At 38.6% G+C, this 56,388-nt stretch overlaps 2 protein-coding genes, 2 long non-coding RNA genes and 1 pseudogene across 4 annotated transcripts; 2 read left to right on the top strand and 3 right to left on the bottom strand.

Moving 5' to 3' along the window:
* Nucleotides 1-7,012: 7,012 nt before the first annotated feature.
* Nucleotides 7,013-11,477, bottom strand: LOC132631287 (protein LURP-one-related 10-like). Its single transcript, XM_060346880.1, has 3 exons — nt 11,062-11,477; nt 7,920-8,147; nt 7,013-7,272 (listed from the first exon to the last, which is right to left on the bottom strand). Exons 1-3 carry the CDS (start codon nt 11,293-11,295, stop codon nt 7,111-7,113), a joined length of 624 nt encoding a protein of 207 aa, XP_060202863.1. The 5' UTR covers nt 11,296-11,477; the 3' UTR covers nt 7,013-7,110.
* Nucleotides 11,478-18,215: 6,738 nt separating this feature from the next.
* LOC132631286 (uncharacterized) lies at nt 18,216-21,522 on the bottom strand. Its single transcript, XR_009578833.1, has 2 exons — nt 19,441-21,522; nt 18,216-18,536 (listed from the first exon to the last, which is right to left on the bottom strand). It is a non-coding gene; the product is annotated as an uncharacterized LOC132631286 (long non-coding RNA).
* Nucleotides 21,523-22,882: 1,360 nt separating this feature from the next.
* On the bottom strand, nt 22,883-26,281 carry LOC132631285 (uncharacterized). The gene is made up of 2 exons (XR_009578832.1): nt 24,108-26,281; nt 22,883-23,203 (listed from the first exon to the last, which is right to left on the bottom strand). It is a non-coding gene; the product is annotated as an uncharacterized LOC132631285 (long non-coding RNA).
* Nucleotides 26,282-26,755: 474 nt separating this feature from the next.
* On the top strand, nt 26,756-27,268 carry LOC132630860 (uncharacterized). The gene has a single exon (XM_060346456.1). The coding sequence runs from the start codon at nt 26,756-26,758 to the stop codon at nt 27,266-27,268; it is 513 nt and encodes a 170-aa protein (XP_060202439.1).
* Nucleotides 27,269-39,161: 11,893 nt separating this feature from the next.
* Nucleotides 39,162-40,592, top strand: LOC132630858 (uncharacterized; annotated as a pseudogene).
* Nucleotides 40,593-56,388: the final 15,796 nt, after the last annotated feature.

Below are 56,388 nucleotides of genomic sequence, written 5' to 3'. Positions count from 1 at the left end.
CTTCTTCCGTGCGAACTGTTATTCAATTTTGTCTTTGTTTTTTAAAGTTGTGTAAAAATAGGCTTTTTTTGTTTTATAGGAAAAGGCAAATAACTTTTTTGTCCTTTTACTGTTCCCCTTCTTCTTTAACTCTTTTTTTTTTTTAATCAAGAACACCATAGTTCTCCAATTTTGGAAGCTTGAATCTTGTTTGTGTAACTCTCCATAATCTTTTATAACTAGTTGATACTCACTTGAGGGCAGTATAGTGTTTGGAACATGTTAACAGACGTACGGTACGACGTGGGACTTGGTGAAAGCAATTAGGGGCTTAAAATACTTAAAACTGACAAAATATAACATCCCGAGGACCTGAACATGAGTGTGCGTCGCATGAGATAAAACAGAATAATTTCAATACTGCGGTACTATAGTTGTGAGTCACACAACATCTAGGAGAAATTCTAAGTTTGCCTGGTGTGATGTTTATGTGACACACGGGGTGTTTGTGGGTCTAGTTTTTCACTAAGGGTGTGTTTGGTATGGAGGAAAATATTTTTTGAAAAATGTTTTTCAATTTTCCCATGTTCATTTGGTAAAAAAATTTGAAAAATATTTTTTTTAGGAAAACAAGTTCCTAAAAAATGAGAAAAATGACTTCCCTAATAAAAGTAGGGAAAACAAGTCTATAAGTGCATTCCACCAACTACCCAACCCACCCCCCAACCACTCCCACCCCCACCTGCAATCAAACCCCACCCCTATCCTAGGGCTGGGCATAAATACTGAAAACCGAAAAATCGGACTGAACCGAACCGAACTTCAAGAAACCGAAAGAACCGAACCGAACTAGTTTGGTTCGGTATTTGGTGTTCACCTTCAAAAAATAGAAACTGAAATAGCCGAACCGAACTTTGATGAAACCGAACCGAAGAACCGAAATTTATACATTACCCAAAAAATTAAAATAGTCAAGACCCATTAAGTTTAAGCAAAAAAAAAAACTCAATTGTAATAAGCTCTTTTTTGCTTTTATATCCCTAATTTTTCACTTCAATTGAGAAATCAAATATCTTTAAAAAAGAAATGTGACTAGGATGTGTCTTTAGGATTAATGTATGTATGTTCTTTATGTGTTATCTTAATTATTCTTACTGTATGTATATAACACCTAGTAATCCTATATTATGGTTATGGTTTTCTGTTCTTGTGTATCCTGTTTGTTTGATTTTGATTTTAATTTGTTAGTTTTATGTTTTGTTGCTTTTGAGAATATGAATTAGTGTAAATGGAATAGCTTCTAAAATCATATCAAAAAAACCGAATTGAAAAAACCAAAGCCGAACCGAACCAAACCTCAAAAAATTGAAACCGAAAGAACCGAACCGAACTAGTTTGGTTCGGTGTTCGGTGTCCACCTTCAAAAAACCGAAACCAAAATAGCAAAACCGAAATTTGATAAAACCGAACCGTAGAACTGAACACCCACCCCTACCCTATCCAACCCTCACCCCCACCCCCACCCCATCCTCACCCCACCCACCCCTGCCCCCCCAACCCCCTCCCCCCCACCCAAAAAAATTGAAACAAAGTTTTGAATTTTTTTTTTGTTATTTTTTGCACCACCCCACCCCCACTCCACCCCTGCCCCCAGCCCATCCCACCCACCCTTCCCCAACCCCGACCCCTCCCAAAAAAAATTTAATTTTGTTTTGAAAAAAAAGTTTTGAATTTTGTTTTTGCACCACCCCACCCCACCCCACCCCTGCCCCTGCCCCACCCCCACGCCACCCACCCTGCCCCCCACCCCACACCTCTCCCAAAAAATTAATTTTGTTTTGAAAAAAAAGTTTTGAGTTTTTTTTTTTTGGTTTTTTGCACCACCCTACCCCACCCCTGCCCCATGCCACCCCACCCACCCTGCCCCCACCCCACCCCCTCAAAAAAAAAATTAATTTTGTTTTGAAAAAAAAGTTTTGAATATTTTTTTTTTTGGTTTTTTGCACCACCCCACCCCCTGCACCACGCCACCCACCCCTGCACCCCCCCCAAAAAAAAATTAATTTTGTTTTAAAAAAAAAGTTTTTATTTTTTATTTTTTTTTGGTTTTTTGCCCCACCCCCACTCCCTTTCCCGACACCCCACCACCCCCTCCAAAACAAATTAAGGGTGGGGGGTGGGTGGTTGTGGGGGTTGGTGTGGTATGGGTCCACACCGGGGGGGGAGGTTGGTGTGGTATGGGTCCACACCGGGGGGGGAGGTTGGGGAGGAGGGATGTGGTGGTTTAGAAAATTCAGAAAAAAATTAAATACTTCAACAAAAAAAAAAATTAAGGGTGGGAGTGGGGGTGGGAGGTGGGGTGGGGGTGGGGTGGGGGTGGAGTTTTGGGGCTTGAGTGGGTATTTTCCTGAAAATATTTTCTACCAACCAAACGAACATGAGAAAATAAGTAAGAAATTCACTTATTTTCCTCTATCCAAACGAACATGAGAAAATAAGTAGAAATTCACTTATTTTCAACAACAACAACAACAACAACATACCCAGTGAAATCCCACAATGTGAGGTCTGGGGAGGGTAAAGTGTACGCAAACCATACCCCTATCTCGGAAGACAGGGAGGCTGTTTCCGAAAGACCCTCGGCTCAAGAGAAATCACAACGAGAAAGGTTAGATAAGCACAAGCAGTTCAAAGCAGAATGCAAATGAAACTAAAGAAAGCGAATAAGTCAGAATAAAGCAGTCTGAAAAAAAGGGAACAGTAGCTACCACAGATAAATAAGATAATCAAAGTACAAGAAACCACATATAGTAGCAAGAAACAAAGGGCAATAGACTATAGATCGAAACAACGACTACCTACTAGCCTTCTACCCTAATCTGAGTCCTCCAAAACCTCCTATCTAGGGTCATGTCCTCGGTAAGCTGAACCTGCGCCATGTCTTGTCTCAGCACCTCTCCCCAATACTTTTTCGGCCTACCCCGACCTCTTCTGAAACCATCCATAGCTAACCTCTCACACCTCCGCACTGGAGCGTCTCTGCCTCTCCTCCTCACATGCCCAAACCATCTCAGCCTCGCTTCCCTCATCTTGTCCTCCACTGATGCTACTCCAACCTTATCCCGGATATCGTCATTCCTAATCCTACCTCGCCTGGTGTGCCCACATATCCATCGCAGCATTCTCATTTCCGCAACTTTCATCTTTTGGACATGAGAGCTCTTGACTGCCCAACACTCTGCCCCGTACAACAAGGTCGGTCTCACAACCACTTTGTAGAACCTGCCTTTAAGTTTTAGTGGCACCTTCTTATCACACAGCACTACTGAAGCAAGCCTCCATTTCATCCACCCTGCGCCAATACGATGTGAGACATCATCATCAATATCCCCATTTTCTTGTATAATAGACCCGAGATATTTGAAATTTCTTTTCTTTAGGATGACCTGGGTACCACGCCTCACTTCCACGCCAGACTCATGTGTCAAGTCACTGAACTTGCATTCCATGTACTCTGTCTTGGTCCTACTCAACTTGAACCCTTTAGACTTCAGAGTTTGTCTCCAGACCTCCAGCTTAGCGTTCACTCCGCTGCGTGTCTCGTCGATCAAGACTATGTCATCCGCAAATAACATACACCATGGCACCTCACCTTGAATTCGCCGCGTCAGACAATCCATCACTAGAGCAAATAAAAATGGGCTTTGAGTTGATCCTTGGTGCAACTTTATCTCCACTGGGAAGTACTCCGAGTCTCCTCCCACTGTCCTTACCCTGGTCTTGGCTCCCTCATTCTTGTCCTTGATCTCCCTAGTGTACGCTACAGGTACACCTTTGGCCTCCAAGCATCTCCATAAAACCTCTCTTGGCACTTTGTCGTAAGCCTTTTCTAGGTCGATGAAAACCATGTGCAGGTCCTTCTTCCTCTCCCTATACTGCTCCACCAGTCTCCTCATAAGATGGATGGCTTTTGTAGTCGAGCGCCCCGACATGAATCCGAACTGGTTCTCTAAACTGGGCACGCCTATTCTCACCCTCATCTCCACCACCCTTTCCCACACCTTCATAGTGTGACTTATCAGCTTGATCCCTCTATAGTTGCTGCAACTTTGAATATCACCTTTGTTCTTATACAAAGGGACCATCATACTCCACCTCCATTCCTCAGGCATCTTCGCCGTCTTAAAAATAACATTAAACAATCCAGTCAACCACTCTAAACCTGCCCTGCCCGCACTCTTTCAAAACTCCCCAGGGATCTCGTCAGGACCGGTAGCTCTTCCCCTGCGCATCCTGCGAACAACACCCTTAACCTCCTCCACCTTTATACTCCTACAATACCCAAAGTCGCGGCGCCTCTCAGAGTACTCCAAATCTCCCAACACAATGTCTCTCTCACCTTCCTCGTTCAAGAGTTTATGGAAGTATGACTGCCATCTCCGTCTAATGAGAGCTTCCTCTACCAATACTTTTCCATCCTCGTCCTTGACGCACTTTACTCGATCCAAGTCCCATGCCTTTCTCTCCCTCACCTTGGCTAGCCTGAACAACTTCTTATCCCCGCCTTTGTCCTCTAGTTCTGCATATAGACTTTCGAAAGCTGCCGTTTTTGCCGCCGAAACTGCCAACTTTGCTTCCTTTCTCGCAATCTTATATGTTTCCCTATTCGTCCGCTTCTCCTCCTCATCTTTGCTGTCTACCAACCTCGCGTACGCCACTTTCTTTGCTTCCACCTTTCCCTGGACTTCTCCATTCCACCACCAGTCCCCACGTCGCCTACCACGGCGACCTCTCGAGACTCCCAGGACATCTCTAGTTGTTTCCCTAATGCAGCTCGCCGTCCTATCCCACATACTGCTCGTGTCCCCCCTACTCTCCCAAGCCCCCATAGCCATCAACTTCTCCCCCATCTCTTGGGCACTCGACAAAGTCAGACTCCCCCACCTGATCCTTGGCAGGTCATCCGCGACCCTCTTCCTCTTCTTCCTCGTAATCCCCAAATCCATCACCAAAAGCTTATGTTGGGTCGTAAGGTTCGCACCCGGAATGACCTTACAGTCTTTACAAAGACCTTTATCCTCTTTTCTAAGGAGCAAAAAATCTATCTGCGTCGCAGTCGTCGAACTACGAAAGGTTACCAAGTGTTTCTCCCTCTTCGGGAAACGCGAGTTGGCTACTACCAATCCAAAGGCTTTAGCGAAATCCAGAAGTGTGACTCCTCCTCCATTCCTGACTCCGAGGCCGAAACCTCCATGCTCATCATCATAACCCCCCGAGGTTGAGCCGATGTGTCCATTGAAATCTCCCCCTATGAATAACTTCTCGGTGGGCGGTATACCTCCCACCACTTCATCCAAATCCTCCCAGAAGCGCCTCTTCTCCTCCTCGTCCAAGCCCGCTTGTGGCGCGTAAGCACTAATAATGTTCAAGGTAAACCCTTCCACAACTAACTTAACCGCCATCATCCGGTCATTTACCCTCCTAACCTCTATGGCCTGGTCCCTTAGCTCACTATCTACTAAAATACCTACCCCATTCCTATACATTGACTTACCCGAGAACCATAACTTATACCCGTCCACATCCTTAGCTTTAGATCCTGCCCATTTGGTCTCTTGGATGCAAGCTATATTGATCTTCCTGTCCTTAAGAATCGTAACTAGCTCTATAGACTTTCTCGTCAAATTCCCAATGTTCCAGGACCCTACTCTCAACCTAGACGCTCTCTGACCCCACTTACCCCCTCTAACCCTAGCCCCCATCCCCGACCGAGAACATGACCCTAGTCTACCATCACTCACTATAGCCACTAAGGGGAATAAAAGAAAATCAAAGATCTATCTAAAACAAACAAGAATCAATACTAAAGCACAGTTATCAAGAGACTATATGCAAGTCAGGTTACTATGACAAGAAAGATAGCACTATAAGCTAAAGGAATAAAGGCAAGAATTTAAAGTCAAGAGTCAAGAATGTGTAGCAGGCAGGATTTAACAAGGTTAAAAGACACATGAATTAATATGAGCCACCAGAGGTACCAACTCCAGGTGAAAACAATTTCAAAACAAAAAAACAAAAAAAACCTGTTCCACGCCGGAGTACTGTTCACGCTGGAGCACTGTTCACTGCCAGGAAGGAGGGTGGTTCGCTGCCAGGAAGGAGGGGGTGGGGCGGGGTGGGGTGTTGTTACCGTTGAGAGATGGAAGAGAGAGAAAGTGAAATACCATGAGTCCTTTTAAATTACTGAAGAGAAAAGTATTTGGTCTTCCAAAATTCACTTATTTTTCAAAAACACATTTTCCAGAAAAACATTTTCCTTCATACCGAACACACCCTAAATATAAAAAGGGATTGCGGCAAAGAGAAAAGTATATCTAACTCTATATGATCCCTTGAGAGGGTTTTAAAAGAGAAAGCGGGCCAAGGTTCAATCCTTAAGCCTAAGATAAAATTTATACCATAGATTCGCATTATAATCAATTGATTCTAGTGTTTTGTGTATCTGGAGTGTAAATTGTGTGTGTCTCGAGTGTGTTTGTGTATGTCAAGTTTTACAGTTAATCAGTCTATGTTGTATAAACACTAAATTTATACAAATATACATTGTTTATACATCAATTATACATTGTATGTTAAGGTAGCTCTAAAATGTATACACTAGTGTATATGATATGCACATCTCTCTCTCTCACGCTCAATCTCACTATCTCTTTCTTTTCTCTCTCTTTTAGAGATGAATATTTTAAGTATGATTTCTTCTTTTTTTAAAATATTCTATGTTTTTAATTCACATTTTTGAAATGTAATGGAAACTGCTCTGTTTTTATATTTGAGAACTTCTTCGATTTGGGTTGAAAATTTAAAATGTTATGTGGCTCACGTTGTTTTGGGGTTAAAGATATGTTTTTCACTGCTGAAAGCTCTCTAGGATGAAAATTTATTTAAAATAGGTGGTACTAGTCGATTTCAGTTTTATGGGTAGCATGTGTGATTGTTAAATTTAATGTAACAAATAAGATTAAAGCTCGAAACATGACGCAAACAATATAAAATGTCGAATATCATATTCACACCAATATACTAAAAAAAATGGCCAAAGAATTAACAAAGGAAAAAAAAATGCTAGATTCATTAGTGTGTTGAGGAATGACTGCTGCTTTTCCCTGAGCTCGCGATCTCTTGGAGGATAACTATAAGTGAAACTATGAAGGCATGATCCACGTTCGGATTCACTCTCACCATGAATTTGTCTCTTCCTAGGAATATACTTCCTGCAGTATTGTTTTTATTCATCTGCAATTCCGAAATTGGAAAATGAAATTAATAAATAAATCAATCAAAAGTGTTGGGTATGTAATAGAAAAAACTAGTGACGAAAAAAAAAAATAGATGCCAAGAAACATAGATGTGAATCATTGCCTTCAACTCCAATAAAATGTACTACACTATGTAGTATTAATTTAAATTCTTTCAATATGCTATAGGTGTTACACCGTAAACATTGTCACAATGGATAAACTAGTACACTTTCGTTTCATTTTATAATATGACAGTATTTGATTATATACGAAATTTATAACATAAAAGAATTGAATATATACCATAAGTATAGAATTTATGATCTTGAATATGCCATTATATTTTATAATCATAAAAACATATCATTAAAGGTATAATAAGAAGTAGTATAAAATTTAAGAGTTTACAAATATAAAAAATTTAGAACAAAATAAGAAGGAGAATGTCATATTATACGAAAACAAAGAAGTATAACGGCACTTTATATCTATTGAATTAGAATTATGAATTTTATGACAAGTGCATGCAATCAACATTCATTACTGATTACTCTATATACTTATTCGGTTTAATTATCATATAAATATTCTCTTTCTAGCTAGCCAAAAAAATTAAAAAAAAGGGTAGGAAATAGTTTTTACCTGAGCTATTAGAGTGGATGACTGTCCGGCAAAAATATCACATTTTGACCCCATGTAGCTAGTCTTCATCCTAAAATCACAAACTTGTTCTGATATATTATTGGCTAAGAAAATGTCCAAGTTTGTGGTAAATTGGAACATTGAAGAAGTCTTGGCACTAAATATGAGGTCCTTTTCATCTGTGCTGTCTCCCTTAAAAGCTTGCCATGTGCTATGCCACGTAAAATTCTGCATCAAATAAATTTCATCAACACGTTGACAAGCACTCTATTATTTCAGAATAGGGCTGTTCAAAACCGACCGCTATCGATAATCCAACCGCAAAATTGACTTATAGCCTTATTGGTATTGGGTTATCGGATTAGTGGGTGGGGAATGAATTTAAATTTTATAATTAACGGCTTATCGGTGCGGGGGACGGATTACTCAATTTTCTTATTGGGTAAACCGTTAACCCGTTAAGAATTTATCATATTTTATTATATTTTTACCCCTAAACATATAAAATATGTATGGCAATTATAATTTGTAAACCTAAAGCTAATCCTCAGCACTGGGGATGCCTTCGTTTTTTGTCATTGATGAAGGTATAACACGTTCAAGAGGAAGAAGTTATTTGTCTAGTTACTTCTACAGGCGTTCTTCATAGTAGTACTTTGCCATGTTGGTTAGCTACTGGCATTCAGTTGTACATTTTAACCTTTTGCCTGTTGAGTGCTTAATCAATTAAAAGCAACTTTGATTTCATAAAATAAAATTAAAAAAAATGTTCATTTTTGCCTGGCAAGTTTTTTTGGTCATTCCCAAGTGTATTGGACCTAGCTAGACTTCTTTGTTAGTACCAGCTCTTGGCATATATTATTATGCATTGTAAACTAGTTTGAATGAAACACAACATGTACAGGGAATCTTGTCAATGATTAAAAAACTTTACTGTCTTGGCACACTAAAAGGCCAACTTATAAGTTATATATGTCTTCATAGAGTTACTTAGTTATTTTTAGTGTCGGATCTTCTTTCACTTATTTCATTTTCTCTTATATTTAGTCGATACACCTCCTGATAACCGTCCGATAATTGCTAATTCGATACCGAACCAACTGATATCTTATAGGTTGGCTAGCGGATTAGAACTTTTAAAAGCCGATAACCGTTAAGCCGAACCGTTACGTGTAATAATCCGTCCAATCCGCTCGATAAGCAGTCCTATTTGAGAAGTTTTAGAATAAAGGCTTAACGACTTCTCCATACATAATTTTGTAAACACGATTAATTTTTCGGTAATAGTACATTTTCAAATTAAAATGTCTATTTCTATAATTATATCAAGGAATAATTTTATGAACCTTCCTCCAAGTTTGATTTTATAACACTAACCTCTCTTGTGGTTTGCGGTATTTCGTTTGTTTTTCTGATTTTAAAGTATGTTCGATTGATTTCAATTATTTAGATGATTTATAATAACTAGGGGTAGGGGTGATATAGTAAAATATTTGTTATTGATCTTTAAGGGTGTGCTGAGTCAAATACTACGGACAAGTAAAAATGACGGAGGAGTAATATTTTAGTCATAGAAGGAGAAGATAAACTACAACAGCACCATCTTGTTTCCTACTACCTCCGTTCCAATTTAAGTGTCTTAGTTTGACTAGTACGAAGTTTAAAAAATAAAGAGAGATTTTTGAATCTTGTAGTCCTAAATTAAAGATATACATAATGTACTAAAACATTCTTTGAATCTTATGGTTATAAACTTGTTATGTAAGAGGTTTGAATTGTCGAACTTACTATGTAAGAGGTTTGAATTGTTATGTAAGAGGTTTGAATTGTTATAAACTTGTTATGTAAGAGGTTTGAATTTTTATGTAAGAGGTTTGAATTGTCCAACCGGTTCGTGGGTTTATCGTCATTTGAATACCCCCCACATTTGAACCCGTTTGCTCTCCCCAAACATCCATATGTTTCTTTCTCATATGAGCATTTAGTGTACCCGTTCCACCATCCTTACTAGTTTCTTGCCTAAAAACAAATACTTGTCCACATAAGGTATATTTAGCTGTTTGACTTTCTCTATCCTTAGTCATAAATTTCCAAATTTTAGCGGTTGCCTTACGAGTTCTAGGCGGTTTATCTTGCGTATATGATTGTGCAGGACATCATCATCATCAATTTCATTAAAAGTGTCGGTATAATGTTGTTGCATTGCCTCATGACTTAAAAGTGGATTATTTCCACCAACATTAATACCTAAATTAGGTGTTTCTTCCACAAATGTTTCCTCATTAAGCCCACCCTAACAATACCACTACTACCGGTACCACGTCTAAATCTCTTCGCCATTATTAAATAGAATTAATTTAAATCACAATCAAATAAATCACAAGAAAATAAATTGCAACAAATTAAATTACGTAAATTAAATTGCGAAAAATAAAGATAGAGTTGGAACGAAGGTACCAAATTGCCGGACTAATTTCCAACAAAGTGAAGGCGGCTAGAATTGCAAATCCACCAAAGCTACTTCGGATTGTTGCAAAATCACCAACTCCACCAACAATATTATAATTGCAAAATTAATAATTTAAACTATAATAAGACTTTATAATATTTATTTGAGAGAAATTTAAAGTGACTAATTGTTGCAAAGTAACTATAATTGAGAGATTGAGATTTAACCGGAAACCGGCCGGTTTGTTAACAGTTACCGGTCCGGTCTGGTTCAAGCCGGTTAACACGTGTGACATAGCCTGTAAATAGTTTTCGAAATTATGTGATGTAAATAATGCATATCTCTTATACTTAATGGGCCTATGCTGGCACGGGACTGCATCAAGCTGTTAATATGTAGCAGGTTTGATTCGCATGTTTGCATTTCACAACTTATGGCATATACTCGGAGACTGAAAATTAAGTAGCGAGTTTTGCAAATAAAGCTAATTGTATACCATTTAGACCTCCATGTTGGGGCCGTGTGCACCCCTAGTATAGAAAGAGGAATTTTTTCTGAGACAGCCTTAAAAGGAAAGTAAGACACTTATTGAGACGGAGTGAGTAATATTTTAGTTAAAATTTGTACTTTTATGTTTCTCTCAGTGTTTTTCATGTTCTGTTTGCAAAAACAACAATGACAAAATTGACATACCTTTCTTTTTAGGGTGAGAATTGGTACATCAGCAGCATCAAAGATGAGCACCTTGCTACGAAATAACCCAACAACACTTTGAATAGTGAAAACAATATTACCAAAATCATCTTTAACTTCATATCCATGCCCAGCCAAGAAGTAAACCTTCTTCTTTATTGATAGTTGAAGAGGCTGAGGAGAACAAAACTGTGGACCCATGACAATTGTTTTGTTATTATTAGCTCCTTCCATAATTGCAGCTTGATGATCCTAATAAATTAAATCCTTACAACTCTTTTGTTTTTTATTTCTCTTTGGGTATATAGACTAATATAGTAGTGATTAATTAAACGATTTCTACAAAAGAATCTGCTGGTATAACATAAAAAGGGTTATAAAAGAGGGTGATCAGAATGATACTAGTATAATTTATCTGCTACTTCTGGTCTATTATATTTATATTGGGCGCTGGAACCGTGTATGTACATTAAGTCAGATATTCAATAGTAAGGCTAGGACCGGAACAAAGCAACAAAAAGTTTACAATTGGCAATTGTGTATGCATACTAAGTCAGATAGATATTCACTTTACAGTACTTGTTGAAGAGTAGATAATTAAACAACATAGACACCAAGGTCTAAAGGTTGAAACGTAATCTTGGGATACATAGGATTTGGATAGACTAATGAAGTATGATAAGTCACGCAAAAATGCCATACTAGTCTCTTGGACTTTTAATTTTGATTCCAAGTATTTTATTTTTCTAAGACGACAATTTTGAGAAGTTCACGATGTCATCGTAGACCAACGAATTTTGAAGCTAGAAAAAGGGAGTATAGTAAAAGTCAGCACCTGAAAATATATGTACATTTTTTGACGATTTCCAAGAACATAATATGTCATGACTCATTTTCGTTGGCGGGAACTATTATTCAATTTTTTTTTCCCCTTCTAAAGTTATGCAAAAGTGGGTTTCTTTTACTCCCTCCGTTCCAAAAAGATTGTTTTATTTTGACTTAACAGGTAGTTTAAGAAATAAAGGAAGATTTTAGAAATGTATGGTCCAGAATAAACTTTAAATATTTGTGTGGCTATAAATCATCTCATAAAGTTAAATTGTTTCTAAATATAGAAATTTGCCAATCTTTTTGGGACAAACTGATAAGGAAAGTAAGACAATCTTTTTGGGACAAAGGGATATTTTATAGGAAAGGAAAATAAAATAACCTTTTTAACCCTTCTACTCTTCCGCTTCTTCTCTAATTCCTTTTCTTCATCAAGAACACCATAGTTCTTCAATTTTGGAAGCTTGAATTTGTTTAAGCCCGTGCCCTGTAACCTTTTGTTACTAGTTGATACTCACTTGAGCGTAACAAAATGTTTGAAACATGCTAACAGACGTACGATACAAGATATGTGGGACTTAGTGGAAGTGAATAAGGGGCTTAAATTGGACTTTCTCTCTCTTTACTAAATTCTCTCCGTGCAAGTCAAAGACCAACGACTATTAACTACCGTTAACGGCTAGTTTCTAGCCATTAAGAAAAACTCTGACCAACTTCATCGACTTTCCCCTCTTGCTCTACCCCATGAGTATCTCTATTGACATTTTTGGACCCCCACTCCATAAACCCCCAGACCCTCCTGATCTGATGACAGCAGGAAGCTCTTCTAAAACCCCTACTCTTCAAAAAGACCATTCTCTAGTACCTAATCAAGGAAAGGTGGGGGCGATGACCTATGTGGAGCCCTAACCCTAAACCCCTAAAACATCAAGAAAGGAAAGTTCAAACTGCAACATCGCCAACACGAAATAGTGGAAGGGAAGGCAGTTGTGGTCTTCGCTGAGGAGGAAAATGAGCTCCTTGCAGAATCTTGCAAATGGACATTCATTGGTATTTTCTCTAAAACTCGACCCCCTATTGAAAGAATTCGTACTGAATTTCCCAAAATTATCCCCATAAGAGGCATTGCCAAAATTGGGGCAAAGGATTTGAAACATGTGTTTATTGATGTGGACAATGAAGAGGATTTCAATTCCATATACTCTAATGATGTCATTACCTTCACGGGTGAAAACTCCATGAAAATTCAAAAATGGTCTACTAAGTTTAGAACTGGAGAAGAAACCCCCCTTGCTCCGATTTGGATTAACCTACCTGAGCTACCTTAGCATTATTATGAATGGGATGCTCTCTGTAGAATCATGGAATCAATAGGCAATCCCATTGTAATGGACAAAACAACTCTATAAAAAACTAGGCCCTCTACTGCTAAATTAAGAGTTGAAATAGACCTCTCCAAACCTTTGATCCATGAGTTAACTGTTGAAGTCGGGAATGCTCTTGGGAACTTAGAAAATTTTACTCAAAAAATTGAGTATGAAACCATTCCCTTATTTTGTTCACATTGTAAGATCAAAGGGAACTGTATAAACTTTTGTAGAATCCTGAACCCTGAGCAAAGTGCCCCAAGAGAGACCAACACTAGAAATGAAAATGCTCTTCATACTGACAAAAGAGGAAATCAAAAACAGCAAAACATGGGGAACAAAGGCAACAATAATCAGAATGCTCAGTACTGGAAAGAAAATAATTTTCAAAGGGCTAACAACAATGGTGCAACTGGTGCCAAGGCTTAAGATCAAAGAAGGAGTGATAATGGTCAGCTGCAGAATCCTATTACTAAGACATGAAATCATGTGGAAAGAAGAAAAGGAAGAGGGGGAAATAACAATAAATGGTCAAGGACTTCTGGCCATCAAAATGAAACCAACAGCTCTAATTTGAGTTTCAACAACAGGTTCAATAATCTTCAAAGTAAAGAGAAGACTGAGGAAACATAGGACAAGCAAAGATCCAAAGATACAAGAGAACAGTTGCAAAAAAAGGTAGCAGTGCAACCAGTCCCAAAGAGTACGAGATAGTACAAAGCTCAGGTTAACAAAAAGAAGGTGTTGAGTAATCCCTATGTTGGAAAAATGAATGTAAGGACCAGCAGAAGCAACAGAAATCTTGCTACACCATCTCTCAAAAATGTGGATGAACAAATGCAGAATGATGTTGCCAACCTAGTCTATGTCAATTAGGAAAAACTGGCTTTGTTGACAAAGAAACAAAAGAAGTTCCAAGACAAAGTTTCCATCCCTACAAATGTTCTCTTTAAAGATGAGATTCAACAACATTTACTTAATGAAGAGGTGATCACCATCAAAATAAATACTCCCAGAGAAATTCCCCAGATTGACATTCAGAAGATTTTAAAAGCTTCTGCAGATAGATTGGAAAAAATAGGTTTGCAGGAGATAGAGCCTGGTATTGGGATCAGGCATCAAGTAGTTGATATTACTACTGAGCAAGGTACCCTACTTGATCCTGACCCACCAGATGAAGAAGAAAGTTTCATTTAGGTTCTGGATCACTTCAAGAGAAAAGCATTATTGACAAAACCATGGACACTGACATGCTCATGGAATGTGCTGAAGAAGACAATCTCTCATCCAAATCAGATGATAAGATAATCAGGAGTCCTGACAACGAAGAATTCCCCCAGGATAAGCTCAGGAAAGTCCAGCAAAACATCACATACTTCAACAACTTGTCTCCAAGGAACAGTCGCACTGGTAGTTTTTTCAATAATGAAGAAGAAACTGCAACAATACAAATCTCTGAACAAATAGTCCCCTCCACCAATGTTAATAATGATTAATATCATTTCTTGGAACATCAAAGGGATAGGATCTTTTGGATCCTTAGAAAGACTAAATCTTATGATACATCAATTCTAAATTCCTTTAATGTATTTGCAGGAACCACTAGGTTACAATGGTAAACTTCACAAATACAGATGGAAAATGGGGATGCAAAATGCTTATAGCAATTACACCAACAAGATATGGATCTTCTGGAATAATACTATCCATGTAGACATCATTCCAGACAAAGAGCAACATGTTCTGCTAAGAGTTAACTGCTCTAATGAAACTCCTTTCATGTCATCTGTCATCTATGCAAAATGTACTGTGGGACAAAGAGAGGAACTATGGGCAGAGCTTAGAGAGATTGCTTCTACTTTTACAGAACCATAGGGAGCTGTTGGGGACTTTAATGTCATTTTCTCTCAAGATGAAAAAACTGGAGGAAGGCATCATAGAATGGAGGAAAGTCTGGATTTTGTTAATTGCCTCATGCATTATGGCCTCCAAGATGCTGGATTCTCAGGTGCCAAATATACTTGGTGTGACAATAGGGACCCCCCCCCCCCCCCCCCCCCCCCATATACTATATGGAAAAGACTAGACAGACTAGTCTATAATTCTCAATGGTTTGACTCTTTTAATGACTGCACTGTTAGTCATCTATCAAGATCATGCTCTGATCAAGTTACTCATCTATTAAGATCATGCTCTAATCATGCACCTTTGCTTTTGAAACTTAATAGTGAGTCTGTGCAGTTCATAAAGTACTTTAAATTCCTCAACTTTTGGACTAAGCATGTGGATTATGAGGAAGTGATAAGGCAAGCTTGGGAGGAACCTGTTTATGGTAACCCCCGATATATCCTCCATCAAAAGCTCAAAAGAACCTGCAAGTCCTTTAGTGTCTGGTCTAGACAAGCTTTTGGAGATATTTTTGAAGAACCTAAGAGACTTGAAGCCCAAATAAGGATTATGGAAGAAAACAGCATAACAGACAACTCTGAGGTTAACAGGTGCAATCTGTCAAGATGTAGAGCTCAGTATACCAGATTTATTAAGATTCATGATTCATTACTGAGACAAAAAGTAAGGATTAAATGGCTAGAAGAAGGAGATATCAACTCTGGTTACTTCCACAATGTCATAAAGGATAGAAAAAGAAAGCTGACTATCAAAATGATCATGGATGATGATGGGCAATGGCTTGAAGATAGTGATGCTATAGCTGAAGGAGCAGTCAGATACTATGAGAATATGTTCACTCAAGACACTCCCAATAACAATTTTGATGCCTTAAGCTGTCTCCAAAGGTGCATAATAGTAGAAGACAACATGATGCTAAATGTTGTGCTTACTCTACAAGAAATAAAAGCTTGTGTTTTCTCCCTTGTACCTGACAGTGCTCCAGGACCAGATGGTCTAAGTGGTAACTTCTATAAAAAACCTTGGAATATTATTGCTTCTGATTTACATAATGCCATTGTATCTGTTTTTGCTGGTGACAGATTGCCTAAATTCTACACACACACTTGTTTAGTTCTCATCCCTAAAATTGATCATCCTCAAACCTTTTATGATCTTAGACCTATTAGCTTGTGTAATGTGTCTAGTATTCATCAATTCTAGACTGTCTAGCATTTTTCCTAGAATTATTTCAAAAAAATCAAAGTGATTTTGTCAAAGGTATAACTATTTCTGAAAACATTTTTCTTGCTCAGGAAATCATAAGTGATATTAATAAACCTGCTAGAGGTGGTAATGTGGTCATAAAGCTTGATATGACCAAAGCTTATGATAGAGTTTCCTGGAATTTCCTTTGCATGGTTTTGAAGAAACTTGGCTTTTCTGAAAATTGGATTAATCTTATCAAAAACTACATTTCAAACAACTGGTATTCTGTCTTGATCAATGGAGGTAGAAATGGATTTTTTTCAAATCTTCTAGGGGTTTGAGACAAGGGGATCCCATATCCCCATCCCGTTTTATCTTAGGTGCTGAGCTGCTTTCTCATATGCTTAATGATCTTCACAGAAAACCTTGTTACAAAGGTTTTTGGATGAACACTAATGGCCCTCAAATCAATCATCTCACTTTTGCTGATGATACCATTATGTTTTGTAATGGTAGTAAAAGACCTATCAAAATTTTCATGGATGCCCTATCTGAGTATGAAAATATATCTGGCCAACTCATTAACAATAATAAGAGCTATTTTGCAGTGGGTTATAAGACAAGTCTAAATGCTATCAATAGGATCAAGCAGATTACAGGTATGAGGTTTCAAAAACTTCCAATGAACTATCTAGGGTGCCCCTTTTTCTCTGGTAGAAAGCTCAATGAATACTTCTATGGAGCTGTGCATAAAGTGATCAACAAGATTAAAGGGTGGCATACTAAGTTTTTATCTGCAGGAGGAAGAGCTATTCTTATAAGACATGTTCTCCTTGCCATGCCTATCAACACTCTTACTTTTATTAGTCCTCCAAAAGGTACATTAGAGCTTATTGAGAAATTCAGCAATAGATTCTTTTGGTCAGGGCATGAGAATAGAGACAAACACCACTGGGTGTCTTGGGAGAACCTGTGCTTCCCTCATAATGAAGGTGGTGTCAAAGTTAGAAGATTGAAGGACATCTCTCTCTCTCCTTTAAATCTAAGCCGTAGTGGGCTCTTAGAACCACCAGGTCCCTATGGAGCCAATACATGAACTATAAGTACTTTAGGGATTCTCATCCTAGTACCATGTGCTGGAATAAAGGGGATTCTAAATGTTGGAAAGATCTATGCAATATCAGGAATCAGACTGAAAAGATCATTCGATGGAAAGTAGGCAATGGGGATATATCTTTTTGGTTTGATAACTGGTCTGGACTGGGACCTCTAAACTAGTTATAAAACATTGATACTTCTTATAGTTCTCTTAAAGTTAAGATGGTGCTAAAACGTGGTCTTTGGGACTTGAGTTGTTTATATATTCAGCCCAATACTGAGACAAAAGTCAAGATCTCTAAACTCAATATTATCTTTAATCAAAGAGAAGACAAGCCTATTTGGACCATTAACAATTCAGGGAAATTCTCTTTGGGATCTGCTTGGGAGATCTTAAGACAAAAGAGGATGCCTAATGAAGCTCTTAGTAGGATTTGGCATAAAAATGTTCCCTTTAAGATGCTCTTTCTTATCTGGAGAGTTGTACATGATGGATTACTAACAGATGCAAAGATTGAAAGACTAGGTATCTATTGTCACGACCCAGCCCCGTGGGCCGCGACTGGTGCCCTACTTGGGCACCCAAACGGACATACAAACTAAATCATCTTTTTTAAACAGAGTTGAGAACGAATATTATCAAACGCATTCAAGTATATAGTAGAAGCCGACAAGGCTATATTTCAATATTTAGATAAATTCCAGAAAAATTTCGGCAGAGTTTCCTTTGTTTTACAGACTATCCAAATTAACCCTGCGCACAGATAATACCAACAATGACCACCCAGGGCCAACAAAGCAACATTTAAACATATGCGGACTGGCCGCCGCGGCGAATGGGATCGCCCAAACACAACATATACACGCATCCGTACAGAAAGACCCCAACCCACAAACATGTCTACAGACCTCTAAACAGACCGACGGAATCATATAACGGGACAGGGCCCCGCCGTACCCATGAACGAGAATATATATATACAGTAGTGACAGACTGTACCAAAAGATGGGCTCTGAATAAAAGAGCGCTCCAAATGGCAGAAAAGATATCCTAGACGGACGGATCAGCAAACCTGTCGTCGGTACCTGCGCGGCATGAAAACGCAGCCCCCGAAGAAAGGGGGTCAGTACGAAATATGTACTGAATATGTAAAGCCTGAATTACAGAAACAAAATCATAACTGGTACAGAACGTACAGAAAAAAGTGAGTAGAAAATCCAAAGTATCAAATACATATTTTCAAAACATGCGGAGTGTGTACAGAAACATATGTCACATCAAATCCGGCCCCTGCCAAGGGACTCGGCAAACAGAACGTGGCCACCCTCCCGACGCTGGTGCCACAACACAGAAGAATCAGAATAGGGGCATAACCCCGTAACATAGTATATCATATCAGATGGCCATGGCAAATCATATCATAACATGTGTACATGGCACAGCATACTCCACAAACCCATGTACACGTATACCTGCCCCCTCACATCGGGGCACGGCGAACAATGCAGAGGATTACGCTTGACAACATATCCTGGCCCGGGCTCAGTGTGGGAAACATTGGGGCATCCACGAATAGAGTAGTGAGAAACTAAATGCAGTTAAAATATCATAAATATTTTCAGAGACTCGATGAGGCATATCAATGACAAACCAATTCAATGAAGTCAGACGGGATCATAATAAGTGAGTTTCGGATGTCATAATGAATTACAGAAGCATACCTTTCTGAAGTCGTTCCGAGTGCCAAAACAATTTATAAGACTTAATGAATTATTTAAAACAATTTTTGTACAAAGTTTGGAAATCAATGCTTTCGAAGACATAATTGTTCATACTTCATCACAACATACATAAGAATGCCAAGAAATATATATAAGGATCATAACGTGCTCGGATTTCGAATTTGGAATTTCCTCGAGGCTCGTGATATGATATAGCCTATTGAAAACTAAGGCATGCCAAAAGAAAGAAGGGTTGCGCTTTACATACCTCGTACGCACTCCAAGATATCCAATCTAAAGTAAATTCCAATCTACGCCTCGGGCTCCCCAAGGTCTACAAATATGCCAACGAATATCCAATATTAAACATAGGCACTTAAGCCATTCATTCCAAACTAACAAAAAATTCTACAGAAAATTCGGCAGCACTTCCCCTGTAAATAGGCCATCCCGAGAATTTAACTCGCTCAAAATCAACAGCAACAACCACAATAACCAACCTAGCAACTCCAATAACCAATCCGAAAGACAATATTACATTAATACTCTCTTTTTCATCATTCGACAACTTTCCAAATATTCAATTCAACGGCTTACCTTCAAGCCAACATCAACGCCTATACATTCAAATACTAACCCAAACCCATACTAACAACATTCAAGAACATTCTAAACAATTCACATAATATTTCCAACGATCCAACAATTTCTCCAAATTGGGCCGAAAACAGCCCCTAAACTATAACATAACGATGCCCGAAATTCTAACGAACACTTACAACATACCAAGCAGCCCATATACACTTCTTATGACTTATTTCATGCCATCTTTTCAGCAAATTTCAGGGAAATACAACAGCAGCCACACGACACCACATCATCTATCCATATGTAAGTAAATCACATTATTATCTCTATAATCCTTACAACAACCCACAACAATTTTAACTCCAACTCTAACCATTAAATTCCTTCATTCTCATCACATAATCTATGATTACAACAACCAAAATATTAATTCAAATCAGCCCATCAAATTTCAATTAAAAACAGCCCCTACGGCATTCAACAACATTTCAACAACATTCCAACATTCGTGCAATTCATCTTACCAAGTTACAACTATGCTTCAACATCAAGATACATAATTTCACACATACAATTTACATTTGCATATTCCCCACACGTCCAACTTCATCATCAAACACATAGAAAAATGATCAACTCTTACCTTAACAAGTTGGCTTTTTCCACTTAGCTAGAATTTGTGAAATGAACTAATACTTGTTCTTGTTGCTCCAAATGAATTCTCCACGTTATTATCACCTTCCTAAGGGCTGAAATACCTAGAAAATCTGATTTTTGGATCAACAAATTTGAGCTCCAATTTTGCTAGCCATGGCCGAATGCCATGGCTTATGCTCTCTCTCTCTCTCTAGCTTGTATATCAACGTTTCCTTCACGTATACACCATATTAAACCTTTAATCCAAATTGATAACATGAGTGGGAGGTTGAAATTACCTTTAGCAATCAGAAACTTCAAGAATCTTGTTCCTCTTTCCAGCTGCTTGCTTAACAACACAAAAAAAAACTTAGGCTACAACTTCTCTTTAACTAATATCATGTCAAGGGTCTAGGATTTAGCTTATATGATGGCTCAATTAGAAAGGGGGTTTGGGAGAGAAAATAAGGGTTTTGGATCTGTTTTAGGTCGTGTGAAATGATATAGGGCAAAGTGGTGACTTATCTATTGAGTTTAATGGGCCTCATGGGCCGAAATGTGAGTGTTTGGGTCGGGTCCAAACTTGCTGCCCTGCCAGCCCAACTTGCATCGTCCATATCTCCTTATCCCGATATCATTTTGACGAGCGGTTTGTTGCATTACAAACTAGACTCGATGAACTTCATTTTAGGCTTTTGAAACACCTTAAAACTCCTCATATTCAAGGAGATATGCCTCCTACAATATAGACTAAAATCGGGTCCGAAATTTTACTGAAGTTGTTCCGATTCATTTCGTTTAACTTCTAATCCTCTTCCAACCTTATGTAACCTCTTATGCATACATATACACACTTATATACATCAATAAAAATCCATATACACATCTCGAAGGGCCCAGAGACTCACAATAACCTTAAACATAACTAGAGAACTCACAAAACTTTGACGAAACTCCAATCGCAAAAGTATATTCATATCTTTTGTCCACCCTCTATATCATTACTAATAATCTCAAATACTTTAAAAGGTCACTCGCATTACTTCATATACATACTCATAGCGCGATTCCACACCCTTTAGGTAACCGTGTCGCCTTGGGATACTTAAGGAAACCATGTAAATATAACGATATTCTTACTAACTCGATTAACTTTCCTTGAACCTTCTTAACTCATTCTTTCTTGTTTTAATACAAGTAGCACAGATTATTATGGAGTGTAATATTCTTCCCCCCTTTGGAACATTCGTCCTCGAATGTTACATTAGTGTTGTATAAGCATACTTAACCTTTCACCCTTCCTAGTCAATCTTATCCTTCACAACCTCACAGCCTGTCTTACCAATACATTCGCATCCGTCACAATTCATTTTCCTCTGTACTCTCATCTTAATCATACTACGACTTCTTTTACTATAAACTCGTCATAATTTTTTCCTTGCTTATCAATTCAGTCGGTACCTTACTATAACACTTTATCAAGATTATCCAGCCTTTTTCTAAATCATCTCTTAGTATCATAAACCCTTTCCAAATTATTCTTTTTACCATATCGATATCGACTTCCTAATTACTATTACCATCGATTAGGCAGTCAACTTATTTCTCGAGGTCATCCATATTGGCAAATTATTCAAATCATATCCTTACTATTGACACAACCTTTCAAAACATATTACAAACCTATGTCTCATTCTCTTTTTCTATTTCTGGGAAAATTTGGGCAGAGTTTTTTCTGTACTTCTTACTATCCCAAAACCTCCATGCAGGAAATACCAACAATGCCTCACAGGGACAACATTTATACGTATATACACATCATATCATAGCCACACAGGGCTCCCAATATTAACAACAGTATAAAAGTGATGAACATACCTCGTATGCCCAACTCAAACTGCACCTGTTATACTTTCTCTTTAAATTTTCAACTTTACATTTCAATCGCACATCCATACCTTACTCGACTTATACCTTTCGTACCTTTTCTTACCTGCGTACTTTGAAACTTCCAATATCATCAATCACTTTCTTCTGTCGATGTCGTTCTTCAATTGAAATCAAATGTTAGTATAAAGAATTTCATTTCCTATGACTGGGCTCTATTGCACGATCTTAGATATGAAAGAAAGGTAACACCCTATATGTCCTGTAGCCTCCTGTTTATAGATGTGGTGCACAACACACCGATAAACAAGACTCTACTAGACACGGTCTGTAGACATTCCGAGGACGAACTGCTCTGATACCACTTCTGTCACGACCCAGCCCCGTGGGCCGCGACTGGTGCCCTACTTGGGCACCCAAACGGACATACAAACTAAATCATCTTTTTTAAACAGAGTTGAGAACGAATATTATCAAACGCATTCAAGTATATAGTAGAAGCCGACAAGGCTATATTTCAATATTTAGATAAATTCCAGAAAAATTTCGGCAGAGTTTCCTTTGTTTTACAGACTATCCAAATTAACCCTGCGCACAGATAATACCAACAATGACCACCCAGGGCCAACAAAGCAACATTTAAACATATGCGGACTGGCCGCCGCGGCGAATGGGATCGCCCAAACACAACATATACACGCATCCGTACAGAAAGACCCCAACCCACAAACATGTCTACAGACCTCTAAACAGACCGACGGAATCATATAACGGGACAGGGCCCCGCCGTACCCATGAACGAGAATATATATATACAGTAGTGACAGACTGTACCAAAAGATGGGCTCTGAATAAAAGAGCGCTCCAAATGGCAGAAAAGATATCCTAGACGGACGGATCAGCAAACCTGTCGTCGGTACCTGCGCGGCATGAAAACGCAGCCCCCGAAGAAAGGGGGTCAGTACGAAATATGTACTGAATATGTAAAGCCTGAATTACAGAAACAAAATCATAACTGGTACAGAACGTACAGAAAAAAGTGAGTAGAAAATCCAAAGTATCAAATACATATTTTCAAAACATGCGGAGTGTGTACAGAAACATATGTCACATCAAATCCGGCCCCTGCCAAGGGACTCGGCAAACAGAACGTGGCCACCCTCCCGACGCTGGTGCCACAACACAGAAGAATCAGAATAGGGGCATAACCCCGTAACATAGTATATCATATCAGATGGCCATGGCAAATCATATCATAACATGTGTACATGGCACAGCATACTCCACAAACCCATGTACACGTATACCTGCCCCCTCACATCGGGGCACGGCGAACAATGCAGAGGATTACGCTTGACAACATATCCTGGCCCGGGCTCAGTGTGGGAAACATTGGGGCATCCACGAATAGAGTAGTGAGAAACTAAATGCAGTTAAAATATCATAAATATTTTCAGAGACTCGATGAGGCATATCAATGACAAACCAATTCAATGAAGTCAGACGGGATCATAATAAGTGAGTTTCGGATGTCATAATGAATTACAGAAGCATACCTTTCTGAAGTCGTTCCGAGTGCCAAAACAATTTATAAGACTTAATGAATTATTTAAAACAATTTTTGTACAAAGTTTGGAAATCAATGCTTTCGAAGACATAATTGTTCATACTTCATCACAACATACATAAGAATGCCAAGAAATATATATAAGGATCATAACGTGCTCGGATTTCGAATTTGGAATTTCCTCGAGGCTCGTGATATGATATAGCCTATTGAAAACTAAGGCATGCCAAAAGAAAGAAGGGTTGCGCTTTACATACCTCGTACGCACTCCAAGATATCCAATCTAAAGTAAATTCCAATCTACGCCTCGGGCTCCCCAAGGTCTACAAATATGCCAACGAATATCCAATATTAAACATAGGCACTTAAGCCATTCATTCCAAACTAACAAAAAATTCTACAGAAAATTCGGCAGCACTTCCCCTGTAAATAGGCCATCCCGAGAATTTAACTCGCTCAAAATCAACAGCAACAACCACAATAACCAACCTAGCAACTCCAATAACCAATCCGAAAGACAATATTACATTAATACTCTCTTTTTCATCATTCGACAACTTTCCAAATATTCAATTCAACGGCTTACCTTCAAGCCAACATCAACGCCTATACATTCAAATACTAACCCAAACCCATACTAACAACATTCAAGAACATTCTAAACAATTCACATAATATTTCCAACGATCCAACAATTTCTCCAAATTGGGCCGAAAACAGCCCCTAAACTATAACATAACGATGCCCGAAATTCTAACGAACACTTACAACATACCAAGCAGCCCATATACACTTCTTATGACTTATTTCATGCCATCTTTTCAGCAAATTTCAGGGAAATACAACAGCAGCCACACGACACCACATCATCTATCCATATGTAAGTAAATCACATTATTATCTCTATAATCCTTACAACAACCCACAACAATTTTAACTCCAACTCTAACCATTAAATTCCTTCATTCTCATCACATAATCTATGATTACAACAACCAAAATATTAATTCAAATCAGCCCATCAAATTTCAATTAAAAACAGCCCCTACGGCATTCAACAACATTTCAACAACATTCCAACATTCGTGCAATTCATCTTACCAAGTTACAACTATGCTTCAACATCAAGATACATAATTTCACACATACAATTTACATTTGCATATTCCCCACACGTCCAACTTCATCATCAAACACATAGAAAAATGATCAACTCTTACCTTAACAAGTTGGCTTTTTCCACTTAGCTAGAATTTGTGAAATGAACTAATACTTGTTCTTGTTGCTCCAAATGAATTCTCCACGTTATTATCACCTTCCTAAGGGCTGAAATACCTAGAAAATCTGATTTTTGGATCAACAAATTTGAGCTCCAATTTTGCTAGCCATGGCCGAATGCCATGGCTTATGCTCTCTCTCTCTCTCTAGCTTGTATATCAACGTTTCCTTCACGTATACACCATATTAAACCTTTAATCCAAATTGATAACATGAGTGGGAGGTTGAAATTACCTTTAGCAATCAGAAACTTCAAGAATCTTGTTCCTCTTTCCAGCTGCTTGCTTAACAACACAAAAAAAAACTTAGGCTACAACTTCTCTTTAACTAATATCATGTCAAGGGTCTAGGATTTAGCTTATATGATGGCTCAATTAGAAAGGGGGTTTGGGAGAGAAAATAAGGGTTTTGGATCTGTTTTAGGTCGTGTGAAATGATATAGGGCAAAGTGGTGACTTATCTATTGAGTTTAATGGGCCTCATGGGCCGAAATGTGAGTGTTTGGGTCGGGTCCAAACTTGCTGCCCTGCCAGCCCAACTTGCATCGTCCATATCTCCTTATCCCGATATCATTTTGACGAGCGGTTTGTTGCATTACAAACTAGACTCGATGAACTTCATTTTAGGCTTTTGAAACACCTTAAAACTCCTCATATTCAAGGAGATATGCCTCCTACAATATAGACTAAAATCGGGTCCGAAATTTTACTGAAGTTGTTCCGATTCATTTCGTTTAACTTCTAATCCTCTTCCAACCTTATGTAACCTCTTATGCATACATATACACACTTATATACATCAATAAAAATCCATATACACATCTCGAAGGGCCCAGAGACTCACAATAACCTTAAACATAACTAGAGAACTCACAAAACTTTGACGAAACTCCAATCGCAAAAGTATATTCATATCTTTTGTCCACCCTCTATATCATTACTAATAATCTCAAATACTTTAAAAGGTCACTCGCATTACTTCATATACATACTCATAGCGCGATTCCACACCCTTTAGGTAACCGTGTCGCCTTGGGATACTTAAGGAAACCATGTAAATATAACGATATTCTTACTAACTCGATTAACTTTCCTTGAACCTTCTTAACTCATTCTTTCTTGTTTTAATACAAGTAGCACAGATTATTATGGAGTGTAACATCTATAGTGAACCTGGATGCTATTGCTGTGAGGACCAGGCTGATTCTACCAGGAAAGCGGGTGTGGATCACTTGTTTTCTTCAGGTGATCATGCTAGAAAGGTTTGGAGCATTTTTGCAGGTGCCTTAGGGATCCAATACAAAAATTTGCCTCTCAAAATTATTCTACACAATTGGTGGAATCTCAAGACTTCAAATCCTATAGCTGCTTTTGTGATCAAAATCCTGCCTCCTATTATTTGTCGGGAAATATGGAGGTCTAGGTATAACTTCAAGTATGATGAAATCAAACCTTCAATTCAAGTCATAAAAACTAACATTCTCTTGTTTGTTTTGCAGGTTACATAGAAATTATTCAAAAGAGCTTGGATAGGGAATACCTGGTCAAGTCTGTACAGAACCATGGAAGCTGCTACTCATTAGAAATTTTCAATACCAGTGAATTGGCTCAAACCCCCCACTAGGACCATGAAACTCAATAGTGATGGAAGCTGTATAGAGGGGCAATGTGGAGGGGAAGGACTGGTCAGAGATCACAATGGGAAATTCATTTTTGCCTACACTGTAAACATGGGAACTGGCACAAGTAACAATGCTGAAGCTGCTGCACTGCTATATGGTTTGGAGTGGTGTGCCAACAAAGGATTTGGAATAGTTTTGGGGGAGACTGGCTCTCTACTGCTTGCAAAGTGCATTAAAAGGGAACAGAAACCACCCTGGAAGATTTCCACAGAAGTAGAAGACATTCAGAGGGTAGTTGAAGTTCATGGATTCAACATCAGTCATTGTTTTAGAGAAGCCAACAAACCTGCTGATAAACTGGCTGACTTGAGTCACAGCACTGTTGGAATCCAAACTTTCAACTCTTTTTCTGAGTTGCCTAGACATGTTAGTGGCTTAATAAACTTAGATACTTGGAACATGCCAAGCTTTAAGGTAAAACCTGTCAAGCCTGCTCTTTTTGTTTTTAATCCACCTTAGTGGATAAAACTACTTAAGTAGAGTCATAGCACCTCTGTCTACTGCTATGACTACACAAGTTTTTGGGAGCTAACTTAGATTATGATTATCCTAGATAGTCTCATCTCAATGATCATGTAAAAGTTTGAATGCCAAACTCAATATGTACTTTTTGCACATCAATGATCAAAAGAGACAATTAAAATAAAAAATAAAATAAAAAAGAAAGAAAGAATAAGGGGCTTAAAATACTCAAATTAAACAAACAAAATAAAATGTCTCGGGACCTTAATAGGAGCCATGAGTCCCATGGGATAAAACAAAATAATTCTAGTATTGTGGCGCTATATTTGTGCTTCAAACAAGATCTAGAAAATTTCACATTTGCCTGATGTAATGCCTGTGGGCTGTGCGATGCACAAAGTGTCCGTTGGCCAAGATATTCACTAAATGTTAAAGAGATTTCTGGGGGAGAGAAAGTATATCAACTCTACCCTTGAGGTAATTTTGAAAGAGAAAGCAGGTCAAGGTTAAATCCCTAACCCTAGAGTAAGTAGGCATTTGGCCATAAAAATCAAATATTATTTTACTTTATTTAGAATTTTTGAAGTTGAAGTTAAACATAGAGTTGTATTTGGTTATAGTTTCGAAAAATTAGTAATATTTAAATATGGATGTTTGAATGTACCTTTTCTAATATGATTTACCAGAAATTTAAAAAATATGATTTTACACCCCCCCCCCCCCCCCCAAAACAAAAACCCCCAAATTTCTAAGAACTAGCAAAATCGTCCAACTTGATCAATTTACCTGAATTTGCCATCCTTATTATTTTCTTCTTCTAACCAAACAACATTTGTCAGCTCTAATCCTTATATCTTATGCAATTTATAAACACCACATTCATTAACTCTAATGCTTTTTTTTTTTTTTTCACACTGATAAACTCCCAAAAAGTGTCATGTTTTTTCTGTGAAGTTTAGAATATTGGGTAATTGGTAGTAGAGCATGCAACAATCTAAGTTGGTGGCTGATATAAATGAGGTCATTTCTATAAAAATAAAAAAGGTCAGGTTACAATTTGAAAAAGATAAAATAAATGCAATGGTCCAAAACTGAAAGTGAAAAAAAAGTGAAAATAGGGTTTTAGGTGTTTACGACCAAATTTCAAATACAACTTCAAGTTGTATTTGGAATTTTCCTGGTCAAACACTGATTTTCAAATAAAGTGAAAAAAGTAAATAATTCCCATGGTCAAACGGGTCCTTAATATATAATTGTTGTGGTTTGGCTAGCCGACTTCATCTCTAGAATTTAGTTACTGTCACGACCTATTTTGCCTAAGCCGTGCGGGCACTTACCTTCCCTCTTCGGTAAGCAAACTCTCAACCCAACAATAAATAAAGTCACAAAACATAACTAATCAAGCTGAAAAGAATAGATAAGTAAGTCTCACGATATATATATATAGTAGAATACTACGGAATAATAACAATACCCCCAAGGTCTAGTTTGAATAATACAAGAGCATCTACAAGGGAAATAATACAAGTCTTGAATAGTAATACATAAAGTGTCTATGTCTCTGAATAGGATAGGACATAAAGATAGAGAAGTCTTCAAGGCAGCGGACGACCATGTTCACCCTGGAAACTCAAAGATAAAGCTGAAGCGACTATCAGCCACGTGTCACGAAGTGGATCCAACCTAATACTCTATTTTCATAAAAGAATGCAGCAAATGCAGGTTAGTACAAAACAATAGTACTGATAGGTATCATCGATCGACTAAGCATAGCTAACACAATTTAGATAATAAGGCAGATAGGTAGACAAACCAACAAGTACAAATCAAATATAATAGGAACCAAGTACATGTCATTGCCTAAGTAAAGCATCTAATCCCAATTGTGCAAAGTCTGAATGTATTAAGTCCGAATCCAACATCACAAGTACAACACCAAAACATCTCCAAATTAACCATAATGCAATGCAATAGTGTATGAATGCAATACAATGCCATGCAAATGCTGTGTACACATGTACTCCAGACAAAAATATCGACATCTCGGTAGCACAACCCAGTGTGACTCGCGAAGTATAAGTGCCACCCGTCTTGGATCTTTGCCCAACAGACATACGGGACCCCGGATCTTTGCCTACTGGGGATTCTCACCGGCACCACTCTAGGGGACCTGCAAAGTCCATGCACTCACTCAATCAGCGATTCCGGAACTAACATCGAAGATCGGCCATCTCACGTTACTCAAGTAAAAACTGAGCCTAGCTCATCAAGGTGTTTCATCAAATATCATCAGTATCTCAACAGTGTATCATGAAAATGACTGTGCGTGCAATGCATGTATTAACATCTATAATCATGCTCAATATCACAAGTACCAACAATGGGTACGCCAATAATATATCTGAATCACAAATACCAACAGTGAGCATGCCAACAATATAACTGAATCACAAGTACCAACAGTGGGTACGCCAACAATATCGAAATCAAGATGATAAAACAGAATCCAACATCTCTCAATAACTCGGGGCATCAAGCCAACACAATAGAACAATCTAATCACAACATAACAAGGTGGCTAGCCCCAAACACACAACAGGGCCCAACCTAAGGCAATATCCAACCCAACTTCATATGCGCTTCGCTATACGAAGTCTCACCAAGGGAAGCCATAACCTACCTGGATGGCCGAACCACAACACCAACAACTTACTCCTTTGCCTTCCTTTTTGCTGAACCTCAGAACCAAGGTAGTCTAAGCATAATCGAAATCTAGATTAAAAATCATAAAGAATGATACTAGTATTGCTACCATTCTATTTAGGTCAATTCTGACCCTAGAAATTGGGAAAATGGGCCCATAAGGGCAAAACGGGAAATTCAGAAGCAAAATATCAAATTAAGCACTAGATGATCATAACCCAACTACTAATTGCTAAATTAACTCATAGATTTACCCAATTTCGAATTTGAAACAAAACCCCCAATTTGGGTATAAACCTTGACTTTTTGATTCCGAAATTCAACACTAGAAATGAAAGATATATGATTATCAAGGTTAGATTCATCAAAATCTAACATAAATCCCATCAATTTCATCATTTATTAGCCTAGAGAATAAGTTAATCAAAACCCACATTCATCTTCCATCACTAAGCAATTATTAAAGGAAAAGGGGAATCTATGATGATTATGATCAATGGAATAATAAAGGAATTAACAAGGTTTACCTCCAAGAATGTTCTCCAAATATCTCCAAGAATAGTCCCCAAAGCTCTAATTTCGAAGTGGAAATAAATGAGGGTCTAAAGTATTATTTAAATCACACTTAATGAAATAACAGGCCCATTGCCGTCACGGCGGCACCGCTACAACGCCCATCAGGCCACCGTGGTTGTCTGGCCAAGATACACAACACACTGCAAAAGCGGTGCCGCCATATCGGGCACCAGGTACCAGAATTCCCCCAATTTTCTAAGTCCTAATCGAAATCTCGAGCCATTCCCGAGGCCATCTGCACACAAACTACATACACAGACCCACACAAAAATAAGCTACGAATGCGCTCGTGGCCTCGGAATTCCCAATAGAGGTCTCATTGACCGAGTCAACCCTCGATGCCTTAATTCTAATTTCCCAACCCAAGTCCCAAAATGCATTTGAGTGCATTGGGAACCGAACCAAACACATACACACAAGTTCTAAACGACCATCCGGACCTTTCGGAATTGACGAAATTCTAAAAAAGATCCGTTTACCCAAAAGTAAACTTTGGGTCAACTATTTTTCACTTTAAGCCTATATTTCACAAAAGTTTCCCGAATCCGGTATAAACACCTCGGGAAGTGTGCCAACAATCCCCTCGGGTAAAAAAAAGAGCTAATCAATGCTCGAGAAAGGGCAAAAATGCCAAAAAGACTATAACGACCAAACGGGTCGTTACATCAGATACCAATTAAACCGTCGCTTGTCCTCGAGTGAATAAGAGAAAAGAAGCGGGGAAATACCTGAATCAGTAAACAACTGAGGATATCGGCTATGCATGTCGGACTCGGTCTCCCAAGTAGCCTCCTCGACAGGACGGTGCTTCCATTGCACCTTCACAGAAGCAATCTCCTTCGACCTCAACTTTCGAACCTGCTTATCCAAGATCGCGATAAGGTCTTCCTCATAAGTCAAATTCTCATCAGGCAATATAGAATCCCAACGAACAATGTAGGTACCGTCAGCATGGTACTTCTTCAGCATCAAAACGTGAAAAACAGATGAACTCCCGGCAAGCCTAGCGGCAAAGCCAACTCATAAGATACATCACCCATACGGTCAACAATCTCAAACGGATCAATATACCTGGGGCTCAACTTTCCCCTCTTACCAGACCTCATAACAACCTTCATGGGTGAAACCTTCAATAGAACCTGGTCACCAATAGCAAACTCCAAATCCCAGACCTTCTGGTCCGCACACATATTTTGCCGACTCTGAGCTGCCAAAAGCTTGGCCTGAATAACTCTCACTCTATCAAGAGACTCTCTCAACAAATCTGTACTCCAAGGTCGAGCCTCAAACCCATCAAACCAACCAATCGGAGATCTATATCTCCAACCATACAAAGCCTCAAAAGGCGTCATACCAACACTCGAATGATAACTGTTATTGTACACAAACTCCACCAATGGTAAATGCTGATCCCAATGACCACTAAAATCAATAACACACGCTCTTAACATGTCCTCGAGCACCTGAATGATCCGCTCGGACTAGCCATCGGTTTGGCGATGAAAGGTTGTACTAAGATCCAATCAGGTACCCAACTCCTTATGAAACACCTTCCAAAAATGAAAAGTGAAAATAGTATCCCGATCGGATACGACAGAAATAGGAACCCCATGCAATCTCACAATATCTCAAATGTACATCTTGGCTAACTTCTCCGCGGTATAGGAAACCTGAACTGGAACAAAGTGAGCGGACTTAGTCAACTGATCAACTATCACCCAAATAGAATCAAACTTGCCAAGGGTCTTCGGAAGACCCGTGACAAAATCCATGGTAATCCTCTCCCACTTCCACTCGGGAATGGGCATCCTCTGAAGCACCCTACCGGGTCGCTGGTGCTCATACTTTTCCTGCTGACAATTCCCACACTTAGCCACAAAATCAACTATATCTCTCTTCATCCGACGCCACCAATAGTGCTTCCTCAAATCACGGTACATCTTAGTCACCCCTGGATGAATGGAATAACGAGAACTATGAGCCTCAGATAAGATCAACTTAATCAAATCACCAACACGATGAACGCACACGCGTTCTCTAATCCTCAGAATGCCCTCAGAATCAATCACGCCCTCCTTGGCCTCACCTCTTAAAACTCTATCTCGAATCTTGCTCAACTGAGCATCCTCAAGCTGATGAGTCCTGATCCGATCCAACAAACACGACCTCGCCTCTATACAAGCCAAAATCCCACCCGAGGCTGAAATATCAAGACGAATGAAACTGCTGGCCAGAGTCTGAACCTCTATGGCCAACGGATGCCTAGAAGCAATCAATCAAGAAAAACTCTCCATACCCCATACTCATTGCCTTGCGACTCAAGGCATCAGTCACCATATTGGCTTTCGTGGGATGATATAGAATAGAGATGTCATAGCCCTTCAGGAGCTCCATCTATCAGCGCTGCCTGAAATTAAGATCTCTCTGGGTAAACACATGCTGAAGATTACGGTGATCGGTGAAAACCTCACAATGAACACTGTACAAATAATGCCTCTAAATCTTCAAAGCGAAGACCACTGCCAACAACTCCAAATCATGGGTAGGGTAATTCTTCTCATGAACCTTCAACTGATGGGAAGCATAAGCTATCACTATGCTCCCTTGCATCAATACAGCACCCAAGCCTATACGGGAGGCATCAGAATAGATAGCGAAATCCTTACCGTCCATGGGTAATGCTAAGATCGGGGCTGTAGTCAAAAGAAGGTTGAACTTTTGAAAGCTCTCCTCACAATTATCTATCCACTGGAAGGGAACATCCTTTTGAGTCAATCTGGTCAAGGATGAAGCAATAGCAGCAAAACCCTTCACAAAGCGACGGTAATAACTGGCCAAACCCATAAAACTACGAATCTCAGTAACAGTGGTGGGCCTCGTCCAACCCCTCACAGCCTCAATCTTCTGTGGTTCAACCATAATCCCATCCTTAGACACAACATGGCCTAAGAATGCTATAGACTCCAACCAGAACTCACTTAGAAAACTTAGCAAACAGGCTATGTTTCTTCAACAACCCAAGAACAGAACGAAGATGGCTCTCATGCTCCTCTCTACTCTTGGAATACACCAAGATGTCATCAATAAAGAGAATCACAAAGGAATCAAGGAACAACATAAATATGCCATTTATCAAGGTCATAAATGCAGCCGGTGCCCAAAAGACATCACTAGAAACTTATAGTGGCCATATCTCGTCTGAAATGCTATCTACGGAATATCCTCCGCCCTAATTTTCAACTCGTGATAGCCGCAACGCAAATCAATCTTTGAAAACAACGAAGCACCCTAAAGCTGGTCAAACAAATCATCACTACGAGGCATAAGGCAATTGTTCCGAATAGTAACCTTATTCAACTGGCTGTAATCAATACACATCCTTATGGTCCCATCTTTCTTCTTCACAAATAACACAGGAGCACCCCAAGAGGAGACGCTCGGTCTAATGAACCCCTTGCTCAATAAATCATGTAACTGCTCCTTAAGCTCTCATAACTCAGCAGGTGCCATCCGATATGGCGGAATAGAATTAGGATGAGTGCCCGGATCCAAGTCAATACAGAAGTCAATGTCCCGATCGGGTGGCATACCCGGCATATCCGACGGGAATACCTCCACGAACTCGCTCACAATAAAGGCTACTCAAGGGGTGGAGATGTAATGGTCGTATCACAAACATGAGCCAAATAAGCTAGACACCCCTTACTTACAAACTTCTTCGCCCAAAAAAAGGAAATGATCTTCTTCTGAGCGGGACTAGGAGTACCTCTCCACTCAAGCATAGGAATGCCCGGCATGGCTAAGGTGACTGTCTTGGCGTGACAGTTCAAGATCGCGTAATAAGGAGAAAGCCAGGACATACCCAATATAATATCAAAGTCAACCATTTCGAGAATCATCAAATCTACCTAAGTATCATACCCCATAAAAGTAACCAAACAAGACTGATAAACTAGATCAACAATCACAGAATCTCCGATCGGAGTAGACACATGAACATGTATATCTATGCTATCACAAGGCAAATCCCAACCAAAGCCATGAAATGCAGATACATACAAATAGGTGGATCCAGGATCAAATAACACAGATGTTGCTCTATGACAGACAGAAATGGTACCTGAAATCACAGCATCTGAGGCCTCTGCCTCGGGCCTACCAGGAAATGAGTAACAATGGGCTCCACCACGCCCAGTCTGAGATCCCCCTCTCGTACTTCAGAACCACCTTTAGCTGGCTGGGAACCACCTCTAGAACCATGGGAAGTGCCGTATCCTGACTAAGCACCGCCTTTCTGAGAAGTCCCACCATGACCACCAGATGATGTCAGAGTCCTCAAAGGCTGATAATCTCGCCTGAGTCGGGGACATATCCTAACAGCATGCCCAACCTCTCTAAAGAATAACAGGTAATAAGAGACAGATGCTGATACACAGAAGCTGAGGACCCATATGAGGCAGCCCTGTCTACTGGTCTGGAGAACGAACTCTCAGGAGCTCTCTGCCTAGACGGCTCACTAGGGGAAGCCTGTAACGTTGAATGCACATGACGGCCGAAATATGGCTGATGCGACCTCGAAAACTGACCGGCGCCCCTCGAAGCAGAACCACCATAACTACCATTCTGACGTGGCCTCTTGTACCACCACCAAAAGCACGGGCCATAGCCCCCTCAACCATAGAAGCATGCTGGATAATGGACTAGAAGGAAGCCCCTATAGACAAGGAAACTGTAAAGAGCCCACTAGTCCCCTAACAAAATGCTTGATCGTATCGACCTCAGTAGGGATCAACGGGCCAGATATAGGAAATGGGTCACATAGGACTCCAAAGATATGCCCCTCTACTCAAGATGCAAAAAATCCTCCCTGTGCGCCTCTCGCAAAGACCGGGGCACATACTTCTCAAGAAAGGCCCGGTAGAATTGCGTCCAAGTCAAAGGAGGGGAACCCTCAGGTCTACACGCCACGAAATACCTCCACCATATGTTCGCGTCGCCGCGAAACTGGTAGGACACATAATCAGCGTCGTGGGTCTCCACTATCCCCATACGGTGCAGCAACTCATGCATATCAAGAATAAACTCAGAAGCATCCTCAGACAAAGTACCAGAGAACCTCGGCGGTTCTAACGTCCTAAATCTCCCAACAAGGTCCTGATCAGAAGCAGTCATAACAGCACCCTCAATGGGCCTAATATCATCACCAGGAGTGGGTATCGCATCAATGCGAGGGGCCATAGCTACAGCGGGATGTGCTGCCCCCGTAGGTCCCTGCTCAGGCGCCTACGCCCCAACCTTAGTCTATGAACGCCTGCCAGGAGTAGTAGCACCGGCTGCCGCCTGGTGGGCATCAAGATGAAGTAATACTCTGGCCATAGTATCATGCATGGCCTGACTAGAAGTAACCTTAGGCTGTGTCTGTGCTGGAGCCACATCCTTGGGCTCAGGAGACGGAGATCTCTCTCGGCGCTATCCCACCGCAGGAGCCCTACCCCTGGTTGGGGCAGCCCTGCGGTATCTAGTTCTGCTGCGTCCTCTGGATATCGCTCGCCCTCGGGTGCCAGCTGTAACTGCGAGCTCTGGCACCTGATCTCGGGCCATAGTAGCTCGGATCCTCACCATCTGTGAGAGAAGATATAAGAGTTAGATACCAATTTGATCTTTCCGGATACAAATTAGAATAAATTAGCATGAAAGGATGAAAGAAAGTGAGATTTCCTAAATGTCTTATAGCCTCTCGCAGATAAGTATGGAGCTTATCATACCGATCCACGAAACTCTATTAGACACTCTCTTGTATTATAGACCGGGTAACTTAGGGCTCTGATACCCTTGCCACGACCTATTTTGCTTAAGCCGTGCGAGAACTTACCTTTCCTTCTCGATAAGCGAACCCTCAACCCAACAATAAATAAAGTCACAAAATATAACTAATCAAGCAGAAAAGAATAGATAAGTAAGTCTTACGATATATATAGTAGAATAGTGCGGAATAATAACAATACCCCTAAGGTCTAGTCTGAATAATACAAGAGCATCTAAAAGGGAAATAATACATGTCTGGAATAATAATACATAAAGTGTATATGTCTCTGAATAGAATAGGACATAAAGATAGAGAAGTATTCAAGGAAGTGGACGACCATGCTCACCCTAGAAACTCGAAGATAAAGATGAAACATCTATCAGCCACGTGTCACGGAAGTGGATCCAACCTGATACTCTGTATTCATAAAAGAATGCAGCAAGTACAGGTCAGTACAAAACAACAGTACTGATAGGTATCATCGACCGACTAAGCATAGCTAATACAATTCAGATAATAAGGCAGATAGATAGACAAACCAACAAGTATAAATCAAACATAATCAGAACCAAGTACACGTCATTGCCTAAGTAAAGCATCTAATCCTAATTATGCAAAGTCTGAATGTATCAAGTCCGAATCCAACATCACAAGTACAACTCCAAAACATCTCAAAATCAACCATAATGCAATACAATGCAATAGTGTATGAATGCAATGCAATGCAATGCCATGCAAATGCTGTGTACACATGTACTCCGGAAAACAATATTGACATCTTGGTAGCACAACCCAGTGTGACTCACGAAGTCTAAGTGCCACCTGTCTCAGATCTTTGCCCAACAGACAGACGGGACCCGGATCTTTGTCCACGGGGGGTTCTCACCAGTACCACTCTGGGGGACCTGCAAAGTCCATGCACTCACTCAATCAGCAATTCCGGAACTAACATTGGATATCGTCCACTCAATCAATGATTCCAGAACTAATATCGAATATCGGCCATCTCACATCACTCAAGTAAAAATCGAGCCCAGCTCATCAAGGTGTTTCATCAAATATCATCAGTATCTCAGCAGCTTATCATGAAAATGAGAGTGTGTGCAATGCATGTATTAACATTAATAATCATGCTCAATATCATAAGTACCAATAATGGGTACGCCAACAATATATCCGAATCACAAATATCAACAGTGGGTATGCCAACAATATAACCGAATCACAAGTACCAACAGTGGGTATGCCAACATTATCAAAATCAAGATGATAAAACAGAATCCAACATCTATCAACAACTCATGACATCAAGCCAACACAGTAGAACAATCAAATCATAACATAACAGGGTGGCTAGCCCCAAACACACAACAGGGCCTAAACTAAGACAATATCCAACCCAACTTCATACTGGAAGGTTCACATGCTATCTCCGACCATATAATCTAAATATGCGCTTCGCTATACGAAGTCTCACCAAGGGTAAGCTATAACCTACCTGGATGGCTGAACCGCAACACCAACAACTCACTCATTTGCCTTGCTTTTCCGTTGAACCTCAGAACCAAATTAGTCTAAGCATAATCAAAATCAAGATTAGAAATCATGAAGAACGATACTAATATTGCTACCATTCTATTTAGGTCAATTCTAACCCTAAAAATTAGGGAAACGGGCCCACAAGGGCAAAACGGAAAATTCAGAAGCAAAATATCAAATTAGGCACTAGGTGATCATAACCCAACCATTAATTGCTAAATTAACTCATAGATTTACCCAATTTCGAATTTGAAACAAAACCCCCAATTTGGGTATAAACCCTAACTCTTTGATTCAGAAATTCAACACTAGAAATGGAAGATATATGATTAACAAGCTTAGATTCATCAAAATCTAACATAAACCCTATCAATTTCATCATTTATTAGCCTAGAGAATATGTTCATCAAAACCCACATCCATCTTCCATCACTAAGGGATTATTAAAGGAAACGGGGAATCTATGACGATTAGGATCAATGGATTAGTAAAGGGATTAGCATGGTTTACCTCCAAGAATATTCTCCAATTATCTCCAAGAACAATCCCCAAAGCTCTAATTTCGAAGTGGAAATAAATGAGGGTTTAAAGGCTTATTTAAATCACACTTAATGAAATAACAGGCCCGTTACCGTCACGGCAGTAAAGGGGTCGCAACGGCGGCGCCACTACAATGCCATTTAGGCCGCCTTGGCGGTCTGGCTAAGATACACATGGTCGCCCCAGCGGCCAACACACCGCGATAGCGGTGCCACCATATCGTGCACCAGGTACCAGAATTCCTCCAATTTTTTAAAGTCTCAATCGAAATCTCGAGCCATTCCCGCGGCCATCTGCTCACAAACCACAAACACAGACCCACACAAAAATATGTTATGAACGCGCTCGTGGCCTCAGAATTTCCAACGGAGGTCTCGTTGACCGAGTCAACCCTTGATGCCTTAATTCTTATATCTCAACCCAAGTCCCAAAATGCATCCGAGTGCATTGAGAACCGAACCAAATACACACATATGTTCTAAACGACCATCCGAACCTGTCGGAATCGATGGAATTCCGAAAAAGGTCCGTTTATCCAAAGTCAACTTTGGGTCAATAATTTTTTACTTTAAGCCTATATTTCACAACAGTTACCAAAATCCGATCTAGACACCTCGGGAAGCGTGTCAACAGTCCACTCAGGTAAAAAATGAGCTAATCAATGCTCAGAAAAGGACAAAAATGCCGAAAAAACAATAACGACCAAACGGGTCGTTACAGTTACAAATGGAGTTGCGCCTTGGCAGTGAATTAAAGTCAATAAAACTAGCTTTTGTATGCACCGTACATGCATTCCATCTCACTCGGACTGCTAGTAAACCCCTGAAATGACCCATTTGCTATAACAATTTTATTTGACAGTGCGGTTACAGAGATAGTGCTATAGTTGTATATCAATTTCTTATTTGGGTTTTTAGTTGAAAGTGTGACATTCAATTCTGCAGTGAGAGGGTGGTGTTGGTTGTGGTGGTAATGAGGTTGAAATTTGAGACTCTGAGTGAGGAAGTTCAAAATATGGGGTGTTGAGGATGGTAAAGTACGGACAAAAATGGCACCAACAATGGCTACAAGGAGGAGAATAATGCAGATACTGATAACAGACCAAAAATAGCATATACAGAAACATCGCTGCCATTACAATTGTCGGCGATGTTTCCGTCGAAGCTGCATTTGGCCCATCATCATTTTTCTCCTCCTTGCAGCCGTTGCTGGTGGTATTTTCTACCTATTTTACCATCCTCAACGCCCTTATTCTTGGTTTCCACAGTCAAAATCTCTAATTTCAATCTTACTACCACCGCCGACGATACCACCCTCCTCACGACAAAATCGAACGTCACACTCTCGACAAAAACTCCAAATATGAAATTGATGTACAACTATAAGACCATAGATATAACTGTACTATCAAACCAAATTTTATAGCAAATGGGTGACTTATGGAGTTCAGTAGCAGCTCGAGTGACATTAGTATGATACATTAGACTCTGTCGAAGGTGTCTCAAGTGATTGATGTTGATTCGCTGTCGGCCTTCAAAAAACCTCAGTTGCTGAATATGAGGGTTATGGTGAAGATTGACAGATTGAGAAGCAAGATTGTTGAGTTCGGATAACCTATGAAGGAATTCCTGGACCGACTCTAAAGGGGAAAGTTCCAGTTGTGGCATCAACAAATTATGTCAAGTGCAAGGTTGATTTGAGAATCAGCCTCTTTAACTGGACGTTCTAATTTTGGCTCTGTTTTTTTTTTCTTCTGAATTTTTTGCGTTTAAGTTTATGGTATTTGTAGTCAGTATAAATTAATATCATTGAAAGTGCAAGAGGGGGGGTGAATTGTTAAAATGTTTCGCTCTGTTAGTCGACTAGGTCAAGCCAGTAGTCGACTATCTACTCTGCGAATATTAAGGTAAGTGCAGAAAATAAAAGACACACGTATTTTATACTGGTTCAGATTCAATGTGAATCGTAGTCCAGTCCCCTTGGGTTGCAAGGGTGATCTCTACAGCTCTTTTATAAGATTTGGTACAATGAAGGTTTTGAATGAAGTTCCTACGTCTACACTCAAAACACTCTTATTCTTTTTTATACAAAGCCTCACAAACTATAACTCTCCTTTCTCTCTTATTACACTATGAATCACACAGACTAACAATGTTTGTTTGAAAGTAAAGTAGAGCAATGGAGGTAATGAGACAATTGCATCGTTCTTGCGTTTGTGAAGCAACCCCTTTTATATTGTTTTAGGCTCTTCACGCAGAGAGTTCAACCCAAGAGATTTGATCCTTGGAAATGGAATCAGAGATCCTATTTCCAAGAATAAGACTGAGCTGTTGCTGCTTTCCTTGTGCGTTGAGGCAGTAGTAGATTTCTTACACCTCATGAGATATGCCTTTGATATTTTTCCTTCTTGAACCGATTTGATGCTGCTGAAATATTTCCTCTTTATTTTGCAGATGTGTTTGCCTTTTCTTGAAAGATATGCGGCTGAAGATTACAGCTGGTTACCCTAACCACGTTTGGGCTAGGAAGCCATTTGTCGAGTGAGCCCAACTCGTTGGGGCTGTTTTGTGGGCTTCCAATTTGTTGGGGCTGTTTTGTGGGCTCACATATATTCCTTATGTGATTTATTTACTATACCTGCACAAGTAAAATTGTAATCATAAAAACTTGACACTAACAATCATGACTTTTTGTCTTTTGCGTTTAAGGTAGTTGTCTTTTTTATTTATTATATGAGGTACCTGCTAAAGTATTGATTCAAAGTTACTGCTGCTTGATATATTAATGACATTGTTAGCTCTAATTAGCACATTAGCAATTACAATAAAGTAATTGAAGTTTAAGTACAAAAAAAAAAAAACTATGAAGTTAGTTGTATGCGAATATGAACTTCACAAGCAAATCAAGTTTGTGAAATTTGAAGATTTTGTTTGTGAATACAATAACTAATAAGATATGTTTGTCTTCTTTTTAAGTTTCTTAACGTTCTGCCTCCTCCGTCAAGAACTCCCATCACATCCCTTGCCGATCCACACCAACCCGACAGAACCGCAGCCGTTGCAGCTGCCGGTGATGTTTCTATAAATGCTGCTTTTGGTCCGTCATTAGTGTTATACCCTATTTTAACCGGGGTCAAAATAGTTTATAACATTCCGGTAATTCCGGGGTTATTTAAAGTTAAGAGTCGCCACCTAATTATTTAGGGTGAATTAGGACACCTAAAGTTCATTAAAGTTATTTTTAAAGTTTAACTCCATTTTAAGGTCTACGAAACCAAAGTCTAGGTAAGGGTTCAACTAACTTAAAGGAAAGGTATTAGGCACCCTTTAAGATCCGTTAACAACGGTTAACCGACCGGACTTAAAATTAATTAGGCTAAATATAAATATAATATTGTAGACAAGAAAATAGCTTTGTAAGTATTTGCTAAAATTATAGATAGATATATGAGAATGATATTTAAAATAGGTCTTGTAGGAAATGATAATTTGCATAAAAGAGTTTAGTTATAAATAAATTGAAGGAAACGTGGGATGGTGTAACGTTTTAAACATATTCAAAAATGACTCAAAAGGGGAGATATTAACTGATTTTTATTTTAGGAGTACATATAAGATAGGATTTTCTTTTCCTTTTTATTATGTTTACTAATTACGCCTAGCTAAAAGATGTACGTGATTGATTCAACCTTGAAGAGCTGTTTATGAAATATATTTGAGTTCATACTTACGTTTTGAATCTTCTAAGATAGTAAGAGTGAATCATGATTCCTTTAGCTCAAAATATGTAGTCATACTATTTTGAAAAATCAATTATTCTAATGAAAATAAATATTGTAAATACTATAAATAGTTTAAACCTAAATAGAAGAGAATGAAACTTGTGGCATTAATTATTAGTTTCCTTTTAAATTAACTATCCGTTATTTCTAACACTATCTATGCTAATTCTCCTATAATTCATCTAAGCTAAGAAGAAACAAGAGTAAGATGAAATGTTAGTCAAAACAATACAAGTTAAATGCAATAAAGTAAAATAGAGGTGTAAAAAAATAATGAGATAGGCTCAGCCCATTTTGGGCTGCTGTGAACGGTCTGCTTTGTTATTGGGCTTTAGCCCAGAATTTATTTTCTACTTTCTTTGTTGCGGACAAGACTGAGGGAAGATGACCCGAGAATATTATGTTGGGCTTTTAGCCCAACACTGAATGTGGCAGATGATGAGTCCCGAATTAAGACTCCATTTTTCTCCGATGTGTACATGTAAAGAAGAAGATAAAGATTAGCATAAAATTTAGAGAAAATACAGCAGCAAAATGAAGCATCAAGATAGCAACTTTTAGAACCTTAAAAGTGAAACAGATTATGATGAACGTCCATGTTTGGGATTTCTTATTTTCAACTAGTCATCCTTTCTAGCTACATACGTATTGTTTACTGCTCCCTCAATATAATATGATCAAATGTTAATTGTGATCTTCACCATTAATAATTATCAGTGTCCATCATAACTATATGGTTCCCACCGAGTTACACGATGGACAAATTTTATGTAGGCCCTTTAAATGTCATTTTCACGAGATAGCATTGAGGCTTCTGATTTTCTGCCTCACACAGAAAGGGTATCAGGTAAAATACTATAGCAGTCTTTACCTATCATTTCAAATTGCATTTTTGTCACAGACACACTTGGTACATATTATAACTTACCTATGAGTTGAATTCCAGTGTAAGTTTACCTTCTATAAAGCAAAACTCATTAAGGGATAAGAAGTAAATGAAGACATGAAATACTATTGGTCGATGCACCTACTGATTAAGGTTTATGAATCTGGCCCAAAAATCTTTACACCCATATAAGACAAATCAGGTAGACAGTAAAGCTACAAACCAACAAAGGGTACACCATGACTGAGGAACAAACATTCTAGGCAAGCATGGACAGATTTTTTTTGAAATTTAAATAGCTGTGGGCGCACATTTACAGCTTGTTTCATGCCCTAGACATAGCAGAACAGGGGAAAAAGGGAAAGGAACAACAACCAGAGTCAATCAGACACGGGGAGAGGATAATAATGAATATGAAGTATGACATGTTAAGCATGTATTAGCTACACATAGATCTTGCTTGATTCCTATTGAGTTCGCGACCTGTTGATGTCAACATATAATCATCATAGAGGTACATTTCATAATCCTAAATTAAACCAACAACATTCTGTTCTAAATAAAAATCAAACACAAGACACACTCATGACACAATCTTTCCACCTGGTACCAATATGCTTTCGTCTACCGATTTCAAAACAAGTAGGGCATAATAGGAAAGCACAAATAGAAAAGATATTGACTGGAGCAAGGACTGAACTAACTCAATCAAACACATACTAAGTACCCAAAAAAACGAACAGATTCAGAATAACGCAACACCTTTGCTGGATTTAAAACTCTCATGAACTCATTAAGAGGGCAGACAGTTAGATACTTATAAATCATGACCAAATATGCTTCGAAAACATACCAGTGATGGGATTAGGCCAATAGGACTAAACATGGACAAACTGCGAAACAGAGTATTTTTGTTGTCGAATTCCTATATACAACATCTAAACCCCACAACGGACCCTGAATACAGTCATATTACACTACTAACACATAACATAGACTATTAAAACTAGTATAGGTATTGACAGATTTATTTCATGAATTTTTCATAAACAAACACTCGGATATGACTGGTATCATGGTCTGAGATATGTTTATCTTCATAGAGGCATACTAATCAAACTGAAAATATAACTAGGTCTAATACATGATTGCTAATAGAACTTAGCACAGAACACAGATTTGAGACCACATTGAATCAGCAACCAACATCGATATGTCGTATAATCATTTCATCACCTCTAAACCTAATAAATTGCATTCATAACAGAATATGCTATTTCGAACAAAAGAGCAGAAGAGGGACAGTGCTGACCTTTTGCGAGTGCAGTCAACTGAGTATCGATGGCCTCGAATCTACCTCGACTCCAAAGTAAAAGCCGAATTTATAAAAATGAATAATCTAACACTCCAAATGAGTGTTTTCAGATATAGTGATTCAAGAGGGGTCCGTATATTGAAAAGAAACTAATCAGTGTTGTCTTTTTAGAAAATGCAAACTGCTAAAAAAGAACTCAAAACCCAGAAATTCTTCTATAAAAAATGTTAAAGAACAAATCAAAGTAGTGTGAAATTTAGGGTATGCTACGGACCCAAAAAGCCATCTCTTCGGCTGAGGACTTAAAGCCCTCTTATAGTAGATGAAAAACTAGGGTTTGTCCTCGTTTTTGGGCGGGATTCCAAGTTGAATTTTGAATCACAAAAGACGTTGAATCTGAAACCCTCTGTTTTGTATCCATAGATTTTCAGATAAAGCGAAAGTATTTTTTGTCATCTCGTGTTGACTCGATCGTTGAAGACAGGAGAGAGAGAAACTTGTATAGAAATGGCAAGACCAAATCTGCCATGGCTGAAAGAGGGACTGAGTTTTCGCCTGAAGTGGAGGAGAGAGGAAGAGAAAGGGCAAGAGAGAGGGATGAGAGGAGAGATGCGGCTGTCGTCTTCTTCTTGGCGATGAAGGAGTTTAGGTCTTTAATTAAGGTAGTGGGCCGGACGGGTCGGGTAATGTTGGGCTGGTCGGTTTTGGGTAGCGAAATGATTGTTGGGCTAGATCGTTGGTCCGAAAGTGTGAGGGATAGTGGGGATCCGAAAAATATTTGTTTGATTGGGCTTGGGATTTGGCTGAATTTCATGGATCCTTCCTCCTTTACTTAAATTATCCCCGGGCTTCTAATTTAATGACTAGTAACTAGTACAATATATATTATGTGAAGATAAATAGTAATTAGTATATAGAAAGTAAAGGGTTTAATAAAGTAAAGTTAATTTAACGAGTACAAATCCTAAAATGAAACGATGACGAACCATTTAAAATTTGTGATAAAGTAATAATAGTAATATTGATAGTAGAATAGTGAAGATGAAAGTAACGATGTTAATAGTAGTAGAAAATAAAATATTAGTGAAAACAAAGTGTTTAGCTCGTCAATAAATTAGAAGTTCCAGGAAATAAATTGAAATAAAGGAGGGACGAAATTAGGTGTCAACAATTAGCATCTGCATTATTCTCCTCCTTGCAGCCATTTCTGGTGCCATTTTGTATGTACTTTACCATCTTCACGCCCAATCTTCTTAGTTTCCTCACTCAAAATCTCAAATTTCAACCTCACTACCGCTGCCGACAGGACCACTCTCTTCACTACAAAATTGAATGTCACACTCTCAAACCCAAATAAGAAATTAATATACAACTATAACACTATCTAATACACTGTCAAATCAAATTGATATAGAAAATGGGTTGGCGGGATTTAGTAGATCAGTTGGTTGGCTACTTGAACTCTCACCTTGTTGGTGAGGGTTCGAATCCCCACATTGTAATCCCTTTCCCCATTTTCCCTTCCCCTCCCCCCATGTAGTAAAAACAATTTAAAAAAAAATTAAAAAAATGGGTCATTTTCGGGATCCACTAGCAGTCCGAGTGACATGAGATGCACATAGGACACACGAGATGCACATGTGATGCACGCAGAAGCTAGTTTTCTTCAATATATTCTGAATTGAATTTGAAGAAAATAAGTTGGTTGGAAGAGCTTTGAGTGGTGAAATTGTATCCACCATGGATGAACAATGAAGCTTTTGGGTTTTAATTTTTAGCAGGTTGGGTGGGTGGGGGTGGGTTAAGAGGGTTTAAATGGGTTACTAGATTTAATTGAAAAAAATGTGTCGCATAGGTTAAATTATATAGGGCGATGGGGATTAAACAGATAGGGTAAATATAGTCTGAAAGTTGGATGGAAAGGACAAGTATGGCGTGAAAGTTGGATGACAAGGACAAATATGTCAAAATGTATATCGAAGGGAAAAATAGCTTTTTTTAAAAGTATATCGGCAAATCTGACCCTTTTCCATTTATATAATCCGTTTATGCACTAAAGTTTTTTAAACACTTAGAAGTCGTTTGGTTGTTGACTAGGAAGGAAGCTATTCACGTATTAAAATTAGCACAACTCATTCCATGTTTGATACCTTTTTAGTAGCTTTGTATAAAATTCAGCACATCAAGTACGATGTTTGATTATCATTTTTTAATCCCACGTAATAAAATATGTAAAAATTATGAGTTAATTTATGTATTATTTTATACAGAATAGGAGATGGAATAACTGATACATGAATTATTGATACATAAATAACTAAACTCTGCATGCATAACTAATTCTTACATTACTAATATTTACATAACTCTAACCAACAACCAAACAATCCTTACTATAATCTGCTACTTTCAATGAGCTAATCCAAATGAGCTGAACAACAGGAAGGAAATTCTTCTATAAAGAAAGCATAAATTATGTAAGCAGTTTCATTTCTTTTAAAAAATCTTACAACTTTTATATTATCTATATTACAAGAGAACAATAATGAGGAACAACAAAGGAAAATATGCTCGACTATTATACTTTCAGGGCCGGCCTAAGGGTAAGGCAAATGAAGCCTTTGCCTTAGGCCCCCAAAATTACTACAAATACTAGGTATTATATATTATTATATATAACACATAATTTATGTATTATTATTAATATTAATAATTAAAAAAAATTAACTTTTATTTTAGTTTGATTGAAGATGTACAAATGAGTGAGTAAATAACGGTAAAAAAATTCTTTAAATTAAATAGTATATTAATATTTTTTGTTGATTCTAATTTTTCTTTCTCTATGTACACTCATTTCTCTTTCACGTTTTTTATGATTTTACTTTCGATTTTTCTAAATTAGCTACTTAATTTTGTCATGTTTTGATCCATGCATCAGAAATCAAGTACATTTGTCAACTTTTTTAACTGAGAAATCACTAAAAGCAAGTGACACAAAATTAGAACCTCGATGGATAATAGGCCTGTTTTTCTACCTTGCTACATTTAATTACCATGCTTTTGCCTACGGTAAAGTTGGGAATTGTGATGTGCGTGCCTTACCGTTAGATAAAACATTTGGGGGTTCTTTTGTGTCTCATTATAAATTATATGAATTTTGCGAAATAAGTTTAAGGACCTTTTGATATATTTTCGCTTTAGGCCACCAACATCATTGAGCCGCCCCTGTATACTTTCTTCATCCCGATTTATGTGATACTTTTCGCTTTTCGAGAGTCAATTTGACAAAACTTTGAAGCTAAATTGGATTAGATTAACTCAATTGTTTAAGATTAAAATTTATATATTTGAAAACTATATGAAAAGCACTATAGTTGCAAATTTTCTCACAACAATTTGGTAAAAAAAAATACATCTTAAAATGTTAGTCAAAGTTCATGCATTTTGAGTCTTGTGAAGAGAAAAGTATCACATAAATTGGAACAGATGAAGTATTATATTTTTCAAGAAAACTCCAACCAGGAAAAATAAAGGAAAGGAAAGGAAAGAATCGAATGCGCACCCAACATGAACATGGAGGCTGAAACCTAGGGGTGGGTGTTCGGTTCGATTTTTTCAAACTTCGTTTTGGCTATTTCAGTTTTGGTTTTTTGAAGGTGGACACCGAATACCGAACCCAATTAGTTCGGTTCGGTTCTTTCGGTTTCAATTTTTTGAAGTTCGATTCGTTTCGATTTTTTTAATATGATATTAGAAGCGATTCCATTTACACTAATTTATATTCTCAAAAGTAATAAAACATAAAACTGATAAATTGAAATCAAAATCAAACAAACAAGATACACAAGAACAGAAAACCATAACTATGATATAGGATTCCTAGGTGTTATATACATACAGCAAGAATAATTAAAAAACCACATAAAGGACGTACATTAATCCTAAAGACACATCCTAGTCACCTTCCTTTGTTAAGGATATTGCAATTAGATTTTTTTTAGGCTTGTTACAATTGGATTTTTTTTGGGCTTAAACTAAATGGGCCCGGACTATTTTAATTTTTTTGGGTAATGTATTAAATTTTGGTTTAAACCGAAACACCGAACTCTAAAAACCGAACACCGAAGTTTCTGAAAACATAAACCGAAACCGAACCGAAAAATAAAAAAAAATTGAATTAATTCCGTTTGGTCCGATTTTTTGATTTTCGGTATTTATGCCCAGCCCTACTGAAACCTGCATTGATAAAGGCAAGAAACATATGGAAAATTAAAAGCAGCTTTCAAATCAATTTTTGAATTTATGTTAAAAGTGTTTATTTCACCTTTTTGGTTATTTAGAAAAGATCAAAACTATTTTTTTCCAAATCTTCTCTTTTGGTTTGAAGATTTGAAAATTGAGTTCTAAAATTTCCAGAAAAGGAATTAATATCTTTTGGTAAAATCAGGTCGAAAGTGTTACATCCGACATTTTTGTTTATTCGAAAAATTCAAGATAAATGGACTTGTGATGAATAAGGCCACAATTGAACCTTACTTGGTATGAATGTGTAGGTTATGAATTCAATGGTGCGGAATTACGAAAGGAGGCCAAGGGCAAAAAAAAAAAAAAAAAAATTGGAATTTTGGAAATTTGCCTTATGAATTACAATAATTAGCCAACCATTTTGGGCTAAAAAAAAAGGTGAAGTGAGGCCCAATTTTAAGGGGCCCAACCGGCCATGTAGGCCTTGGCCCATGGAATTATTAATTTTTATTATGTGATAAGTCCATATAATGGATAAGTGTAAGGAAGCTTCAAGAAAAAGGAACAAGAACAAACAAAGAAAAAGAAAGGGAGCATTTCGGGTTTGAGAAGAGAAAGAGAAAGAAAAGAAAGAAAAAAAATTTTGGAGCCCAAATCTTTGGTTCAAAAATTCTTTGGTTGTGAGATTAGTGCTAAACTCAAGGCCCTCTACAAGTTGGTATAAGTATTGTGGACAGAAAACAATTTTAACCTCCAAGTGAAGAACTTGAAGAAAGGTAAGGATTTTTCCATTTTCATGCCATAAGATATATGTATGTATGTTGTAGTATGTGTGAATGAATGAAAAACTTGGAAACTTTGTGTGTTGGGATGGTGTTCATGGTGGCCGAATTTATGCATGAATTGTATGTTTAAGATGGCTTGAATTCATGATGTAATTTAGTTGTAGTATGATGGAAATTGTGTTAGAAATGAAAGTGGAATGAATTAGTGAAAATTGGAGAATGTAGGAAGTGGCCGTGTGGTGCTATGTTGGGTATGGAATATGAATTTGATCTTGTTTGTATGCTAAGTGTGTTATGGTGAAGTGAATGGAAAGATAACAATCTTTATTGTCTTGGAAAAATGGTTATTAAGTTGTTGTAAGAGAATATGCAACTTTGTTATGATTTATGTAAAAATGGAAAATGAATGTATCAAGAGGCAAATTATGATTATTGTTGATGAATTTGGAAGATGGAAGTGTATAACGAACTTGTATGTTGAAGGTTAGGAAAAATTGGAAAAGTAGTGACTTAATGGAAAGAATGATGTAAGTTGGCATTGATTTGGAAGTGTTGGAAGAATTATGGCATTACATTGGAAAGTAGACTAATGGTGTTATATTATGTCTTATTGTGAATTATGAAAAATTGTTGATGTTGTTGTTGGGTTGTTGTTGGTTGTGTTGAGCCGAGTTAAATTCTCGGGGTGTCAAATGTATAGAGGAAGTGCTGCCGAAATTTCTGTAGCCAAGTATAACCCAAAGGTTAAAATGTTAACTTTCATGAATAGTAACTGGTAAAAGTGACCATTTGCAGTTTTTGGACGAAACGGGAGTTGAGATTTGACGAGCGTAAGGCGCAATCCAGGTATGTAAAGCCTACCTTTCCTTCTTTTGGCATGTCCTAGTTATACTAGGTTAAGATCGGACCCTCGGGGATAATTCTGTTCTTGGAAATCCAAGTTTAATTTTGGCCACTATTCATTCAGCGCAATTGAAGCATATTCCTTATATTTGATTGAAAGAATGTTCAAACCTCCATAACTTTTGCTACGGTGTCTGAATCTCTCCGAAACCTTCGTAGATGGCTTTATGGAGCCTAAAGTCTGTGATTTGTGTCCGCCGCCTCGATTTGACTCGAGGTGGGCCCGCAAGCCCCGAGGCTTCCCTTATTGGATTTGTTTGACTTATTCCCGTCCGATATGAAAAGTAATCGTTTGCCTATGACTCAAAGGTTCGTTTGAAATTTCCTATATCGTTATTGAACGTTTTGTATTATGAACGATACTAGATTTTCGGAAAATGACCTGTGAATTGTTTTTCAAAGGTTTTGCAGTTTGGAAATTCGTAACTTCTATATATCAATTTTGATCGACCTGACTCCTACTTCGAGCCTTCTGGCGTCGGTATATGCCTATATGTAATTATGTGTCGAGTCCTGTAAATTACTTTTAAGATGCATATGGTCTCTGCACTACTCCGTTCGTGCCATTCGCTATGATTTCCTTCGTCGGTACCCGGGTCGACCTTGTGATCGTGCGCGCTATACCATATTCGGAAGTATGATGTGTTACGGTTTCCGAGGCCTCGCCATAGGGCCGGTTACCGTCTATGGAGTTATGATGTGATATGGCATTTGATATGTTCTGATGATGTGATATGTGTGTGATACGATTTGTCTGGAGACTGTACGGAGATTTGAAAAACTTCTGGAGTATGATGTGTTGTGGCACCAGCGTCGGGGGTGACCACGTTCCTAAGCCCTATACATGATTTTTATTTGCATTTGTACATTTATCTTCCGTACAGGTTTGATTTGCTACTTTGACGTTTGTGTTTGTTCCTTCTGACTCCAGTTAGGATTGTGATTTCTGTACCTTCTGGTTTACATACTCAGTACTTCTCCCGTACTGACCCCCTGTTCTTCGGGGGCTGCGTTTCATGCCCGCAGGTACAGAAGCTCGTTTGGGTGACCCTCTGGTTTAGGCTACTTATTCTGCTATTTTGGAGAGCTCCCCTTGATCCGGAGCTTAACTCTTGGTACATACCTTCGGCTATGTGTGTATTCTGTACATTTGTGACTGTTTGGGTACGGCGGGGCCCTGTCCCGTCATATGTTCGTATGTTCTGTTTTGTTTTAGAGGCCAGTAGTCATATTTGTGGGTCGTGGGTCCGGTGTGTTTGTATGTGGATCTGTTTTGCGTTCTTAAGCGGCCCGTATGCTACTATGGCCAAGACGGCCCATGAGTTCGTACGTGTGTGTATGCATTTGGGCGATGTATATTCCGCCACCTTTCTGATTTTGATATGACTGTTCTGCACGGGCGACCGCTTAAGATAAGTGTTCGATCAATGTTTGTGTGACGTCTGCTATTAGTTTTCAGTTCGAACAACGTATGATGATCTGGTTTGTGAGTCTGTTTGGGGTGCCTAAGTAGGGCACCAGTCGCGGCTCACGGGGTTGGGTCGTGACAGAAAGCTAACATTTCATTCCAAAAACTCAAAAATTAGATTCGCAGACTCAATTTTTGGGAAATTTCAAGCAAACACCACAAGGTCTCATCAAACATTTACACTGTTCTTATCACAGGTGGGCAGATACATAGGAGTTCTTTGGTTGGTGGGATAAAGGATAGCAATTCCGAGATAAAATGCAGAATTATTTATCCCGCATTTGCTTAGTAGGATAAGGGATGACAATCTCATGGGATGTACTAAAATGGTGGGATTAGCTATCCCATATAGAATATGGGATAGTTAATCCCTTGGAAATGAACTGGATAAAAAAAATATTTCTCTCTCTAAAAATTCTCTCCCTAAAACGGCTATTTCCTAACAGCTTCTAATCCTGGCCCACCCACCCCCTCTCTCATGGAGCCACCGGACGGCAACGCAACAGCATGTCTGGTCAACCAAAACCCATCATCCTCAACCAGGTTTTCTACTGATGAGGCTCAACCCCAAAATTCCTATTCTACTGCGATCAACACTGCAAAAATTCCCAATTCCCTTCCTTCTAGAACTCCGGTCATCGCGAGAAACTCGAACCACAACGGTATGCCTGTTATAATTTTCAAAGCTAAGGACTTCCATGGAGCTATGTATGAGGATTGCAAATATCTGATTGTGGGAAGATGCATAAAGGTGAGACCACAAATTGAGAAGATCCGGTCGGTGCTCACCGACCGGTAACACTAAAATTGGGGTTGTATGATTTACATAATGTCTTCATTGAATTTTCTAATGAAGAAGACTACAACTCTGTTAGATTTAGAAGAAGGATAGAAATTGATAATTTTGAGATGTGGCTCAGCAAATGGACCCCCGACTGGAAACCGAAGGAAGATATTCCTTATGCTCCGGTTTGGGTCTTGCTCCCTATATTAAAGATGAATTGCCACAGATGGGATTATATAAAGCAAATATTGGGTCCGGTTGGAATCCCTTTAGCTGAAGATGCTGCCACCAAATACCGTACTAGACCAAGTATGGCAAAAGTTAGAGTTGAAATAGATCTATGCAAACCCCTTGTCGAATCGGTTTGGGTAGGTGTAGAGGATGAAAATACTGGTTTAGGGGGGTTTTTCTTAGAAAATCGAATATGAATCTGTCCCTAAATATTGGAAACATTGTCGTCTTTTGGGACACTCTTTGGTTGAATGCAGAGTTCTGGAGAAGAAGAACCGAGTTGAAAACTCTAAGGCTTCTGAGGACAAAAAGAATGAAGATCAGTCCAAAGAACAAAAAGAAAAATGAGGGAATTCCACTGATATAACTTTCGCGGAAGATGAAGAAGGATTTGTAACTGTTACTAATAAGAAAAGAAAAAATGCTACCAAGGGGAAAGTTATGAATGAGGGGCAGACTTCCAAAGCTATGAAACCTCGGGACAAACTGAATAATAAATCCACCACTGAAAGTTCTATTTCTAAGGAGATCAAAAGGCCCGAGAAAGAAAACAAGACAGGGGAAATGAATTCCAATGCTGAAGCTTCAAAAGAAAAAAAGAAAGTAAGTATCCAGCCCACTCTAGTTGATAAGGTTGATGGGATGGGAGAAACACCAAATAACAAGAAGAACAAGGCAAAACAAAGGAATAATGATCAAGTCCCAGTAGAAGCGGTACCTCCAAAAAATCAAAACAAGAACATGAGCAGCTTTAAGTTAGAAGAAATCCCCAATAGAAATGATGATGGCTTCATCAGAGAGGTTCAAGACACTGACTTGATGAAGAGAGGAACTATCACCATCAATCTAGGTGATATTTCCCAAAAATTTGCCAGAAAAAGTTGCGTCAAGTACTGAAGAGTATGAGGTGACTGAAGAGGAAGAAGAAAGTGGAAAAGAAGATACAAATGCAGAAGGTGATCTTGATGAAGAAGAAGAAGTTTCCAATGATGAATGTTCCAAATCAGACGATGAAACAACTAGGAGCTTGATCTATGCTGCTACATCTTACAAGGATGTTATTGATAATACTAACATTCTAGCTGGTAATTTATCTCCCAGAGGAGTCAAAGTTACGAACTCTTGCCTAACTTCTCCTTTAAAAACTAGAGCCCAAAAGCTCAAAAAAATTGAAAAACCCCCATCTGTTTCCAATGATTAATATCCTGTCTTGGAATATAAGGAGTGTTAACACTCAAGGGGATTTTGCTAGACTTATTAATTTAATGAAACAACATAGAATTTCTATGGTGATCATTCAGGAACCATTCATGGCTGGTGAGTTTATTGGTTGTTATAGAAGAATGCTGGGCATGGATTTTTGTTTTAGCAATATCAATAGTCAAATCTGGTGGTTTTGGGGCAACACTTATGATGTCACTATGATATCCAATACTGAACAACAAGTTACTTTAGTGGTGAAAGGCGTGCTCGGCTGTGATAGTCTTCATATCACTACGGTGTATGCTAAATGCACAATCTAAGAAAGAAAAGATCTTTGGGATGACATATTGGACATTGCCAATATTGTTAATGGCCCTTGGGGGGGGGGGGGGTGATGGGTGATTTCAATGTTATTCTAGATCCCTCAGAGAAGAAAGGAGGTAGTCCTTTTTTGATTTCCAATATCATGGATTTCATTAACTGTCTAGAAGATGTAGGATTACAAGATGCTGGATATTTTGGCAAAACTTTCACTTGGTGTGACAATAGAGACGCACCCAATACTATGTGGAAGAGACTTCATAGATTGCTTTATAACACTGAATGGTCAGATTTTTTTGATGTGGTGACAGTTAGTCACCTTGCAAGAACAAGCTCAGATCATGCACCTTTGATAGTGAATCTAGACAAAGGATCTGACCAAGCAATAGTCAGGAAAATTATTACATTGTTGAGGGATAAAGAAATTCGATTTTCTCATGTGTACAGGGAAGGAAATGCTGTGGCAGCCATCAAGTCTTTTAAATTTCTTAATTTTTGGGTTGATCATGATGATTTTCTCTCTTTAGTGAAACAGTAATGGGATGATGATGTTGAAGGGAATAATCTTTGGGTCCTTCACCAAAAACTTAAAAGAACCAATAAGAGATTGAGCATATGGTCATGGGAGGCATTTGGAGATGTGTTTGAAGAAACTGACAAACTGGAGGCTAAGGTCTTGGAACTAGAACAGTTGCTGACTCAGGATAACAGTCCAATCAATAGAACTAACCTGAGACATACCAATGCCCAATATATTTTGGCAGTTAAAAGAAAAGAATCCTTCCTTAGATAGAAGGAAATAGTCAAATGGATGAATGAAGGAGATTCTAATACAACTTTTTTCCATAACACCATCAAAGAAAAGAGAAGGAGGCTGAGTATCCAACAAATCAAGGATGAAAGTGGTATTTGGATGAGGAGCAACCAAAATATTGTTGATGCTGCAGTCTCTTATTTTCAGAACTTGTTCTCTTCAAATCAAGATGATCTTGATGAGTCTATTTTGGAGGTTATCCCCTCTAAAGTTACCAGGGAGGACAATGACATGCTGGAAGCTATTCCAACAGTTCAACATATTAAAGATACAGTTATGTCAATAGATCCTGATAGTGCATCAGGCCCGATGGCCTTAATGTTAGGTTTTTCCAGACCACCTGGATATTATTGAAACTGATCCGTGCAATGCTATTCAGAGCTTCTTTAATGGGGCTGATCTTCCAATCTCATACTTCCCTAGTGATGCTTCCTAAAGTGGATCATCCCCAGGATTTCTCAGACATAAGGCCTATTAGCCTATGTAATGTCACTAGTAAGATCATTTCCAAGGTTATCAACAATAGACTTTCCTCTTTGTTGCCTAAAATGATCTCTCAGAACCAAAGTGGTTTTGTGAAAGGTAGAATGATCTCTAAAAACATTCTTCTTGCTCAAGAGATCATCATGACATGGGTAAGAGTAACAAAGGTTGTAATGTAGTGTTGAAACTTGATATGTCCAAGGCCTATGATACAGTCTCTTGGTCCTATCTCTGTCTCATTCTCTGGAAATTTGGTTTTTCTGATAAATGGACCAACCTTATTTTCAAATTTATCTCTAAAAACTGGTATTCTGTAGTAGTTAATGGTGGTAGATATGGGTTTTTCAAATCTGAGAATGGATTGAGACAATGGGATCCTATTTCTCTTCTCTTTTTGTACTTAGTGCTGAACTATTGTCTATTATGCTGAACAAGCTTCATGATACACCCCAGTTTACAAATTTTTACATGAACAAGAAGGGTCCTAGTACCAATCATATTAGCTTTGCAGATGATATTATCCTATTCACTGCTGGTAACAGAAAATCTCTCAAGAAAGTGATGTACGTTCTAGATACTTATGAAAAAGTCTCTGGGCAGGTTATCAACAAGATGAAAAGCAACGTGATACTTCATCCAAAGGCTAGTGATAGAAGAATTCTCAGGGCTCTCAGAATTACAGGGATGAGGAGGGAAGGTTTCCCTTTCAACTATCTTGGTTGTCCTTTATACTT

This window comes from Lycium barbarum, chromosome 3 (genome assembly GCF_019175385.1).
Source record: "Lycium barbarum isolate Lr01 chromosome 3, ASM1917538v2, whole genome shotgun sequence".
NCBI classification, from domain to species: domain Eukaryota; kingdom Viridiplantae; phylum Streptophyta; class Magnoliopsida; order Solanales; family Solanaceae; genus Lycium; species Lycium barbarum.
The sequence above is the reverse complement of the archived record's forward strand: the minus strand, read 5'-3'. Positions and strand labels throughout refer to the sequence as shown.

What these genes read in the sequence shown, in the direction of transcription:
- LOC132631287 (XM_060346880.1), bottom strand. Translation starts at nt 11,295, where the DNA reads ATGGAAGGAGCTAATAATAACAAAACAATTGTCATGGGTCCACAGTTT. An exon ending in TTCTCACCCTAAAAAGAAAG is followed by an intron (nt 8,148 to 11,061) that starts GTATGTCAATTT and finishes TATTTGATGCAG; the next exon opens with AATTTTACGTGGCATAGCAC. An exon ending in CATCCACTCTAATAGCTCAG is followed by an intron (nt 7,273 to 7,919) that starts GTAAAAACTATT and finishes TCGGAATTGCAG; the next exon opens with ATGAATAAAAACAATACTGC.
- LOC132630860 (XM_060346456.1), top strand. Translation starts at nt 26,756, where the DNA reads ATGAAACTCAATAGTGATGGAAGCTGTATAGAGGGGCAATGTGGAGGG.